Raw genomic sequence first — 72,089 nt, forward strand, 5'->3', positions numbered from 1 at the left:
TGCCTCACAACTATGCAGGAGAACTTCAGAAAAACTTAGAAATCATTTCCTTCACACAACCTACTCCAAAAAAGATCAACTCAAGAAGGAAATCAACACATGCTGCAACATCTTAAAAGAGATAAATCTGGATATCTTCCCAAACGTTATACAAAGCATATGAAGAGACTGCCAAAGATTTTTTACAACATCCTTCCAACATAAAAAGGAGAAATGGAACCAATTACCACAGGAACAACTTTCCCAGCCACAAAACGACCATCAGAGAAACAACACCAATACCTTAACAACATTCTAACCTCATACTCAATGAAACTAAAGGAACCAATCAACCCTCAAAAATTTTCAATCTCTCCATGCACACACACGTACCAAAACTGAAAAATCTGTTCTCTCTAAAGGACTTCATTTCTGTCCAGAAAAAATTACCCTAATAACATACTACAATGTGGAAAACTAGAAGAAACAAAAAAAACATCGGATTGGACATGTCACAGTGGACAACATTCAAACCTTGACCGCTATACTGACTACTTCAGGGAAAGACTAAACAATGAAATAATCAACGACAAATGACACCATAACAACCTCTCCCCCTCTCAGAGAGAAGGGCCATAGAATCTGTAAGACCCAAACATGAAATAGTAATAAAACCAGCAGATAAAGGAGGAGCTATAGTTATCCTTAACCATGAAGACTACATAAAAGAAGCCAACAGACAACTGTCTGACACCACCTACTATGAAAAAGTAGAGGAAGATCCAACTCCACTTCTCACCTTAAAACTCAAAACCACCATCAAATCTTTTCCATCTGAACTACAAAAAAACCCCTACAGAACTTGTTCCCCCTCCAATACCCAACCCAGAGACTTTTTACATGCTCCCTAAAATCCACAAGCAAGGGAACCCAGGCAGACCTATACTATCCAACCATGGAACCCTAACTGGGGAAATATCAGGTTTCATGAAATCCATCCTAAAACTTCTTGTCACCCAAAGAGTGAGTTTTGTCCAAGATACAAAAGACTTTCTATGAAAAATTAAAAACATAGACTACATTCCCAGATATACCCTCCTAGCCACCATGGGTGTTACCAGCTTATATACCAACATGCCACACCAGGATGGCATCCAAGCCTGCCTTACATATCTACAAGAGCAAGATTACAACTCAAAGTACAGACCTGAAGATATTACTGAACTTAAATACTTCATCCTCACATACAAAAGTTTCACTTTCAATAAATAAGACTTTCTCCAGATCATGGGCACAGCTATAGGCACCAAAATGGCCCCACAATATGCCAACTTTTTTATGGCCCACATGGAATAAGAATTCCGCAAGAATTGCACCATCAAACCCATGCTATACTTAAAATATATAGATGACATCTTCATCATTTACACCAAAAACCTGTAATCTCTGATTGATTTCCATCACAAATTCAATAATCATCACCCTTCTATCAGACTATCTCTTGAATAATCCAGCATCAACATTTCCTTTTTAGACACTATGATTACTATCCAGAATGGTAAAATACAGACCACCATATGCAAGAAATTCACAGACCAAAATACATATCTGCACAGGACCAGCAATCACCCTAAACACACCAAGAAAGCTGTAATCTATAGCCAAGACGTCTGATACTGCCGAGTTTGCACTGATCAGAACACCCAAAATTGTCAACTAACAAATCTCAAAAGGGCTTTCAGTCAACAAGAGGGACAGATTTCAAGTTTCTGCTTCCTCTTTGCAAAAATGAAGTTTATTTCCTACATATGGGGACTTTTTACCATCTTGAACTTTCTCTGAGCCTGCTTGTAGCCTCCCGTGTCTCTCCCCTGTGCGTCGTGTATGGGGGTTCCTCTTGAACCCCATCGTTGTTCTTAGGAATGAACAGTTTGGTTAGTGAGATGACTTTGGGTTAGTTCCCCAGGGGGCCTTGCCTGCCACGTCTTTGATGATTACTTTCAGATTGGGAGGATGCTGTTTGGTCCCGACTCCCCTTGGCACCTCCCCTTGGTCATTCCCTCTGTTCCTCCTTTGTGGGGCTCTGCCTCCCCTATACCCCACCTCCCCTGTACCCCACCTAACGCCAACCATGATGTCGTCACCTGGCATCAGGCCAGGTGACAAAATCCTCAGGCCCTCTCTGGCCCTGTGCTCTCATGGAGACCCCTTTCCTGGGTAACCACCAGGTCCCCTCACTGGGACTGCCTGTGGGCTCTGGCACCTTCGGGTTGGTTGGGGACTCCTCTTCTGGTCCCCCCCGCTTGTCTTCCACCAGGTCTTTTATCCTGGACCCGGGGTCCTGGCTGAACAATTGGTCCCGGCATGCTATTATAAAGCATGCCCACACCAATGAGGGAGCCAGTCCCAGCTCCTTTGGGCTCGGCCACCTTTTTTCCTTTTTGCTTTTACCTGCGGTGGCTCTGCCCACCTTGGTTTCACTTTCGCTGAGTTCATTTTCTGGTGTGGTGTCCCGCCGCCTCTGTTCCTTGTCCAGTAAGTCTTTTCCACACTGATGAAGGGCATGTGAGCTAAGGCTGTGCGAAGCTTCAGGTGGTGATTTGATATGGACGAGATTCGTGGCCCAATTCAGTGGCTGAGTCTCTGAATCTGAATCAAATCAGGGGACCAATTCAAAGCTCTCCAAATCTTCAGAAAAGATTCAGAGAGCTTTGATGATTTGGGCAGTCCCCAGTGGCTGCAGCAGGGAGCTGGTAAGTAGCTGGTAAGTAAGGGGCAAGGGAGGGGGGGCTGGGGAAGGGGACCATGGGAGGCTGAATCTCCAAATCAGATTCGGCCAAATTGAATTGGGACAGTGATTCAAATCACCGAATCAAATCACTGTCCCCTGAATCAGCTGAATCTGAATCTAAAGTGAATACTAGCTGCTTTGCACAGGCCTAATGTGAGCCCAAAAGCTTGCAGAAAAAGCGATTTTTTTTGCAATTTCTCAGTTGGTCTAATAAAAGGTATAATTTCTGAACCAAGAGTTCTAGATTTTTGCATTTTCTTCACTTAACAAGGCCACTCCTCCAGAGAGATAGATCACACTTTTGAAAGAGCCACCTGGATACCACATGAAGAATTGCTGCACTACAAAAGGAAAATCCCCATGAATTTCGCACCATTAGGTATAACATACCATCCCTTCCTGGAACCTATACAGAAAATCCTCAAACAATTGCAACCCATACTAGAAGAAAACCCAATTCTTAAAGAGATATTCCCAGAACCACCTATCCTGGCTTTTAAACAAGCACAGAGCCTTGCCAGTCTCATCAACAGAACCAAAACACACCAAATGGATCCAGAACATGCCAGGACAAGACCTGTAAAACCTGCCAAAGCATCTAAGTGACCCAACAGCCTAAGTCCCATTGATTTAAAAATGAAAGTTAGGTCCCAAGGTAACTTTTAAGAACAGGAGCTAGAACCACAGGATCAAAAAAAATAGGGTTGGAAGGGACCTCAGAAGGTCATCTAGTCCAACCCCCTGCTCAGAGTGGGGCCATCCCCAACTAGATCATTCCAGCCAAGGCTTTATCTAGCTGGGTCTTAAAAAACCCCCAAGGATGGAGATTTCACAATCTCTCTGGGTAACCTGTTCTAGTGTTTTTCATAGATTCATAGACATTAGGGCTGGAAGGTACCTTGTAAGATCATTGGGTCCAGCCCCCTGCCTGAAGTCAATTAGGGCAGGAAGTCAGTTAGAGTCAAAGGATCCCAGCAAGATAAGCATCAGAATGTTTCTTAAGTGTCCAGAGTAGGTGCTTGCACCACCTCTGGGGGGAGTCTATTCCAGGCCTTGGGGGCTTGGACAGTAAAGCAGTTTTTCCTTATGTCCAGTCTAATACAGTCTTGCAGGAGTTTGTGACCATTGGAATTTGTCATATCTTGGGGTGCTCTGGTGAACAGGCATCCCCCCAGATCCTGATGCACATCCCTTACATACTTATAGGCTGCCACCAAGTCACCCCTGAGCCTGCACTTCTCCAGGCTTAAGGGTCCAGGCTGAAGGCTTGCAGCCTCTCTTCATAAGGCCTGTTCTTTTGCCCTCTGATCATGCGCATGGCTCTCCTCTGGACTCTTTCAAGCTTCTTCACATCCTTCCTTTGTGAAGCGCAGAATTGGATGCAGTACTCCAGCTGCGGCCTCACCAAGGCCAAGTACAGCAGGAGGATGATATCCTGGGTCTCGCTCGAGATCTGTTGGTAGATGCAAGTCAGAGTTTTGTTCGCTTTTCTGGCTGCAGTATTGCATTGGTGGCTCATGTTCATCTTGTGGTCAATCATGACCCCCAAGTCTCTTTCAGTCATGGTGCTAGTGAGTGTAGCATTGCTGAGCCTATAAGTGTGATGTGGGGTTTTTTTTCCTTGAGGTGGAACACCTTGCATTTCTCCATATTGAATGCCATCAGGTTTTTATTCACCCACCTTGCAAACCTATTGAGGTTGGTCTGGATCACCAGCTTATCCTCAAGTGTGGATATTCTTCCCCAAAGTTTGGTATTGTCCATGAACTTGGCCAGTCTGCTTTTGACACCAGAGTCCAGATTGTTTATGAAGACATTAAAGAGTACAGGTCAAAGAACAGAGCCTTGAGGGACACCACTGGTCCCTGACTGCCATGTCGATTCAGTTCCATCAACTACCACTCTCTGGGTCTGACCTCGGAGACAGTTCCCCAGCCATTGGACTATAGTGTAGTCGAGGTTGCAGTTGCCCAATTTTTCCATGAGGACATTGTGGGACACCAGGTCAGAGGCTTTTTTAAAGTCCAAATATATGATATCAACCTCTTCCTTTTTGTCCAGGTGATATGTCACCTCATCATAGAAGGAAATGAAATAGGTCAGGCAAGACCTATCCACAACAAACCCATGCTGGCTAACCCTCAGAATGTTTCCTTCTGTTATGCTGTTATGCTGGTTTCTTTGATAATTTTTTCCAAGGTCTGTCCAGGGATTAAGGTCAAACTGATTGGCCTGTGGTTTCTCCATTCTTCTTTCTTCCTTTTCTTGAAGATAGGCACTATATTGGCCCTCTTCCACTCTTCAGGTACTTTGCCTGAGCACCACAAGTTCTCAAATATCCTTGCCAGTGGCCACACTATGATGTCTGCCAGTTCCTTTAGCACTCTTGGGTGCAATCTGTCCAGACCAGCTGGTTTGTGGGTATCCAGCCGCTCAAGGTGCTCTCTTACAAGTTCTATGCCAGTGGTGGGCATATATTCACTTAGTCATCCCACATCATGTTAGGAAGGGAGGTCCCTCTGGGCTGGTGAAAAACCAATGGAAAATAATCACTAAGCAGATTGGCTTTTTCCTGGGTGTCAGTTGTCAGCTGCCCCAATTGGTTTAGCAGGGGTCCAATGTTGTCCTTGTTTCTCTTCCATCTCCCCACATATTTAAATAAGGACTTTTTATTGTCCTTGATTCATGTAGCCAGTTTGAGTTCAGCTGCAGCCTTGGCTTTCCAAGTTCACCCCCTACAAGTGTGGACCAGTGCAGAATACTCCTCCTTAGTGGTGTTTCCTGTCTTCCATCCTTTATAAGCCTCTCTTTTAGATGTAGGAGGCCCATAAGTTCCCTGTTGAGCCAAGGGGGTCGCTGAGCCCTTTTACCACCTTTCCTACAGGTTGGGATGGACTTTCCTTGAGCTTCTAGGATCGCTTCCTTAAGGAGCAACCACTCATCATGAACTCCCCTCCCTGTCAAATCATGGCCTCTCAAGGCCTCAAGAACAAGCCTCCTGAGTTTATGAAAGTCGGCTTTCCTAAAGTTAAGGACTATTGCATTGCTGGCTGACTTGCCAGCTTTGCAATGGATAGTAAAAGTGATCAACTTGTGGTTGCTTCTCCCTTTGGTTCTTAGGTTGCTGATTAGATCATCCCCTTTGGCCAGTACCAGGTCCAGCAGTGCCTTATGTCTTGCTGGCCCATAAACTTCTTGAGACAGGTAGAGCTCATACACACATGTGAGGAATCGGACTGACTGGATTTGGCTGAGCACTCTTCCCAGAGAGAAGAGAGGTCCAGGTAGTTGAAGTCTCCCATGACAACCATGCATCGAGAGTGTGCAGCCTTGGGCAGTTCCCTGGTGAATTCATGGTTAAGCTCTTGTTCCTGATTTGGAGGTCTGTAGTAGACTCGTACCATTGTATCCCCTCCACCAAGTTCCCTTTGTATACTAACCCAGACGGTTTCCAGTTGACCTCCTTGGGTGTCAGTCTCAGCTTATAAGGATGTGTAGCTCTCCTTCACATAGAGAGCATTAGTGTACAGGCAAGTAAGTATGCCATTGGAGGCCCTAGGCTTTCTTGCATTTATGAACAAGCTCTGATCCTTGGCTGGGGTAGGAGAGGGTTCCCTTGAGCATCCTAACCTGCTGATTTTGTGGTTGATGCTTGGTGAACCTGCTCTGGTGGTTGCCTGCCCATTCCCTGGTGAGCTTAGTTTAAAGCCCAGTCGAGCAGGTCAGCCATTCTGGCTGAGAAGAGCTTCTTCCCCAGTGGAGTGAGGTGGAGGCCATCTCTTCCCAACAGACCACTACCTCTCTCTTCAAAGTCCAGATGGTGATCATAGAAGCCTAAGCTTTCATGATGGCACCAGCATCGCAGTCTTCTGTTCACTACCTCAATTCATCTCAATCTCTTCAGCTCATGACCCGTAACTGGAAGGATCGAGAAAAAAACCACCTGTGCCCACAACCCTCTGAGCCCCACTTCCAGAGCCCTGTAATCATTCATGACGTGGCTAGGATTGCTCTGAGCCATGTCATTTGTGCCCATATGAATAAGGAACATGGGGTAGTGGTCGGAGGGCCAGACAAGTTTTGAGATCCTGTCAGCCACATCCTGGATATGGGCTCCTGGGAGGCAGCAGACCTCATGGGCTAAGGGGTTGGGGTGGCAGATCGCTCCCTCTGTCCCCCTCAGGAGGGAGTCTGCATTTCTTCTTAGGGATGGTAGCTGGTCACGTTTCCTCCTCACTTGCAGGAGCTAGCAGCTCTGCAGTAGGCCTGTGAGAAGTGGCTAGTTTTTGCTTCAGATTCAGATTCGGATGATTCGGGGAACAGTGATTCGATTTGGTGATTCAAATTACTGTCCTGATTTGATTCAGCCGAATCTGATTTGGAGACTCAGTAGCAGCCCAATCTCTGAATCAGCCAGGCCAGGCCCACCCCCCACCCCTCTCCCAGCCTGGGAATGGCTGCCCTGCCCACCCCCGCTCCCGGCTCTTGTAAAAAAAAAAAAGCCCTGACTCAGCTGGTATTGCCAGGTGGGGGGAGCAATCCCTGCTGCCCCCCACTGCCCCATGCTGCAAGGGGGGCTCTGCACAACCTCCCTGACTCCCCCCTCGCTCCCCCAGCCCCACCACAGGTGCCCTGCATGGGCCAGATCTGGCCCTTTAAGAAAAAAACCCCCTGCAAAAACCCTGGGACTTACCACTCCTGCTGGCAGGTGGCGATCCCCACTGTTCCTTGCTGCCCCACACCATGTGGAGGGCTCTGCATGAGCCCCAAAAGCCCCAAGGCTGTACCAGAAGTGGTGAGTCCTGGGGTTTTTCTTGTTTGTTTGTTTTTCTTAAAGGGCCAGAGCTGGCCCAGGCAGGGCACCTGTGGGTAGGGCTAGGGGAGTGGGTGTGTCAGAGTGGGGCAGCAGGGGGTTGGAGGGGCTGGCAAGGATCCCCTCATGGTCCCCTCCCCCCTCCCCCAGCCCCTAGTACTTACCAGCTCAGAGTCAGTTGCAGCTCCCTGCTGCAGCCACCAGGGACTGCCCAAATCATCAAAGCTCTCTGAATTTTTTTCTGAAGATTCGGAGAGCTTTGAATTGATTTGGACCTTTAAATTGGTTCCCTGATTCAATTCTGATTCAGAGATTTGGCCACCAAATTGGGCTGAATCTCCTCTGAATTAAATTACCACCCGAAGTTTGGCACAGCCCTACTCTGCAGGCTGTACTGTTGCTGTGAGGGGTTCATACCTGTTTCAGAGATCCAGGGGGTGGTGACCCTGGTGCAGTGAGCCTTGGAGCCAGAGACAACCTTTGTTCAATTCCCTGGCTGGACAGTATGGGAGTGCCTCTTGGCCTCCCTTATCCTGGCAGGCTACTTAGCTCTTCCCTCGTCTTTCTTTGGGTGAAGGGCCTGCCAGTAGGAGTCAATCTCTTGTTCACCATCCCTGATGGCACACAGCCTCTGTACTGCAGTCTGAAGCTCCACTATCTCACCTTCCAGAGATTTCAATACAAAGCAAAGCTCACAAGGGGAGGGGGCAATGCTCCTGATCCCATGAGCCTGGAGTTGTGCCAGGCAGCCCCACAGCCAAGAGCCTGGGGCTCCATCTGAATGGAGGCCAGGACCATGGGTTCCATCTGAGTGGAGGTCTTAGAAGTACCAGAGGGGAGGGATCCTGCCACAGGGGGGAACTTCAGGGTGCAACGAGTCCCACCCACCATTGCAGAGGTAGTAGTCTGGGCTACTGCTGTGCTGACCATTCCCTTCAGGCTCACCGACTGGAGCCTTGTGCCCCTCCTGCTTGCCCTCCTGTGCAAACTCCCACACTAACTTGCACACTGGGCCTAGAGCACACTTGTTTGCGTGTTCTGTTCTTGAGGCTCTGGTTGCATGGTTCTCTGGGGGGGATGGGTGAAGTAGGACAGTATCTTAATCATTTTAATAAGCCTAACTAACTTGGTTCTATGCTTTTTACTCAGACTGAGTAATATTCACTAATGCAAGTAGTTCCATTGAGTGAACTGTGCATTAGTATTATATCAGATATTTCCACTTATCCCTGTGGCTCTGGCACAGGCTTCCTCATTAGATTACAATACAAGCTGTCATCACAGTGTGTTTTAAGGAGAAACCCATATATTTCCCACTGAAACAAAGGGAAAATCTCAGTAAATTTTATTGTAAAATTAGGGAAAAACCATACATTTTTCCAAAAGTTCCATAATTTTTACAAGCAAGCTTTAATCTCTCCCATCTTAAATAAAATCTCATCTGTGACCCCAATTGCTTTATAATAACATTGAAATGCCGCACTGGGTCAGACAACAGGTCAATTCCTCTCTGGAGCTCCTCTCCTCCTGTTCCATCTCCTGTTTGATCCTCTCCACTTTGGCTTCTATCCTATGCATTACCCAATTGAAACCATTCTCACTCAGGTTTCTAATTACCTCTTACCAAGTCAAAGCCAGAACCAAGACTCCATTCTCATCTTCCTGGACTTTTTAGCCATCCTAGACATAGTCAGTCATGCTCATCTTCTTGAAGTCAAGTCCTTCCTTGGCTTCAATAACTTTGTTTTCTTCTTCTCCTACCTCTCCTCTGCAAACATCCATCAAAGTATCCTCCTCAAATCCTCCACTTTTCTGGGGCAGGAGGTCTTTCTGTGCTTTGTCTCCTATACTTCTTTCCCAATGCCTTCGCTCCAGATAATTTATCTGCAAACAAATTCACCTGCCATCTCCACCCTACCTATCTGCTCCATACTTGCTTCCATATTTAGCTGTCCATATTTTGCCTATTCCTTCAACACCCCATTGTGGGCGACTAGCCAGTGGCTCAGGCTCAGACTGAACCTAAAAAAAGAGGTCTTAATTTAAAAACCCCTTGCTACCTTCTTCTTCTGTCACCTTGGACAATACACCACCCTGCCTATCATGGAAGTTCCAAAACTTGGCCTTGACAAAATGGAATCTCATATCCAGAATGCTGCTTCCAAGATTATTCTCTAACCTGTTGCTTTGCACATATCATCCCTTTTCAACTTGTCTTTGTTTTCAAGACCATTCCTGGTTTATTCTCAGCTGTCAAGCCATGGCCTAGAACACAGACAGCCCACTCATCCCAGCCTGCCACCTTTCCAGTGGACCAAGCAAGGGCCAACCAAGCAAGCCAACCAGAAATGAGTAGCCAGTCAGGGTCATTTGGTCCATCACTCCTTCCCATATAAACCTTTGACCTGGAAGAGGAAGTGTCTGGGAAGACCCAGTACCCAGACTGCTACGACTTTGACTTATGCCTCTATTGACTCTCTGACTGACCCCCTGGCTACTGACCCAGCTTGCCCTTGGACTCCATGTTGCTTGATCCTTTGGCTTCCTAACCCAACTCCTGGTTTGATCTCCTGGATAACCAACTGCCTGACCTTTTGACTCTACCCAACCCTCCAGCTTCTTGACTTGGCTTCCCAGACTGACCTCTGGCTTTATGACCAGGCCTGTGCCTAGATTCTGTTCATTCCTCCTTACCCATCTTAGCATGCTGTTCCCTTGGTGACCCCTGATCTAGCTACCTGTGACCCAGCATGACATCACCCTTCGTATCCTGTCATATTCAGTGCTGAGATGCTGATTTCTGCTTTTACTGAGCCCATGATGCCAGCCTCCATCACCTGCTTAATACATTTTGAAATGTTAGAGAATAGAAGTCATAGATTCATAGATTGTAAGGCCAGAAGGAAACTCGGAAGATCACCAGGTCCAGCTCCCTGCACCAAGCAGAGGAGAGTCCAGAGGACAGCCATGATAACTGGGGGTCAGGTTGTCCCAGCAAGGTGACTGTCTACTCTCCTCTTGAAGATTTCCAGGGTAGGTGATTGCAACACCTCTGGAGGGAGCTTATTCCATAGTCTGGACACCGTCACTGTGAAGAAGTTTTTCCTAATGTTGAGCCTGAATCAATCTTCCAGGAGTTTATGGCCATTATTCCTGGTTTTCCCCTTGGGTGCCCTGGTGAACAGTTGCTCACAGAGCCCTTGATGTAGCGGTAAGCTGCTACCAGGTTCCCTCTCAGCCTTCTTTTCCTCAGGCTGAAGAGTCCTTTCCTCTACGGCTTGCTTTTAAGACTCTGATCATATACGTGGCTCTTGTTTGGACTCTCTCAAGCTTGTCCACATCCTTGTTAAAGTGTGGTGCCCAGAACTGGATTCAGTACTCCAGCTAGAGTCTCACTAGTGCTGAGTAGAGCAAAAGAAACACCTCCTTTGCTTGGCTGGAGATGCATCGATTGATGCATGCCAGAGTATTATTTGCCCTACTGGCTACAGCATCGCACTGGTGGATCATATTCATACTGTGGTCTAATATTACCCCTAGGTTCCTTTCATTCATGGTGCTAGTCAGTTTGGTGGTGCCCAGCCTGAAGGTGTGTTAGGGGCTGCTTGTCCTGAGGTGGAGCACTTTACGTTTCTCGACATTGAACTTCATCAGATTCTGATCCACCCAACTTGTTAGGCTACAGTTACAGGCAGACCTAGACAGGTTATCTTCAAGCATGATCACACTTCCCCATAACTTGGTGTCATCAGTGAGCTTGGCCAGTGAGCTCTTCACCAACACATCCAAATCATTAATAAAGATGTGGAAAAGTACTGGACCAAGCACCGACCCCTGCAGGACTGCTGTCCACTTCTCGCCAGGATGACACAGATCCATTCACTGTGACAATTTTGGTTCTATCCTGCATCCAGTTTCTCACCCACCTGACTGTCTCGAAGTTAAGCCCACAATCCTCCAATTTTCTCATGAGGATATTGTGGGATACTAGATCAAAGGCTTTTTGGAAGTCACAGTATACAATGTCAACCTGCTCTCACATGTCCAGGTGGCGAGTTACCTGGTCATAGAAGGAGATGAGCTTGGTAAGGCAAGACCTGCCTGTGATGAAGCCATGCTGGCTGTCATTCAGCTCTTACCTTCTGCAAGCTTATCACAGATAGACTCCTTGATGAACTTTTCTAGGATTTTCCCTAGGATGGAAGTTAGGCTGACTGGCCTATAGTTACCCAGGTCCTTTCTCCTGCCCTTCTTGTGGATGGGCACAACACTGGCCCTCTTCCATCCCTCAGAGACTTCCCCAGAGTGCCACGAGTTGTGGAAGAGTTTCGCCAGGGGTTCCTCAATGACTTCAGCCAGCTCCCTCAGCACTATTGGACAAAGATCATCTGGTCCCACTGACTTGTATACGTCTAATTTTTTTAATTGGTCATACACCAATTCTATGGCAAAAGTAGGAAGGTGATTATTCCTACCGTGCTCATCCTCTACTCTACCTGACATAGTTTTCCCCTTGGCCCGGTGAAAGACGGAGGTGAAGTAGTCATTCAGGAGTTCAGCTTTCTCCTGGGTACCAGTAACCAGCTCTCCTGAGTTGCTGAGCAATGGCCACACACTCCCATTTATTTTCCTCCTGTTCCCTATGTACCTAAAGAAGGACTTCTTGTTATCCTTGATTCCCATTGCTAATCTAAGTTCAGTAACCACTTTAGCCTGTCTTATCTGTTCCCTGCAAATGTGGGCTGTTGTGGAATAGTCCTCCTTGGCACCTGCACTGAGCTTCCAATGTTTACAAGCCTTTTTCTTCTTTCTTAAGAGGACCATGATTTTCCTGTTTAGCAAAGAGAGGCTCCCAGTCTTTCTGTTACCTTTTCTCTGCATGGGAATGGACTTCCTTTGTGCCTCAAGGATCATGTCCTTAAGGAACAACCACTCTTTGTGCATATCTTTCACCCTCAGTCTCATAGCACTTCCCCTACTAGTGACCTAAGCTTGTTGAAATTTGCATTTTTGAAGTCCAAGACTTGAATCCTGCTATCCAATTTGTCTGCCTTACATTGGACAGTGAACATGATGGTTTCATGGTCACTGTTGCCCAGACTTCCCTCTATATTTAAGTTGATCACTAGGTCATCTCCTTTGGCCAGGACCAACTCTAGCAAGCCGTCACCTCTGGTTGGCCCAGGCACCTCCTGAGTCAGGAAGAGCTCCTCGACACTGGTCAGGAAGGATCACAACTGATCCAACTTGGCTCACTGTTCCTCCCAGGAGATGTCTGGATAATTAAAATCACCTATGATGGCCAGGTCACAGTTAATTCTTGGGTGAACTCCAGATCAAGTTCCTCCCCCTGGTTTGGTAGTCTGTAGTATACACCTACAGTTAGGTCTCTCTTGCCATTCCCCACCCCCCACCCCAACAACTTGACCCAGAGGGTTTCAAGCTGTCCATTTTTGGAGTTGATGTCAGCCTCCAAGGAGGTGTACTGCTCTTTCACATAGAGAGCAATGCCTCTACCTTTCTTCTCCACCCAGTCTCTTCTATGCAGGGTGTAGCCCTGTATAGCTATGCTCCAGTCATGTGAGGAATCCCACCAGGTCTCTGTAATCCCTACTAGATCACAATGCCCACTGAAGAGTAGGAGGGCTAGCTTCTCCTGCTTGTTCCCTATGCTCCTGATGTTAGTATATTGGCACGTGAGTCCTCCTACTGAGGTCCTCATCTTCCTTTCCTACTGGTGAAGAACTATTTCCTCAGCTCCCACAAAAGTAGCTCTCCCTGTGTTCCTATCTACAGGGCTTACTTGTATATTGATCCCTTGACATGTTTGAATTTGTGTAACTCTGTCCCCCAGGAATCTTAGTTTAAAGCCCTGTCCAGAAGATCAGCCATCCTGGCCATGAACAGGGACTTAGCTTTCCTCATGAGGTGGATGCCGTCCCTTTCCAGGAGTCCTCTCTCCCTGAAGTGTGCACTGTGGTCAAGAAATCTGAAGCCTTCTCAGTGGCACCAGTGTTAGAGTCGCTGGTTTACTTCTTCAATGCATCCTTCCCTTCTGGGACCATAGCCTGAAACAGGGAGCATAAAAGAAAAGATTACCTGGTCCCCCAACCCCTTGAGCCTAGCTCCCAAAGCCCTGTAATCACTCATGACCTGGTCTGGAGTACTCCTGGCCATGTCATTAGTTCCCACATAAATGAGAAGCATGGGGTAGTAGTCGGAGGGCCAGACAAGCCTGGGGATCCCCTCTGCTACATCTCAGATTCAAGCCCTTGGGAGGTGGAAGACCTCATGGGCTAGGTGCTTTAGATGGCAGATGGGCCCTCCACCCCCACAACCTTGCACCTCCTCTTGGGGGTGGCAGCAAGCTGCTTACCTTCCTCCTCTTCCTGTGTCATGCTTGGGGAGGGGAGTGTACCTGTTGATACTCACTACTGACACCTGTTGATGAACAAAGAGAAAAAAGCAGGCCAAAGTTGCCTAATCCCTTCAGTTAGACAGAAAATCCTTTGGAGTGAGAGTTCACTGTCAGTGTCAAGAGGTGAACAACTAGAAACAAGCCAAGTCTTGTTTATAATTCTGTTATGTGAATGTTTGAGGCCTAAGAATTCAAGAATTCAATTAAGTATTAAAGTGGGAATTAACAAAATGCTGATATGGTTTTTAGCTGGTGTCTAGAAAAACCTCACGGCAAAGCAACTGTTGATTCTGGCGGTGATAAGGAAGCTTTTCAGTGATAAAGAACTGATTTAAGAGCCTATGTGCCATAGTTCCTGTTTGAAGACTACAGGATGGTAGTGCAGAGACTACTTTTTCAAACAAGACTCATCTCAGAAGGTAAGGTTGAGGTTCTGAGACACAGAATTGTACTGAAATGGGTTTTGCTGAAGCATAACTGGTTAGTAGCATAGCTGAAGAACTTGGGCAATGGTTTCCCTTCCTACCAACTGATAAAACTATGTGTAATCACTACAGTTGGAATGGTGGGTTAGACCCCTGGAGTAGACACAGTAGAATTTTCCTTGAGGGCAAGAGATGAACCTACTCAAACTAAGGTCTTTGTAAACCGTAGACAATACTCAGTGAATGCTGGTCAGGGACTGGAGGACTATCTATTCTAGGACAATGATACCTCACCAGATTATTATACCAGCAAGTAGAGGCCTGTGTTTAAGAATACTGTCAGGAAACCACTGCAGCTGGGTGGGGAGTGCATGCAGTTGATCATTACTGAGCATATCTCCATGTTCATTAATGAACAGCAGTTACAGCATTTTAAGTTTAGTACTTGTATAATCAAGTACTGAATCAACGTGCAGGAACTGGTGTTACTGTGCAGTAGTGACGGTGCACATCTTCTTAGTGACACAACTGTGCAGTAGCCTAATAATACTGCACAGTAGCATACTAGTATTGTTTGTGCTGTGATGTGCTACTGTGCAGTATTATTAGGCTACTACGCAGTTAGCATTTTGCGTAGACACACCCACTGCTTCCCAAATTTACTCAGTGCCCTTTCCTACCCTCCTCCCAGTAATATTTTCTTTGCTTGTATAATGGACTAAATGATTGCGTGGGGGAAGCGTTGATGGTCAATGGTAATCCAACAAACTTATTTCATTATCTGCCTTTCAAACTTACCTGAAAACTCCACTTTTCTGTGTCCTCTATGTAAAAAGCTTAACAGTTAGGTTGCTACAACTGCCCATAATGCTGACCATGATTGCTTCTCTGCACCCTTATACTCTTCTGTCTTTCAGTGTTGTATCATCTATTATTGTTTCTTTTTCTCTTAGGCTGTATGCTCTTGGTGACTAGGACTATTCTTTCTTTCTGAGTTTATAAAGTACCTAGCATGACCCAAACACTATAATGATATGAATCAAAATTTTATGCAGACTGTCATTATTTAGATATTTACATGTTTAACAGTTTGTTTTGGGGCATGTTGCTAAGGCAGCTTGCTGATTTACAGTAAAAGTCTTCTACATATCAGGGTTGCATATATAGCTTCCTTTTGTAGCTACTGACAGTGCTGTGCATTTCAAGTCAGCAAGAGTGGATGGAACATACATCGCATGCTACCTTTGGGGCAGGCAATCTCCTTGTCAGTCCTGTTACAACTCTATCACCTCAGAAAGTGGAGGTGACAGAGCTAACAAATATACTCATTCCTCCCTGCAGGGCCAAAAAGAAAGGCCTTGTGACCTCGGTTGGCATAGCCCTCTCAAAAAAAATACAATCAGTTTGCCCAAGGTGCTGCATTTCAGCTGTCTCCCTAATTACACCATCCCTGGGACTTACCGTAAAGAGCTTATAAAGCTAAAGCAGTTTGCTTTTTACCTGTCTCTGGATCATACTCTCAGGTTCCTATTACAATGGTCTCAGGAACTGAAATGTCCTGACTTCAAATTCTGAGGGAAATGAAAAGTGACTACACCTGGTTCTGACTCAATATATTGTTCCGATTGCCTGAAACTCTTCACACACCATACTCTGTGTACTTTCAGAGACAGTTCTGTATATTTCCAAATGCTTGGTTTCAATGTGCTTTTTCAGGATAGCACAAGATATGTAGATATAGGATTCCCTTGATTCCCTTGAAAAATTCCCATTTGAACTTAGAGTTAACAGTCACAGGATGGCTCACTCACCAAAATAAATCCAATGTCTATATTGATTGAGTCCATGAGTTTTTGTATTGAGGAGGTTGATGAAGTGAAGCTCATAGGCTTGTCTGTGAAAAGTTTTTTGTAAATTCAAACAAGCACCGAACCTCGCTAACCTCATCACCAGAAGCAAACTTCCTATAGCCTAAAACACACTGAATGGATCCAGACCATGCCATGACAAGAATGCAAAACCTGCCAACATATCTCCAGTACCCCCACAATTACTACATCCCACAACAGAACCATCACCAATACGGGATCTTACAAGGGCACCTCCAGAAACGTTATATAGCTCATGCAGTGAACCAAAATGCCCTGATGGAAAATGCATAGGAGAGACCAAACAACAACTGTGCACCAGAATGAATGCACACCAGACATCTTTTGAAGACAAGAACACCGAATTACCAGTGAGGACACATTTTTCACAAGAAAACCATTCTCTTTCCAATTTCTCAGTTCTGATCCTCAAAGGGAATTTACAAAACACTTTTCACAGATGAGCCTATGAACTTCACTTCACCAACCTCCTTGATACAAAAACTCATGGACTTAATATAAACATTGGATTTATGACACTGTAACCTGCTTGACATCTGACTCCCCAGGTACCTCTCCACTTTTACCCGCTACACCCCTCTTCCCCCTCCCTCCCAGCCTGTCTCTCACCCCCTGTTGCCTCAGTTTACATTTTCACTGACTGGCTTTCTTTCCTGTATATCAGCCTCTGGCTTCTTTAATATTCATTACATCCAGGAAGAGCGCACACAACAACTGCAGATACTGCCTCAGCCTGATGAAGGGTTTTTAAACCCAAAAGCTTGCCAAGCTATATTTCTCCAACTATTCAATTGGTCTAATAAATTATATCAGATTGACTGAACTTTGTCTGCCTTGTGTGTGTTAAGGCAGAGTGGGATGAATGCAGGAGGGATGGTAGCCTGTAACAAGGGGCCTTCCCAGTGCTGGTTAGATCTCAGCCCTCCCACCTGCTTCTGGGCCAACCGCCCACTCCTCTTTCTTCTGCCACGCCTTGATGGAAACTGATTCAGATGTTACCCAGGCAGGAGGCTGCCCATTTAGGCCCCTGATGTCTAGGTATGACATCTATTCCACAGCTCTGTACCTTTCCTACACTGTGGCCTATGCCTCGCAGATTGCATCTTTCACCCCCTCCAGCTGTGGTCCCCTCTCTGGAACCTTTGGCTCCCCATTAGGCCCTGTCCCCACCTTCAGGCCAGTCAGAATCCTGAAGCTCTTCCTCTGGGCATTCCTCGTAGTGGGCCCCTGGCCCTTTGACCCCACTTTGCGTCCTGGACCCAGCAAAGACCAGTACCTCAGTTCAGATCTGAGCTGCCTGCCTGTTCTCACCCTCACAACTCCACTGCAACCAGTAAACCTCAGGCCTTTCAAAGATCTTACAGGTCTGGGCTTTCCCCAGCCAGCACTGTATGTGTGTGTGTGTGTGTGTGTGTGTGTGTGTGGTGGTGGGAGGTTATCAGGTACCTCCTACTCACCTTTCAGCAGGGAGGTTCATGGTCCTGGCATTTCCTGGGGCTGCTGCACCACTGGCAGTCCCACCAGGCTTCCCTACCTTGGAAGGGTGAAGTTTTAGGTCATGCCCAGAACCAGGGGTCTCCTCCTTCCCCGTAGCCCCAGCCCAAACCTCCAAGCTTGTCCTGGCATGGGAGCTCAGTAGGAAGATGTTCTTCCCCTGCTGTCTGGTGAAAAACTAAACTGCCACCTCCAGCTCTGAGAGCGGGGCATTAAATGGTTGTGAAAGCAACTAAAGAAAGGAAATAGGTAAGGAGTGAGGAGGATGGCACTCTATCTGCATGTGGAGCTTAAGAAACCCAAGCAGTGGTAGGTTCACCTTGAGGAACACCAGCTACTCCACCAAACCAGGATCCAAGGAGGTGCAGTGGGGTGTCACAACATGATCCTTCGGGCACAGAGGGAGATGATCCCGATGCGAGGAAAAAGAGGGAAAGGGGCCAGAAAGCTTCCCTGGCTGACCAGAGAAATCCAGAGCAGCCTACGGGCTAAAAGGGGAGCATATAAAAAGTGTAAACAGGGAGAGCTTACCAAAGAGGAGTATACCTCCTCTGCTTGCGCTTGTAGGGAGGCAGTTAGACGGGCCAAAGCTACCATGGAGCTGAGGATGGCAACCCAAGTTAAGGATAACAAGAAATTGTTTTTTAGATATATAGGGAGTAAAAGGAAGGCCCAGGGTGGAATAGGACCCCTACTAAATGGTCAGAAGCAATTGGTGACAGACAGGGGGGACAAGGCTGAACTCCTCAATGAGTTCTTTGCCTCAGTGTTTCTAAGTGAGGGGCAGGACAAGGCTCTCACTGGGATTGTAGAGAGGCAGCAGCAGGATGCCAGACTACCAAGCATAGACCCTGAGATGGTGCAGAGTCACTTGGAGGAACTGGATGCATTTAAGTCGGCAGGCCCAGATGAGCTCCATCCGAGGGTACTGAAGGCACTGGCTGATGTCATTGCACAGCCACTGGCGGGAATATTTGAACACTCATGGCACACGGGCCAGGTCCCAGAGGACTGGAAAAGGGCCAATGTGGTCCCCATTTTCAAGACGGGGAGGAAGGAGGACCCGGGCAACTATAGGCCAGTCAGTCTCACCTCCATCCTTGGCAAAGTCTTTGAAAAAATTATCAAGGCTCACATTTGCGAGAGCCTGGCAGGACAAATTATGCTGAGGGGAAACCAGCACGGGTTCATAGCAGATAGATCATGCCTGACTAATCTAGTCTCTTTTTATGACTAGGTTACAAAACGCCTGGATGCAGGAGTAGGGGTTGACATCATATACTTAGACTTCAGGAAGGCCTTGGATACAGTATCCCACACCATACTGGTAAACAAGTTAAGAGGCTGTGACTTGGATGACTACACAGTCCAGTGGGTGGCGAATTGGCTAGAGGGTCGCACCCAGAGAGTCGTAGTGGATGGGTCGGTATCAACCTGGAAGGGTGTTGGCAGTGGAGTCCCTCAGGCCTTGGTCCTAGGACCGATACTCTTCAATGTCTTCATCAGTGACTTGGACAAGGGAGTGAAATGTACTCTGTCCAAGTTTGCAGATGACACAAAAATGTGGGGAGAAGTAGACATGCCGGAAGGCAGGGAACAACTACAAGCAGACCTGGACAGGTTGGACAAATGGGCAGAAAACAACAGAATGCAGTTCAACAAGGAGAAATGCAAAGTGCTGCACCTCGGGAGGAAAAATGTCCAGCACACCTATTGCCTACAAAATGACCTGCTTGGTGGCACGGAAGCGGAAAGGGATCTTGGAGTCCTAGTGGACTCCAAGATGAACATGAGTCGTTAGTGTGACGAAGCCATCAGAAAAGCCAATGGCACTTTATCGTGCATCAGCAGATGCATGACGAACAGATCCAAGGAGGTGATACTTCCCCTCTATCGGGCGCTGGTCAGACCGCAGTTGGAATACTGCGTTCAATTTTGGGTGCCGCACTTCAAGAGAGATGTGGATAACCTGGAGAGGGTCCAGAGAAGGGCCACTCGTATGGTTAAGGGCTTGGAGGCCAAGCCCTATGAGGAGAGACTGGGGCACCTGGACCTCTTCAGCCTCCGCAAGAGAAGGTTGAGAGGCGACCTTGTGGCTGCCTATAAGTTCATCATGGGGGCACAGAAGGGAATTGGTGAGGTTTTATTCACCAAGGCGCCCCCAGGGGTTACAAGAAATAATGGCCACAAGCTAGCAGAGAGCAGATTTAGACTAGACATTAGGAAGAACTTCACAGTTAGAGTGGCCAAGGTCTGGAACGGGCTCCCGAGGGAGGTGGTGCTCTCCCCTACCCTGGGGGTCTTCAAAAGGAGGTTAGATAAGCATCTAGCTGGGCTCATCTAGACCCAGCACTCTTTCCTGCCTATGCAGGGGGTTGGACTCGATGATCTATTGAGGTCCCTTCCGACCCTAGCATCTATGAATCTATGAACATCCCCAGCAATGCTGAACACCCCCTTGCTTGGAACACTGATCAGTGGACAGGACAAATATTCCCCGACAGCTGTGACCAGGTCCTGCCACATCTGGCTGTGGATTGCCAAATAGGCAAAGGGGTTGCATTGCAGTGGCCCCACATCCATGGCGAGATATGTAACCAGCAAGGCCTCTGCACTACCTACTGGATTGTGGGGTCTGGTGCCTCTGGACCCCAACATTGAAGCCATGCCCTTGCCCCACATTAGCAGTGGCTGGGGTGGAGGAAATTGACTGGTGCATGGAGGGCTGGCATGGGACAGCGGATCCACCTCTTCCATGTCCCCCTGCCTTTGCCCTTCTCCCTCCTTGATTCTGTTCACTAGCACTTCTGTCCAGTGATCAAGGGTTTTGCTGCTGCAGATGCTCCCCTTCACCCTCGGGTTGCACATGTCTGCCAGGATGGACTGTACTGGACTGCAGTGGATTCAGCCATTTTTGATGCCCTCCTTCAGCCACTTCACCAATGCCTGCACCTCTGGTGAAAGCGGCTTGCCCCAGCTAGGAACACTGATCCCCTGGAACTTCTCCATTTCATTCTCAAGCTCCCTCGCTATGGGGATAACCTGGCTAGGGCGGGCATCACCAGTGCTGAGGCTCTTGGTGGCCTCGAGGAATGGCTTGAGGACCACCAAGATCTGAGAGATGGTATCCCACTCAGTTTTGTTGAGGGGGCCACTAATCCCACTCTCCACCACCTCCACTTCAAGGAGAGCCCACCAATACCCTCAATGATCACACCAGTGCCCTGTGAGGGAGAGGTAGGCATGATCTCCACCCCGGCTGCTCCAGATGTCTGAGGTGACATGTAAAGCTACCTGTAGCCCTGCCTTCTGCAGCTCCTCCCTCAAGTACTCCCTGCATGCTTCATACAGGGAGGACACCACCATCCTGCTAATGGTGGTGCATGCAGGCACTTGGTGGAATAGGGCCACGAGCAACATTAGCAGCCTGAACCCTGGCCGTTCAACTAAGGAGAAGGGTTGGCCATCCAGAGCAAGCATCTCCCCAATGGTCTGAGTGACCTTGATCGCATTGGGAACACGTCCCCCTTTTTCCCTGCCTTTTCCCCAGTGGTCCAGGGTGGCTTGCTTCTGCTTCTTGGGGACAGGGGCTTTGGAGCAAGATGGTGACTTCTTTTTGAGTGCACTGCCTCTAGTGCCAGGATGAGGAGGAAAAAGGGCAAGGGGGTGCTGCCTCCTGAGATATCGCAGCATCACTGTGGTGGTAAAATGTTTCTCAACCTTGCCCTGGCTGATCTGCTTTCAGCAGTGCTGGCAGGTAGCATACCTGGTATCATCTGCCATCTCAAAATGATCCCACACTACACTACCCACCCACTTCTGGGTTGCAGGTGGCAATCATGCCTTATCCCCTCCTCAGCAGGCAGAGGCACAGCAACAGGAGGAGCTGAGCCACCTGCCCCCACAACCTCCTTTGCAGTGCCTTCTGGAGAAGGAGACCTGACTCTAGGGGAACTGTAAAGGGTGTGGAGCACAAACTCAGATTTCCCCCTACTTTACCAGAATTTCCTTAGCTATGGCACTCAACCCCCCTGCTTCTAGATCCAACTCCTCCTCTGGCACTGGAAGGCTCATGGTGGCAACTGAAATTGGAGTGGAGAATGTCATGCTGCTGCTGGTTGTGGTTACTGGTGTTGCTGCAGGTGCAGACCTGCTCCCACCTCCTTGCTCCCACTAGCAGCAGAAGACTCCTCACTGCCAGGAAAGAGGTTGCATCTATGTTTTGCTGGGCAGGCGCAGGAACTTGAAGCTCTCCCTCTGTCCCCTCTCCCTCTCCTGCCAGAAGACCTGGCACCTGCCTTTCCAGCATGCTTCATGATATTTGGTGTGCTGCAAAATGTGTGTGTGTCTGTGTGTAATATATGTAATATATGTTGTGTTTTCCTACACGGTGATGACACACTGTCAAGGAAAACACAGATTTCTTTTTGGGAGGTGGGGGGTGGCGGTGGAAAGACAGGCTAACAAGAACAAATAAGAGGATTTTTGGGGAAGAATAAGCTGAAATGAATGGATAACAATAGGGATTGTAGGCAAGAGTAAATAGGAAAGGATTAGATGGAACTTGGTGGCAAGAGACTAACTACTACCAAGCCAGAGCCCTTCAGAAGCTGTTGCTGCAACAGAGAGACAGATTGACAGCTCACCAAAGGCACACAAATGAGTTCACACATAGCCTTATATGTTGTTTCTATGTCCCTCCCCCAGAGCACTGTGATTGGAAGGGAACTCAGAGAAAGATCAGTCACTGGCTAGCTACAGATGTCAATATCAGAGCAGTCTTTTCACCCCCTCCTCCCCCTCCCTCTTCTCAGTTTCTGTTTCCTGCATGTCTGCCTCCCAAATCTCCAAATCTTTTCTGAATCTTTTCCAAATCGATTCGTAGGCTTCAACTTAACTCAATTTGGAGCTTTTAATGGATCTTTTGATTGAATTTGGATTCAGAGATTTACCTGCTGAATCAGGCCAAATCTCCTCCGAAGCGAATACTGAAGCTTCACACAGTCTGACCAAAAAAGCCCCAAAGTTTTTCTGTCTTCTTGCCTCAGACTTCCAATGGAATTCTCACCACCAAATTGGCCAGCGAGCTTGAAAGGGGATGGGTCCAAGCCTGAATGCAAACACACAGATTTTTAAGCCATTTAGGATCTGTATCAAATATAGAATCATAGAAAATTAGGTTTGGAAGGGACTTCAGGAGGTCATCTAGTCCAACCTCCTGCTCAAACCAGGACCACCCACAACTACATTATTCCACCTAGAGTTTTGTTGAGCTGGGCCTTAAAAACCTCCAAGGATGGAGATACCATCACCTCTCTAGGAAACCTGTTTCATTGTTTCACCACTCCCCTAGTGAGAAAGTTTTTCCTAATATCTAACCTAAACTTTCCTTGTTGTAACTTGAGACCATTGGTCTTTGTTTTGTCATCTGCCACCACTGAGAACAGTCTAGCTCCCTTCTCTTTGCAACCACCCTTCAGGTATTTAAAGACTGCTATCAAATATCCTCTTAGTCTTCTCTTCTGCAGACTAAATAAGCCCAGTTCCCTCAGACTCTCCTCAGAAGTCATGTGTTTCAGTTCCCTGAACTATTTTCATTGCTCTCCGCTGGACTCTCTCCAACTTATCCACATCCTTTCTCTAGTGGGGGGCCCAACACTGGACACAGTGCTCCAGATGTGGCCTCACCAGTGCAGAATAGAAGGGAATAATTACTTCCCTGGATCTGTTCGCAACTCTCCTACTAGTGCAGCACAGAATGCTATTAGCTTTCTTGGCAACAAGTACATACTGGTGCCTCATATCTACCTTATTGTCCACTGTAACCCCCCAGGTCCTTTTCTGCAGAACTGCTGCTTAACCATTTGGTCCCAGGCCTGTAGCAGTGTATGGGATTGTTCTGACCTAAGTGCAAGACTTTGCACTTGTCTTTGAACCTCATATGATTTCTTTTGACCCAACCCTCCAGTTTGCCTATGTCACTTTGAATCCCATCTCTACCCTCCAGCATATCTACTACTCCCCCCAGCTTGGTGTCATCCACAAACCAGCTTAGGGTGTAATCCATCCCACCTTTCAGGTCATTGGTGAAGATATTAACCAAAACCAGCCCCAGGACCAACCCCTGGGACACTCCACTTGATACCTGCTGCCAATTTACTCAAGCTATTGATCACTACCCATTTAGCCCAAATGATTCAGCCAGCTTTCTATCCACCTTGCAGTCCAGTCATCCAACCCATACTTCCTTAGCTTGCTTGCAAGTATGCTGTGAGGGACCAGCTCCAGCTCCAGCCAATTTTTACTTTAAATGTTAACTGACCAATCATACCATTCAATTAATAGGACAAATCTGTTTGCCCGGAAATAGGTGTCAGACGGTTGACTATCTTGAATCTGCACATTTTCATGATCCTGCACAAACCTAATAATCCCCTAAAGGGGCTGATAACACTTACAGATTGAATCTGGTTTAGCATTTGTCATCAAACATGTACTTTAAATGTATGCAGGAACCTTCAAATGCAAACACCTTGGAGGCAATACATGGCACTGTGTGATAGTTTCTTTCTCAATGAAGGACTGGTGTGCTAACTTGCACATCAAAATGCCTGTTTTATATGTGCAGCTGTAAATTGATTGCATAAGATACACATGATGGCTATGGATTTCAGAGGTGCTCAAGGGAATTAATCACCCAACTTTTATTGACATCCTATGTCACTGAGTGCCTAACATCTCCAATCCCTTTGAAAATTCCACCTGAATTATCAAAAAAATTTAGTTTGAGAGGAATTGTATTGTTCTGACTTTTCAAAACATTGCAAGCAAAGCATTAACATCGATGAACAAACAGAAGTCAGTTTCTGGTTTTGAATGAAGCAAGCGTTTAAGTCTTTGATTACATTGGCACTTGTTCAGGGAGAAAAACAGACTACTCCCACTATTCACAGAGAAACAACTCCAAAGAGCAAGAGCATCCAGCAAACCACAGCCTGATAAGCTCTGCTACTTTCACTTACAAGAATAAGATAGATCGTTACAACATCCTGAAGCAGGTAAGGAAAGGAAGATGGTTTGTTAAAAGAGAAGAAACCTGACCTTCTAAATTATACCTAAAGGAAATGAAATCATCATTCACTCCTGATTCCAGCCACAAATGACCAAGTAATCTCGAGTCATTAATACTCAAGCATTTTTATGATTCATGTTTACTTTAAAATCAGCTACTTTGGAAATTCCTGACCGCTACAGGTGAGCTGTAGTTTTAGAGTAAGAATTTAAGAAGGCAATGTGTTTGTTTAGGTGATAAAGATAAGTTAATGTTTCAAACTTTTTAACCTATTTGTCTTTCTTTAAGAACCAGAGGTAATCTGATTTGAAAAGTAAACTTTCTTGATTAAAAAAGTGAGAAAACAAAACAGTCCCTCAAAACAATGCCCAAGTTGGTGAACACTGAAGTAGATAATTCTAAAAGTGTTCATAATAGTGAAATAATTCTTTTAATATTATAAATGGTATAAGACTACAATTGACTACCTTGAAAACCATTCTGCTGTGTTCTTCTGGAGAAAGTAACGGTGAAAACAGGATTGCACCACTCAAGAAATCTGTTCTCATGTAGTCAGAGCTACTTAGTTCACTAACAAAATACAAGTTATTGTCTTTTAAATCCCTTACTACTACAGGGACAACTGTTTAGGGGAGAAGCACTGACTTGACACCCTCAACTGTTAGCTAAATTCCAGTTTCCAGGCTTAACTCTTCTCTGAGTTACATCTGTATCAGTCTGTAGAGGATAAGGGAGGTTACAGATGCAACTGATGGTAGGCACATTTAAACCAACAAAAATTTGCATTATGCCTGATGGGCCATGAGTGATGAAGAAGCCAGTTCCACTTTCCTATTTCAGGGTGATTAAGCACTTAGTAGATCTAATTCTGATCTAAATTGTATGTCTTGTAAATCAGAAGGCACTCCAGTAAATTTCTCTTACAGTATAAAGCCCAAGTTTGAGAAATCAGAACCATGCCCTAAGTGAACACATCTGAGCTGTAATCCCAGAACTTCACCCACATGAAGGGACTGCTGCATCTGTGCAGATACACACTAGCTTCATTGGAATTTTCCAAAACGATCTGCCACTGTAGTTATATGGGCTAGGTAGGGCAAAGAACTGAAGCCTCTTTAAACACATGGTGGGCTCCATTACTTCACAAATGTCTCAAGCTTTCTTGCTGAACCAGTCTGATTCCAGACAAGGAATATTAAGATTGTATTCATAAGAGGCATTATTTAGGGTAAAACTGTATGTCCAAGGAAACCTGTGGAGGGACTTGTAGTTGTGTTTAAATCATTAATTAAACTATCTGAGAAATCTTTTTGGTGTCAACTAGAGGTCATAAGAAAATGTATAGTGGACACATTTTATTTCTTCCTGAACAAATCACAAATATCAGAATGAAAATCAACTGTGATCGTTACAATTTCTCTAAATCCCACAATCCTAAATAACTGAGCCTGTGCTTCTTTAAAAAGGTCAGTGTTCTCACCCGGCTGGAATGTTCTGTCTTCTAAGTTTGCTTAGGTTGACAGACTAGTCAAATATACTCAAGATCAGTGGCGATGCATAGGGGGTGCACGGGGGTGCATGTGCACCCCCCGAGAACGTCAGTGCACCCCCTGACAGGCTGTGCTTACTTGCTGCTTAGGCAATGGGCAGGGGGGCAGACGGGAATGCTGGTGTCCCCCAGCAAGTGCCGGCCAGAGAGTGGAAGTGCTGCGGTGAGATTGGCCGTGGGGGGGACGCCCTGCCCTCAGTTGCTGACTTGTCACTGTGCCCCCCCCCCCCCCGACTAAGGTATCACCAGTCGCCCATGTTCAAGGTACTTGAACTACAAAATGTGGCTGATTCTTTTAACAGTGGCTGAAAGCTAAGTGATGCTGTGGCTCAGATCCTGAAAGCGTTAGAGGGTTGGATCTCCCATTGATGTCCACAAGAATTGTTCAAGGATGCAAAAGTAATGCAAGGGATCTGCAGGGTCAGGCCACATGGAGCAACACTACAAAAACGCATTTACATTTTTTCTCTTCCCTGGACCAGCCTGCTGTGTTTGAGATCAGAGTATCTGCTCAAACAGCAGACACTGCATCTTAATTTAGGAACTTGCATTATATAAACCAGGACCCTAGAATCCTACTATGGGGGTAACATGCCATCTATGGAATCACCAGTGACAGTTTCAGTAACACCTATGCTTTCTTCAGATGTCCCTTACCCTCCTCTCTGTACACACTTTTGCCAAACTTTGATCAAAAAGCCTACAATGAAACTGTAGCCACGTTGGACAGATGATAAAGAAGTGTCGTTCTTTATGTAAGGAAGAATGCAGCATGCAGGAAGCAAAAGGTCAAAGAGTAAGACTTGATCACAAGTCACCAATACCAATCATACAGTTTTGGAACATAGTTCAACTTCAGCTTCTTTCTTCAAGCTTGAGTCAAAGTTCATTTTTAGTTAAAGTTCAGTGTTGAGTTAGCAGTTCCATAGTGTCTTTGACAAGCCTTTCATTAACTCACTATTAATTCTAAGTCATTCAGATTCTGGGTTATGAAAGCCTCATTTCTATTTCCTGTTACAGTCTTTATATAATAGCATGCAGTAAGATTTCTACCACGTGAAAAATCAGCCATGATGGGATATAATAGGTGCCAAGGGTTATTTCAGCTAGAGCTTTAACATAATCTACAGTGCAGACTGTAATGTATTGTAGGGATGCCCAAGTTAATTATAAACCAGTTAGCTCAAACAGAAGCAGTCTAGTCATGGCAGCACAAAGTTAATTTATACTGCTCAGAAGCCTCTCAGGAAGCAGGCAAGTAGAGTGCTTCTAGTCTCTGAGCTAGCTTGGGCAGTTTTTCACCATGCTGTGGTTTGCAGTAGACATACACCCATTCTCAATATTCCGACAAAAAAATTGGCCCAAAGAAATCAAGTGGGACTGTGGTTGGACAGCAACCCTGGCAGAATGTCATGGCAGTTGAATGTTACCCATCTTAGAAAGAAGATAAAGAGGGGCAGGCCTTTCCACCATGTGGCCTCTATGCTTGCATAAGAAGTGCAGACCATACTGTTTGGTGGGAGAGATGACTAGGGGAGATGTGAAATCTCTGCATAGCTTCCATAGGGATCTGGGGAGAGAATCACTAACCTGACCATCTCATGAGATAATAAGGAAGAAAGATTTTGTGTAGGGAGGCTTGTTCCCTACCTAAGCCTGTTCTGCCCCCCAGAGAGGTGCTCTCTATTGTTGTTCCTCAGGCAGATGTAAGAATCAGAGAGGAAACCTAGCTGCCAGAAGCTGACCCTTGTTTTCCCATAAAGATGGTCTGGGAAGCAGGTGGAGTCTGGTACATTCTTTCATAGGGCTGAAGGAGAAGAAAGTGGAGCTGTCTGGCTTGGGTAGGGCCCACCAGTTCAGGGTCTGCTCACTTCCCTTCTCCACTCCCCCCTGTGAATCACATAGTGACCTAGCCTGCTCCCTCCTCACCCCAAAAAAGCCAGTCACTCCCATGCATCCTGCCTCCATCCCTTTGAATCCTCTTTTGGCTCTTTCGATTATTCTGACTTTGGGATCTAGGGGGCAACGGCAACCTTGGTCCTATCTTAATGTCTGTGAACATATCAAAAAAGTGAGCAAGACTAAGCACAATATCCTCTGGCCAGATGTAATCTGGATTCCTGTTAACTCATGGGACTGTTGCCATCCACCTAGTCTCAAGCTTGAGTCTTAGTACTGCTCCAAGTTGACTTCACCAATCCTGTTGCCTTCCTTCCCCTCCTTTCAACTGAAAAAAGAACATTTTGAAGACATTTTCGGCAGAATTCAGGCCTCTTCTTTGAACAAGTTTGAATTCAAAGGCTGGAGTGGGAACAGATATTCACATAGTGCTACAAAATACATTCCTCTCCTATCTCTAGAAACAGAGCTGGAGCTCCATCTGTCTGTTGCACAACTATCAGGCCCATTAAATCACATTGATAGTGACTTCCCTAAGACTATATTTGTAACTAGGGATGAACCAACACTATATCAATGAGAATATCGGAATTCATTCTAAGGTAGATGAGGTAGGATAGACAAGTAAATTTAGGATAAAATATTTTTAAGAACACCCTATAGTAAATTAAGCCCATTTCTGAAGTAATTCTAACTACATTTAATTTTCATCTTCTAATGTTACAGTAGCATTGAGCTTTTATCAGACAAGGAAGATGTATGGGATTAGATCCCTAAGTCTTCTCTTTACCCACAACAGCATGTGTTTTAAGGTTATGTAGTTTAAATGTAATTCTATGGTTATTAGTAGTTCAAAACATGTAGGTGTGTGCTGTTAAGGAGGAATCAATTTTTATCACTTCACTGGCCAGAGGGCTTTTACATGAGGGAAACATTTAGCTCAAGGACTGCTAAAACATCTTAAAACAAGGCATTTTAAGTTCTACAAGGAATGGAAGAGAAGGAATTTCTACTTTATCTTCCTTTCCCCAACTGTTCTAAATGTAATATGAAAAATATGCAAGTGAATCAGTATTCTTAATTTTCTCTAAAATTTAGAGTAAATGTTTCCATAATTTATACAACAGATAATTCAACTGAAGCCAACAGGCTGCATAACTATTATATCTTAGTAGAGTTTGGCCCATTTTCTACTTTTGATAACAGCTCTGCATTTTCAAGATGGACTAGGTATTCTCCTTTACATTGGTATATTTGATCACCATGACAAGAGATAGAAGTGGTTTTACTGAAATTTATAAAGTACTGGTTGGTTTTCTATTTTTGAGACTCCAAATTAATCTATTTTCTTCAATTCATTTCTTTCTATTCAGTAACCATAAACTCTACTTGCTTGCAAAATCAAAGCAACTGTCCCAATACTAGCTTCCAGAGCTGGATAAAGAACTGAGAGTATGTTTGACCACTACATGAGCCTCTAACAAGGCAAGCATTTGTTACAGAAGCCAAAGCAGATAGAGTTTGTTTGAACTCTATCTTGCTCTCTGTCATTACTTCTTCACACAGATGCTGCCATTCATTATCCCACAAAAGAGATGCTAATGAAGAGGTTTTGGGATCTCTAATCACAACAATTAACCCAACAGTTACTGGACTCCAAACCCAATCCTTTAAGGGACATTTCATCACCTATTCTTGCACTCCTGTGTCAGTGACACCTCCAAACCATTTTCAAGGACGGATCTTCACATGACAAAAGGATCAGAGGATCTTCACATCAAAAAGGAACTCTTTGTATGCTGGTAGGCTACCTATCATATCCACAGAACTCTTTGGTTCATATATAGATCTACCCCTCAGGACATCCCCATGTTTTCACCTGTTAAAGAGGTAGTTAGCTGTGTTAGTCTGAAATCAGGCAGAAGGTAGAGTACACTTTATAGACTAACAGAATCAGCGGTGCATAAGAGGCTATGCAATATTTCTCTGGACAAGGTATTACTCTATAGGAAATGGCAAATAGCTTTGGATAGGATAAACATTTATTTCCATTCTCTGAATTCTATGATCTAACCATTTCAACTCAAGTAATGCATTCTGTTAACCCAAGTTTTACCTTCTTGAGTTTCAGTTAGAGATGGTACTCTTCATCTACGTTCTAAAAACTTGTTCAGTGCTGCTGGCACATAAAACATGCCTGATATCCCTTAACAATGCCAGTATTTCACCAGAAGAAATGATTTTCCTTAATATATGGGGTTAAATTTTGCTCTGGTCCACAAGAGGGCACCCACAGATGGTAAAGAACTTTAGTTTCCTGTACTATGGAAGGGTTTATAGAAACGTGCAATTGCTTGATTAGTGCTGTTACATGCTGTTTCAACTCCTCCATGTTCTTCTCCACTCCAGTAAGATTTTATTGGCTGTCACCGGACACACAAAGATAAGGAACTCATGAAGACCAACTTATGAATATGGTTAATTTTATCTGTTAGATTATGAATTATTTGCTTCTCCCCACACCACTGAAACTATAGCAAGTAGCATTTAGAATTCCCCTCCTGAGTCATTCAGACATTTTTGTTTGCAAAGACCTAAACATGCACTTTTCTTAATTCTCCTAGTGGTGAAAAGATTAAGGCAATATAAACCTACACTGCTGTGGTCATCAAAAAGGAATGCTTGACTGACAAGAGCCAACCAATCACAGTTCAGGCTAAGGGTTTAAATAGTGATGTGCTTCCTCTGCAGAACAGTGGGAACCTCTGGTGAGCTTGGATTGCTAAAGAGTCTCCAGCTCTGAGGCTGCTGCTGTAACAGCACAGAGCACTGCAAGCCTTTGGCACTGTCAGCTCAGAACACGGCAAGCCTGCAGCATTGTTAGTGAACTGGTAAGTACCATACCTGTAAAATCCAGTTGTATTTTACAGGCACACTGTCCTTGTGGCATTGTAAAATTGATGCCTTTTTCAAAAGCCTATAGGAAAAGCTGCATTTTTGTAAAGCTGATTTTGATTGCTAGGTTTACATTCCAAACATTGTATAATGCAACCTTCCATAGCCTATAACGTTGTGTTATTAGTGGTGTTGAAGAACTGGATTTCCTAAATTCTGTTTGCAAATAAACAACCAATTGTTTTAATGTGTTAAAAACTGCAGACTACAAATCCAGATTGAAAATGGGTTAACAGAGCAATAAATCTGCAATCTAAATGAATTTGAGAAATGCATATATCTATATATCTGAGACACAGGTTATTTTCTTGCACTGTTTAACCAGCACTGCTTATAGTTTAGGTTCTTTCAGCATTTAGACATTCCTTTTGGACATTTATCCCTTGGTTTTGTCACTCCAGGAATACAATTTTTGTTGCAGGAAAAAATTACATTCCACTTAATTGAACTGACTTGCTTTAGAAACATGAAAACCAGTTACTTCTTCTTTGTCTTTGAAAAACAATTCAAAATTGGCTTGGAAAAGCAGTCTATTATGGGCAGATTGCCATTGACATCAGGCAAGCTGGCCTTTGCTATATGCAGACAGTCCTTCTGGCTGACAGAGGCAATTGCATTTGCAAAACCAAGAGAGAATACATCCAAAGTCTTTTTACTTACTAGCTTTCAAAACTCCAAATAAATGGAGAAAAAGCAAACACCAGATTTAGATGGTACCTTAATGAAGTGGTAATTTTTTTCCCTGTGCTCAGCATCCACAGTTCATATCCAGGGCAATGTAGGTACTTAAATAAGACATGAGCTCTTATGAAACTCTACCGTGCTCCCATGGTTGCTGGGCACTTTTGAAAAGTCTTATCATGAAATACTACCATCCCTTCAAAACAGATAACAAACCAGAACTGCAACCAAGTAACCTTGTCATCATATTCCTTACAACTCTACATTTGGGTGATAGTAGAATAACAAGGGAGCTCTCCATTCTACCTTCTGCTTCGACTTCTTAAATTGAAGTTACAAAAATCAGTAATATTGTTTTGCACCAATGCTTGAAAAGAGGCTGCAAAATAATATTAATTTTGATACCTGAATTGACCAAAGCAAGATATTTCAAGGTACATTTTGCAAAGAAATTCTTTATTCCCCCTTTCTAGTTTTTTTGCAAGTCTGTGGAAAGTGAAATCAGAATTTGTCCTTTTTTTGGAGTCACCTGTCTATTGTACTGCCTGTACAAGTTTTTTTTTTTCAACAAGAGTTGCTCACTGTGGACCTGCTCAGCTTCCATATCCATATCCAACTGTAAAATGGAGAAACTTTCCAGCTTCAGGAAAGGGGCTAGGCAAAAATTCAAATTGACATGGTAGCTATTTTTTTTAAGTAAAAAAACAATAAGCACTCTTTTGGCCTGTAAAAATGAAGGGCAAATAGTCATACAAAGTCAGTGCCTTTACTTCTTCTTCTAATTAATAGTACCATGATTTGTGATGAAGTCAAGCACCTGAATAAAGACAAAATAAAGAGAGTAACCTGGCACTCCAAACCACAACACACTTCTAAGCTCCTTTTTTTTATTTTCAGAAACAAACTCCCCACCAAAAACCGCAGATAAGAGAAGAGGAACTAAACCAGACCTTACCCAAAACCATGAAGTCACTTGTCATCATCTCAGTAATGCTGGGCATGCTCGTCACAGGACTAGACTCTGTAAGTTTTGAAATAAGCAGGGGCACCCACTTATAGCCTCTATTTATTGACCATGACCAATAACTTCTCCTTTCATCTCTAAACTTGGCCTATTATTAGAATTCTACTTTCTAATGCTTATAAACAACTGGCTTTATCTGATGGCATGACTGTATTTTGAACTTGTTTGTTATTTTCATCCACATTTCTTCTAATTATGGTGAAAAGGAAACACTGAAGTGGTCTTCTAGAGAGACCTTAAATAGTTATTAGAAAGGTGCAGAGAGGATTTTTTCCTCTTACTTTTTCTTAATACTAATCCAGTTGCAGAACCTCAGTTTCTAGGAAGTCACTAAGATTTGTCAGAAGGTAGTAATATAGTCTCCCCTCGAATGCCCTAGTTTAGGGGTAGGCAAACCCCAGCATGGGTGCCAGAGTGTGGTACCACACAAAGACATTTTACTTGGCACACATTCTTCGGCACAGATGGCAGGGAAGGGGCCAGAGCTGAACTGCAGCAACGAAGATTGGGCCCCTCCTGGCTCCCCTGCCACGTGACATCTTACAAGTCAAGGCTGTGTGTGTTTTTTGGCACTCTGCCCAAAAACACTGCCGACCCCTGCCTTAGGTAGCTATTTGGGCTTGGTTTGTGGGACTGCTTAAGCCTACCAAGAAGAACTGCAATTATAATATTAAGTCAATGCATTTAAATTTTTCGGTATTTTAATTCTACTTTATTACAAATAGACTTCCTCTAAATTCTTGCTTATCAATCAGCTGCATGCGTGCTGCTCAAGACTGCAGGTGTACATTCAGGAATAGGTCTACATGCATATGCTTCAGAGACACAGACATAAATAATGCAACAGTTTAAAAGAAAATATTCCATAACCAAAAAAAAACTTCTATTTTTTTTTTCTCCCTTTAGGTTTGGAATAGACAGAAATTGTACAACTCACCCAGCAAACACAAATTGGGACACAAAGGTAAATACTTGCCACTTCTACTTTTATAGCCTAAAACTAGTTGTTGCACAGTAAGTACACATAGCACGAGATGGAACACATTACTTTTGGATATTTATATACTAAATGTGCAGCCTTCAACTACACATTATGGAACTATTGACAAATTGTAACCTTGCTTATTGATGTCTTCTGTTAACAGATTGTAATTGTCTGAATGGAGGAACTTGCATTTCCTATCTACTCTTTTCCGGGATTAGCCGTTGCTCATGTCCAAATAGATATAGTGGGAATCACTGTGAAATAGGTAAGGTGGAATAGTTCCTATCCCAATCTAGATTCCTCCTCCTTCCTAACACCCATTTTCTGAATTTACAATTTATTACCTCCTTTTTTTGTGTACCAATAAAGAAGGCCTCTAGATTGGTATCTATTACTAATACACAGGAGAAAGAAGCAATGCCAAAATATTAGAACACTGACTCTCAACCATCGAGTACATTGGGGGATGCCTCAAGTCCAAAAAGGCTGAGAATCACTGTATTAGAATAGAGGTAGTCAGCACTTCTGGTTCTATTATCTACTTCTTGAAGGTCATGACCTCTCCAATTCAGTTTCCCACTTTATAAGATACACTCTGTAACTAGGGACAGAAACTACACATAAATCAATACAAGTGATCTGAAACGGGTTCAAATCTGTAGCACAACAAGTTCAGTGCATATAAACCACTTTCAAAATGGCTGAAACTGGTTTAAGATAAACCCGGGCATATGTAGTATCAGACTTAACTGATTTAGGTTAAATTGGTTTATTGAACTTCTGTCCCAGATCCACTCTATATTCAAGTTAACTCACAGTCCCCCAGCATCCCAGAATACTTTGTACCTCCCCCCTGCCGACAAGGTAGGCGGCTAACCTTGGCCAAAGCTGTCTGCACCAGCTGAGCAGGGAGGCGTGCTTTAGTGTCTCCCTTCCCCCCTCCCCCCTCCCCGGCCTCTGGCCTGGGCCACTGCAGGCATGTGGCTGCATTTCCAGAATCAAAAGTGAATGTCTGTTCACTTCTTTATCAGTCCAATCTACATAGCTTAGATTAACCTGCGAAGACTGAATTGATTCAGCCTCAGGCTTTTTGACTGTCTTTACTTAGACTGTTTGTTTGGAATGTTTCTCCAGAAGTTTTGGGAGACTCTGTTAGCTTGGTGAAGCAGGCTGAGATTCTTAAATAAAAGGTAATATAAGCCTGAAAATAAAGAATATATGGTAGATATTTGATACCAAAACCCCAAGACCTTAGTGAAAAATTGTAATGAATGCACACACATGAACGCACACGCAAAATTCTGCATATGCAGAATGTTGCAACTATCTGACATTTTAGACCAGTCAATCTTTTTCTTATTGGAAGGGCTACATGGCTTATTTCCATCTCAGCTTACTGTTAACAATCCCAAACAGGCTGCCAACTTTATATTCATATTTCAGACTCTGAAACACGATGTTTTAATGAAAATGGTCAAGACTATAGAGGAACGGTGTCTGAGTATGGGGACAACGAAGAATGTTTGTCATGGGACTCTCCCTCATTACAAAGGAGACCCTACAATGCAAACATGAGGGACGCTCTGCAGCTTGGACTGGGCAAACACAACTACTGCAGGTACAATAATGAAGCAGTTACTAAGTGCTATCACACACACTCTTCAGCCCCAAAGTCCCTATAATAATGGTGTATATATTCAGTGAAATGCCAGGAGCTTCAAAGAGCTACTTGCTAAAATTTGATTTCAAATATTTGGGTAAATTGTGCAAACTGCCTAGTCTCCTGATCTTCCACTGAAATTAATGGTATTTGGGGACTCCTGGCATTTTGCAGAAGTGGACCTTTAAAGAGAAGAACCAATGCAACTATTACAGAGAAGGTGAAGATGGACTTTTCTCCATGACTATAAGGGACAAGAGTAGAAGCAATGGCCTCAAGCTTTAGCAGGGGAAATTTAGATTGGCAATTAGGAGAGATTTTCTGGCTATAAGGGACTTAAGCATTGGAACAGGCTACATAGAAAAATTGGAATCTCCATTGTTGGAAGTTTTCAAGAGCAGGTTAGGCAGACACTTGGCTGGGAGGTTTGTCGTCAGGGATGATCCTGCCTTGAGTAGGAGGCTGGATTAGTTGACATTGTGAAGTCCTTCCAGCCTTACTATCCTATGATCCTATGAATTAATAAAACTAATGAGCTATTAGTTTTTGTTATCAGAAATTTACTATTGTCCTTCTGTGAAGTAACTCCTTTAATATATTTTTCAATAGAAGAGCTCTGATCATTCTTGTTGATGGATGTTAGCCTTTTATTGAGTCATTAGCACTTAGCAGTAATAGTGAACAAATGATTTTCTTTCTCATTCTCCAGAAATCCAGATGGAAGGTCTAAACCCTGGTGTTATGTTAAGAAAGGGTTCCTGATTATGCCACGCTTTTGTAATATACAAATGTGTCACAGTGACACAGGTAAGCTAGGACTTACTTTAACTGTACTCTGGTTACTTTATACATGTACTTTTGACAGGAAGTGGGGAACTTCAAACTGGAGATTTTTAGCACTTGTGGGAACCGAATACTGTTGTTATACTCTTAGGGGATTTATACATGAGCACCCCGGAGGGTGGGGAGAAGGAAGGGGACTTTAAAGCACCTGGAACATCACATGTATCAGCATCCCCGCACTGAAAAATGGCAGCGGGGACGCTTTATCTAAAGCTTGTTGAACGAGGTTTAGTTAAAGTACCTCTGCTGCCATTTTTAAGTGTAGGATGCTGATACATGTGATGCTGGAGTCTGCTGGAGCACGGTAATTACCATACTCTAGCAGACTCAATTAATCCAGTCCGTTCTGAAGCACTGTAATTACTGTGTGTCAGAGCAGCCATGCTGCACGTGCATAAGTGCCCTCTATGCTCAAATAGCTTCCATTGATAAACTAAAGGCAGAAGTACCATATAACATGTGCCACTTAAAATTAACATCTTCAAAAGGGCTGGATGGTATAAGTGTGAACACCATCTTGACATTTTCATGACTTGCTATTTTCTGTTTCAGCACATGGACAGGCGATTGGCTGCCATACTATAAATGCATTTGAAAAAAGGTTTTCCTTTATTTTACAGGGCCTACATGTGGCCAAAGGAGACAGACCAAGTACTACAAAATTGTTAGCGGGTCACCTGCAAAGATAGAGTCTCAGCCTTGGATAGGTACCATCTATCATTATTCAAAGAGAGCAGCTGAGGATCAGTTTGTGTGTGGTGGCAGTCTCATCCACCCTTGCTGGTTGCTTACTGCAGCACACTGCTTCCCAAAAGAGTAAGTGTCAGTATTAATGCTCCTTTTCCTATTTCCAGTTTTCTTAGCTTGACCTCTTAGGGCAATGGCCATTTATTTAAACACAACACAGCAGTTACTCTGTCAACAAATTTGCTCTTTTTAGCAATGCCAAGAGTACATATATTAAGATTAAGCCACAGAAAGCCTAAATCTTCCATTTCATAATAAAATAGGAATGTTGTGACAGAGTGGAGCTACCAGGTTATAATTTAAAAAAAACAAATTCAGGTGGAAATTTAGGATAACTTTAAGCCAGGATTTTTTTGTGGCTCATCTCTTCTCAAAACTTGTTTTCAACTTGCCTTTCAACTACCATCTTCACAGAATACTTCATGGGAAGCTGGCTGATAACATAGTGTCAGTTCCCCTGGGATTTAAGGTGCTTCAAGAGGGCTCATTACCAAGAAGAGGCTAAAGATTTTAAAAAAAAAACAAGAGAGCTAGTTAGAAATAGATTGAGGCTGGAGTTTTATCAAAGTATGTGTGGGGATCTGAAAACTCATTCTTTTCAAATGGAGAATCAGGAATCTCCACTCCTTAGAACGGGGGGGGGGGGGGGGGGGGGGGGGGGGGGGCAACTTTTTTTGCAGGTGTGCCATAAATTAACCACACACCTTTCCTTAGTGCCACTCTGATCCTCTTCCCCTTCCTAATCTGCTGCTCTGCTTTCTGCTTCCTGCCCTGTACTCCTTGCCCAATGTGCTCCTGTGCCATCTGTTTCTTGCCCTACCTGCTGCTGAGATTTTTTTTTTTTTTTTTTTTGCTCAGGCCCCTAGCCTTGTGACAAGTGAGCCACAGCTTGGACACCTCCACCGTAGGAAATACTTAGGCTCAGACTTTCACAGTGACCTAATTTGCTATACCATATAAGCAATTAGAGAAGTAACCATATGCCTGTTATGAAACAGGAATAGGAAGACAAATGTTCACATAACTAAGGCTTGACCCACATTATAAATAAAATTTAACATGAGCAAGGTTTGTTTTCAGAAGCCCAATATCTTTATGTCTTCTTTATCTTCCATCCAGGATACACCCATCAGAATATACAGTTATTCTTGGAAAATCCCAGCTGAATTCCACTGATAAAAAAGAACAGAAATTTTGGGTGGAAAAAATAATCACTCATCCGAGATTTTCAGATGAGTCAGGTGGTTATGAGAATGATATTGGTAAGTGCCATCTAAAACATGTCTCTCAAATCTGGAGTCTAATGTATTACTGTCACATAAGGAGAAAGAAGCTGTTTAAGTTAGAGTAAGGAGAGAGAGACTTAGGTCTCTATCAGGCAAGAAATCCCTCTTGTACCAGCCAGTTGTCTTTGTAATGTTCTTGGAAGAACAAACTACAGGATTTTTGCATGTTATCAGAACAGATTTACTTGTTTTGCACTTGCTACCCAGTTCCACATACCCTGTCCCCCTTCAGGAAAAAAAACAAAGGCACATTTTGTTTTTCACTGATCCAGGCTTAAAGTTGAAGTTTTAATAACAGGTGCTTAAGTCAGGGTGCGACTCAATTGCTGTGTGTGGTGCAATGTCTTACACACACGTTGCTAACCCCAGTATCCTGTCAAAGAACTACTGATAAAAGATTCACCTGGCTAATAGGATCTCATTTCCATCAATGAGAAATCTATTTCTCAGAGTTTTGTCATTCATTATCATGCAGGTAATTGAAAGTGAAGGCTGGAAAGCTTACCAGTTTGAACTTGGCAAAGATGGATTTGGGACCAAAAAATATCCCAGCTATGAATCAGACCCTATGATTGGATGATAGAATTTGTGTATAAGTACAGCATTTATTATGAACATTTCCTATACAACATTAAGTGCACTCTCTGATTTTGTTTGTTTGTTCAGCTTTGATGAAAATACAGTCAGCATCTGGGCAATGTGCAGTTGAATCCGAATATGTCAAAATTGTCTGTTTGCCACCTGAAAACCTGGAACTGAGGGACAACACCCAGTGTGAAGTTTCTGGCTATGGGAAACAAGATAACTGTAAGTAAATTTCTCCTCTTCTCAAGCTTGTATTCATGGAATGAGGGGATGTGAGACTAATCAGACTTGGGAATCTGTTTTACCTCTTACTTTAGGTTTGGTGCATAAAGGACCAACTATTACTCTGTGCCTACATAAAAGGCCAGGTGTCTCTGTCACTTTTTTTCTTTTTAAATACAAATAAAAAAACCTTGGTTAGGGGATTTTTTTTAATCACTTGAGAAAAGAGCAGGGCAAGCTGGCACACAATTTGAGCATGGTATAGTGGAAACACAGTCTCTTAATATTGTTAATATAGATAGAACTATAGATTACATAGAGAAAATATATCTTCAGCCCAAAATTCAGAAGTAACAGTGTTCCTTACACTCTGCTACTGCAGTAACCCATACACTGTGTGGTATTACTCCCTACTGCCATATACCAAGATAAATTTCCATCCCTCCCATCATGATGTTGATGTTGGGCACTTCATACTTGGAAGAATGCTGAAATAGAATTCTTAACAAAAATAAAGAGCATCATAAAATCTAAACATGGAAACTGAAGGAGATTGTATAAAGAGCCATGGCTGGCATTTTTAAAGGGCTTACTTCAGCTGGAGCCTATTGCCATGAGCTACTTTGAAAATCCTAGGCTATGAACAACTGCAGTTCATGTACAGAAAAATAGAATAGGAATATGTCTGGTGTAGTACATCTGCACAAAAAACAGCATTAGAATTTTTGGAAAAGGCCTGTCTGAACTAGTTCCTGTTGTTTGCAGTTGACTATTTCTACTCTCAAATATTGAAGTCAGCCAATGTGAACTTAATATCACAATCTCTGTGCCGGGATGAATACTACAAAGACTACAAAATTACCAGAAACATGGTCTGTGCTGGGGATATTAACTGGAAAGTTGATGCCTGCAAGGTAAGAGTGGTTATATATTTTTTTTCAAACTACTTCTGAGAGAGTCCTTGCAGAATGCACTACTAAAACCCTAAGTCATGCGTTTTTAGAGTCAAGAAATTCTGGTGTTCCTTCATATAAACAAGGTATCTCTGTAATTAAGTATGCCCTGCACTAGCCAGACATGGCTCAAAAAAGATTTTGAATGGAGCAGGGAAAGCAAAACTTTCCCCTATACCTCTGTCCAGTATGTGGAGGAAAGGAGCAGCTGCACTTTTTAATGGCTACGATTGCAGCCTCAAGCCTACGACAGCTTCAGCTACTACTGCATTCCTACTTCTGTTGAAACAGTGTTTGGTAGATCCCTCTGCCTCCCTCAAACTCAGCTCTGCAGAGATGTGATAGGAGATGGGTTCACAGAGGTGCACTGCCTTTGCACAGGCACCTCACACAAAGTGGATGGGCCTTCCCTGACCTTAAATGAGGGAACAGAACCAGCTTTTAGCTGCAAATCTCCTGTAGGTAGAATTAATTGCACATTATATTTGATGAGCAAAATACTTCATTGTAAAGGAACCTTGTAATTTTAATCCTGATTCAAATGTTCCATTATTTTAGAAAGTAGAGGAAACTTACCTGTAAGAGACAGATGCTATAATGAAAGCTTTACGCTCTGAAAACAGACCATGATCAGTTGTATTTGCATTTTCAGGGAGATTCCGGTGGCCCTCTTGTCTGCGAACACAATGACAGCATGACTCTGTATGGGATTGTCAGCTGGGGAATTGGCTGTGCTCAGAAAAACAGTCCTGGAGTCTACACCAGAGTCACTAAATACCTTCCTTGGATTGAGTCTGAGATGAATGGAATCCATTTCAAAAGCCATTTCCTCTCCACATAAGTGACCTTTTCTTGAGGCCTGGATCCAAAGCAGGAAGTCTGAGCACTTCTGTCACACGAATGGGACTGAGCCATGTATGGATGCAGTACATTGAAACCCTGAGTGTTTAGTTTGGAGACTACTTGTGTGGGTTCCTCTCAAGTTTGCTTTAAAAATGCTTCATGTCAGCATATCTGAAGCAGATAGACTACTGCTATGTCCACTGCTGTGGATTACCTGGAAATCATTCCATAGGAAACTAACATTTAAATAATAAGCATTTCCAAGCATGGTACTGTAAATTATCTCCCTACTTTATATAAGAACCAGTATTAGTCTTTTGCAAGTATCTGTAAAGTTTTATCAATCATTAACTTATTCATTTTATTTCAACTTTTTGAAAAAGTGTTTATTTTGTATGTGCCTTTGTTCTAAAACAACTATTGTTTTAGTTTAACCTACTGAAGAACATCAGGAGCATTAGCAGCCTAATACAGTTGAACCCGTATGCAAACAGTGAACTGGGTCTCATGTATCAGAACAGAGTTGTGTCACTGTACTGTCATGTATTGTCTGCCATTCTGGTCAGAAAAAAACAAATCTCTACTTAGAATGAAGTGATATTTGGTATGTGGGCGCAATCTTGTAAACTTTATACATTCTGAATGCTCAGTAACATTACTGGTGGTCATGTCTTGTTAAGATAACTTTAAGGGCATTCCAGTTAACTGAGCACATTACAGGAAAACTAAATTGTTATAGAAAACCCTAGGTGGCTTTCAGACCCAATCCCACAAATGTTTTGTCTTGACCCTTCCAATATCAACATACGTCCATATGTGCACTGATTATAGGTTTAGATATTGGCAGGTGTTTGGGGTGAGGGGCAAGTTATTTTATTTTCCTTTAATTTCTGGCCAAGTTCTGCCCTCAAGTGCCTGTCCACTGTATGTATGCTACAGGTGTGTAGGATGCCAGAACTTAGCCCCATTCATTTAGATAAGGTTGTTTGGGAGCTACCTCTTTTCCAAAGATTTATTATATGCCTGTTAATTTTATTTTTAACTGTTTTTTAATTATTTGTAATATTTGTGTGGAGGCTGGAACCTCAACTGTTATTTAATTTTTTTTTATCTTATGGGGTTTTTTAACTTATTGTTCAGGGGGGTAAAAACTCTTAATAAAAATGGCTAATCTTATGTGGATGTTTCAATCTCTTTTTTTTTTTCTCTGCAAAAGGCATGGCTTGAATGGAGGAACAGGAACTAAGAACTCCCAAAATCTTAGTCTTCCTGTTCAAGTAATTTCTACCAAATAATACTGAGGAGGGATGATTTCAGTCCTGCCCAGACAGGCTATTTAATGATTATGACCTCTAGTATGATCTTCCTTCAGTTAAACAAAACCAGTGTTCTTCTGCAGCATGCAAAGGAAGTGTTAATGCAGCAATTGTACAATAAGTCAAAAGGAAATAAGTTCCTTCCTTCCTGAATCTGCAGTATAAAACTGCTGTAGCTATAAGATGGGGGAGGGTAGACACAAAATTTAGTCCAAGGAAAAAAAAAGTTTTTCTACTAAGAAAATGTATAATGTAACCCTAAAGCCTACTAGAATTTCTCTTTTCTTTCAAGCTTATATTAGCTGACATTTGCATATACTGCTGCCTTCTAGAGCTGTAGTTCTTAATATTTTTAGATTCAAGATCCCCCTTGTTGGACTCAAGTCACCCCTGTTTAGACTCAAGGCACACCTCAAAAATGGAGTTTTAGCTTTCACTCATTTTTTGACTATGGAAAAATGATAGAGCAATTCTTCTGTTGTAAAGAACTCAAAAAACCCCACAAAACCAAACCCCCACCCCCTCAAAAAACAACCCCCCCCCCCAAACAAAAAACAAAACCAAAAAAGTCCCATGACAACTCTGAATATTTTTTCACATTGGAATCTCTGGATTTATTTTGTGAATCATGTGTAGGTGTTGGCACACTTAACAGTGCAAATATTGAGCAGCAACCCACAGCACCCTTAAAAGCATTTTACAGCACCATGGTTGAGAATCACTGCTCTAGAATGACTAAAGATAATCAAAGCTCAAGACACCAGGAGGTTTTTCTACCCACAAGGCATCTTCTGCTAAGTCTGATAGAAAAATAAGGTGCTCTTGGCACCTATTTCCCAAAGCTCATTTTGTGATTTTTCTCTCCACGTGGCTCCCCCTCACCTTTTTTTCAAATAAATTCAACCACCATGATTGGTCCATATGAAAAACTTTCAGGGATGATACTCCTAAATCTTCAGTTCTGGCATGGAGTGTTAAAAATGTGCAAGCTGCAACATTTCAGGCATATGGGACATTGGGAGATCACTTACCATTTTACTCCCAGAAAACAAGATGCAGTAAGTATTTCACCATCTCTTGACCTTACAGACAGTGGTTTTAGAAGAAGCCTGTATTAAAAAATGACCCAACAGGAATTTTGGAGAGAGTGCCGAGTGATAAAACTTGGCACCTCAGTAAATGAGCTTATGAAAACCTGAATACAAAGGAGTCTAGCTTATACATTACCTCAGCCTGCCCCCTAGTCCTTAAAACTGCAGGGGGAGCATGTACAACAACAGGCACAGGAGAGCTGCCATGATAAGCCCTTGAAAATGACAGCTGGCCCCATGATCTGCCCAGGAAAACAGCTGGCTGCCACTTTGAATTGGGTAGACCCTTATCTATTCAGGATGTAGGGGGCAATGTGAATACTGCCTGTAAGATACAATGTATTTGTCTGCTGCCCTAACTCAGTTGTTTTCAACTTTTTTCATATGTGGGCCCCTCTGGAAATTTCAAATAGAGGTATGCACCCCTTTGAATTATAGGTATGGGTATTCACATACTCTTGAGTGATCATAGCTGTCTTTCACAGACCCCTTAGACATAGTCTGTGGGCCCCCAGAGGTCTGTGAACTACAGGTTGAAAACCACTGCTCTAACTAGAAAAGCTAATAATCCCAAGTATCACTACAGCATCCTTCTAAAATAGTCAGGAAGGCCAGGAAGATTTGGTACCTTATCTGCTAAAACAATGCAGCTTATTTGTATGGACAGCCTTTAAAATACTGGTACACAAATGGAAACATATTTAAGGATCTACTTCCATAAAACCAGGATCTGAAGAGTGTTAGGGTTAGTATGATAGTGGGATAGTAGTATGATAGTAAAAAACATACACCATAATTAATTGATAGCAATACAACTGCAAATAAAAAGGAAGAAGGCCCCATATGTAACACTTGCATGATGGTCTTGTGCATCCTAAGGTTCAGGGATTTCAGATAAAAGGTGAATAGAGACAAGGGCTAGAGATCTGGCAAAATTCAGGTTCAGTTTTGTATTATGTCCTCCTCCCTCACTGCTTCCCTCTCCCCCACCCCCAAAAGCTCAAAGATATTCACAACCCGGACATTTTTGGATCCTTCACAAACAAGTTGCATAACCTGCAGCAACCTCCTGGTGAACAAGAGACAGCGTGTGCTATATTTCCCTGTACCACAACAAAAGGAAGAGCCACAAGCAGAACTCATGATTGCACACACACGTGGCAACTGTCTCCTCTCAAGTTAAAATATTTTATTTTAGATAAAAACAAAACAGCTGACAAAATTGAAATCTTCACATGTGAACACCGTATGAGAGCCACCTCTGCAAACTAAGCCCAGCCATGAAGGAGATTGGAGGGACACATGCTCCCCCACAGTGTTCCTCCATGTAACTTCCCCTGCACCAACTGATTCAGTTTCTCTGATCCACACCATCTGGGTCTGCTAGCTATAGCCAGCACCTTAAGGGAGAGGTGGGAGTTGGAAGTACAACATCCAATGCTTCCCAATCTGTCCTACAACAGACTGTCCTTTCCCACATAAAGCATGCAGGGAAATGCACAGGGATGCTGAGGGAACAGTCAAAATAATGAAGAGAACTGTGTGTAGAGCAAGGTAAAGAGCTCCGTAGGCAGAAACAAAAATGGATGCAGACTATGGAAAAGACATATCATCCCTCAAAAATGACTAGGGGCCTAGGAGGCAAGACTTATGAGGAAAGGCTAAAAGCACTAGGGCTAGTCAGTCTGGAGAAGAGAAGACTGAGGTGGGATTTGATAAGAGTTTTCACATACCTGAAGGACACCTACAGAGGCTAGGTACAGAGATTCAAAACACCTGAGGTAGAATCGATTTAAGTTACACAGTTTACTCTAAGCACCCTAGGTTAGACAGGGAGCAAACAGAGCACACGTCTGCCCTTTGGTGGGGAGGGGGAGGTGCTCCTGCACACCTGCCAGGATTTCCTTGGGCTGCCAGACACTGCTGAGCACAGCCGAGTGGCCTGTCACACCTGACCACCTACTGGTCATGGGCGACCATGGCTCCCCTCGCTGCCACATCATCTGTCAGGCATTCTACAGCTGCAGGCAGTCAGCAAAGGGACGCATGCTCGCCTTGCAGCCCAGTCAGGCTCCAGCTCTGTGGGGCTGCTCCCACTCATGGAGGCGTGGGGGTTCCTGTGTTTTGTCTGGGGTGGGGGCACAGAGGTTCTGCCCTAAGCAGGACAGAGGCAGGGGGCAGAGTGGGACTCATGAGCTGCCAAGGGGAATGGGGGGTAGTGCCAGCAGCACACTCCACATTTCTGGCCTGGGTTGGCAAGGTACAGAGTGCACAAACTGTGGAAACTCCATCCTTGGAAGTTTTCAAGGACAGGTTAGACAGACAATTACCTGGGATGGTTTAAAACAGGGGTGGCCAACCTTTTTGAATGTGTGGCCAGATCATGAACTTTTTATCACCCAGTGGGCCAGCAGAAGTGGGCACTCGCATGACCTGTCCAGTCCGACCACAGCCTGGCGGGGGCAGGGGTCAAGGGGAGCCACCTGGCCCTGCCATGTCCTCCCTGCCACCTGGACGGCCTTGAGGATGCTTCCACACCTGCGCGCCTGGGGTCAGCAGCCAGAGGGACATGCGGGGACCCTACAGGGGGGTGCAGGATGTGCAGGGAAACCCCCCTGTTCCCTCTCCCCCGGGGCAGCCCGAGCCCAACCAGCAGGGCTCCCTCCCTCCCCAGGGCCCGTGACTCACCACCCCCAGTGCAATGTCTGTGGGTGTGGGGGGATGCGGGGAGGCAGGAGTGGTGCCAGCTTCCTGCCCCAACAGCCACAGCCACAGTAGCAGCGGCAGCAGCATCTCCTGTGGGCTCAGCCGCAGCATCCCTCCGCACTGGCATCTGCACCCCCCGCACCCGCCCGCCCGCCTGCTGCACCGCGACCTGCGGGACTGGAACAGGGCAGGGCCAGCATGCAAATGGGGGAGGGAGGGGCGGGGCTAGGACAGGACACAGTGAAATGACAGGGGAGGGGAGGAGCTACACTGTGTCAGCAACATCAAGCTGACACGGTGCATGTAGGAACCTTGTCCCTTCCCCAGCCCTTCTGCAGCCATTAGGAAGCTGCTGAGGGGCTGGGGGAGGGACAAGGGGTGGGAACAAAAGTAAACAGCATTTACTTTTGCTTCCCATCACAGCACCACGGGCCACAGAAAATGGCTTGGCGGGCCATATGTTGGACAAGCCTGGTTTAAAAAGTCATGCTCCCACCTTGAGCTGGAACAGATCTTGTGAGGTCCCTTCCAGACCTTACTATAATCGAGGTCCCAGTTCTACATAATCCTTGCACAGACATGCAGATACACACAGATAAATACTTAGATTTAAGTACAGAGCATGGTACTACAGGGCACTTTTTGGAAAAGAGGAAATGAGCTTATCAGAAGAATTTTTTCTTTCTTCTTTCTCCAAATTTAAGTAAAATGGTGATTACTCCATCAGTGCTCTTTGCTCTCCCACCAGTAAAGTTTTCTCCTGAAAATGAACATGCAAAATGCTGCAATTCTACAGAACCCCGCATCTTCAAACCACTGGGAATGTAACACACAGCACACAGAAATTAAAGGCTTTCAGCTACATAGAACCAAACAGAACAATCCATCCTAGCTGAGTTTTACATTCTTTCCTCTTCTCTTTACCACTTCAAGTCTTTACATGATTCTGATTCATCAAAAATAAAATGTTTGCAGTAGTCATACGAGTGCACCCTGACTTCTGAATGTATAGATTTTTCCAAATGAAGCCTGAGTAATACCAATATCTTCTGTTGTCATTACTGTATGTTCACAATATCTTAGTTCTGTAGACTAAGAATGTGAAGTAAAGAAAAAGTAAAGCAACATCCCAGGAGTAAAGCAAACTACACTGACAAAAAGACAGTTTTAACAATTGATCTTCAGGAGAATGATGCTGTTTACGTCACATCCCAACCAGACCTCACCTCCACATGGGGCTTTCAGAGACATGAGCATACAAGGAATTGCATTCTCTTCCTTTTGCACAACCCTTCCGCTGGAGTATGTTGCTTTTAGTCTTCATCATGTGAGAAACTTGCAATCTTTTAATCTACATGTTGCTGTCCAGGGCCACATCCACACGAGCGTGGATGTTTATTTCCCTGGGGACATTGAATAGTGTGCGGGCCGGGAATGATCCGAGGCCCTTTTTTTGCGCTGCGGGCTGTGGCCAGCAGCCCGGACACTCCGGGTCGGGAAAGGCAGGCGGCACGCTAGAATTAGGCATGGACGCTTAATGGTTGTTTAAGATTGTATACTCACACCGAAGATGGTCGCGGTGTAGGCTGGAACGTTTCCAGGAATACTTTGCTTAAATCCTAGTTTAAGGACTTGGAAAGAACTCTGATTCACTCACACGAAGTTTTCGAGGCTCCGTGGAACTTTGCACACAGGGAAGGGTACGTCGAGGGATTGTTCGGCGACGGGTAGAAGAATCAATAGGTGATCAGTCTATCGATCAGCTTAGCTGCAAGTCAAATCTCCTTAGAGGCACTTTGCAGCGTGCTCAAAGTTCTCCGACTTGGGCGGAAACCACTCAAGCCTCTTATACGGCTAGCAAGCCAATCGCTAGCCGCCACGTAGGAATAATTTAGAACTGACCAATAGCGGGGTACAAATTTAAATACAAATGGCAGGAACTCCTTGCAACGTGCATTTCTGTGCTGCAACGAAGAAATGCACCCTGCAAAGAAAGCTACAAACGGCGGGAAAATAATTCAGCAGTGCCGAAGCACACACACAAAAAAAAATCACACCCTTGGGTTGTGACAAATAGGAGGCTCATGACATGGCCCAGTAAATGTTGAAAACATTTCAGATATGGGCATAGAATTTGATCTCTCCTGTTGCCCTGAGAAAACTGGGAAAATGACTAATTAGTTCTGAAGCGTCTTTACTTGTCTGTTATACTTCCACAGTGTTAAGAAACACAGAAAAAAGATGATCTAGCATTTCAAGAAAATAGGAAGCTGATTGAACCTATGCAAATTTAAGAGGAAATGATACATACTGTCTTTTACTTAGATTACTTTGCCTTATATAGTTGGAGTATGTGACTGAAGGTGGGAGTGAAGTGACTCAAAGCACTCACAAAGAAATTGAATTTAAAATAAACTAGTGACACACGCCCTGGGAATAGTCACCTGTATATTGTGCATGCTATATCATTTATTTCTATTGTCCAAGTCCTTCCACACAAAATCCCACATCACTGAACTGTGGACTAGTAAAGGGTTCATGTCTAAGAGCAATGTCATGCTGGACCAGAGCACTTATTGGGGTGTGAAGGACTGAGCCATCTGCACCTACCCACCTTAGAACTTAAAGTTTGAATTATTTCTAACCTGGACCAGATTCAAACAAGTAAATGACAATTCAGACAAGGTATGTTCATTAACAAATGCACAGGTCCAAATTCTGTCCTGACATATATCCCTTGAAAATTCATTGCAGCCATTACAATTGCACAAGTTACCAAGCTGTGTATAATTTGGCGCAAACAAATTAAATCCTTATGACAAGCCGAAACATACATAGAGATGTATAGAAACATTTTAAAGTAAAAATGTAGGAAAATTCATAGATCAAGGAAAATTTGTCTCTTCTCACCAATAGTGATGTAAGACACTAATCGCCCAGATTCAGAGGAATGAATAATAATACTTCACACTACCAAAGAAGTTTAAACACTGACTGTAGTATTAAGCAACCTTCCATTTTTCTTTTAAAAGGGGTAATTTAGACAAATTTCATCCTTGATTTTAACCCGTGAACAGCTTTAGAAAGACCTCTTAATGAAAGATTTGGAACTATAAAAAAAAGGGAGAAGCAAAGTGCTGTTAGGACCCACAGCACACACTATTCCAGATGGAGTGGGAATCTAATTGCTTCCATATTCCATCAGTCAGGGCTCAAAACTGTTTGAATTGGCACTGAATGATAATGATGAACATAAGGAACACCCCCTATGGACAACTGGGGATTACTCCAGCAAATCACTTCAGAGGTAAAACAACAAAACCAAACCAAACCAAACCACAAACTATACGTGCATATAATACAATGATTAGAGCAGGGGTAGGCAACAGTTTTTAGCCAGAGTGCAGAAAACCCCCACAGTGCCTACCTTGGAAGGTGCTGGAGTGGCGGCATGCCAGAAAAACAAAACGAGGGCAGGGGGTACGTCAGGATGCCCTGCTTGTGCCCCTTACCCCCCACCCAAAGCCCCTGCCCCACAACCCTGCTCATGCTTCTTGCCCTCCACCCAAAGCCCTGTCCCCTCAGCCCAGGCTCTGTGGCTATCAGCTGCTACACAGAACCCCGGCCAGCTGCAGCTGGGAGGCCATAAACAGCTGCTGCCTCCCTGCCCCTGGCCCTAGCTGCCTCCCAGCCTCAGACGCAGCCCTGGGCTCTGGAAAGGCAGCAGATACTGGTGTTGCTCCTCGCTGTGATGCCCTTGCTGTTGCTTCTGCAAAGCAGTGTGTGGGACCCAAGATGGCAGGGCACAGTGGGGGGTGCAGAGAGCTGCCTGCCGCCCTGAGCTCCCCACTGCCCTGCCACACTTCCCTTGCAGGCAGGGGCAGCAAGGGGCACAACCCTGCGTGCTGCCCACACTGCTCCTGTGCACAAGGGGGAAGTGTGACCTGGCAGCACGGACCTTGCAGCAGCAGGCAACTTCTCTGTGCAGGCCCTCTCTGAGCTGCTTCTCTGGGTCGCACACGCTGTGCTCCCGGCCCTGCTGCCCTCCCTTGGGCCCTCCAGAGCACAGTGTGTGTGACCCGGGAAGCTGCCTGCTGCTGTAAGCTCCGTGCTGCCCAGGTCACACTTCCCCTGCGTGCATGAGACCAGCGTGGGCAGCACGCAGGGTTGTGCCCTTCACTGCTGCCCCCGCCTGCAGGGGAGGTGTGGCCAGGGCAGTGGGGAGCTCGGAGTGGCAGGCAGCTTTCTGCAACTCCACTGTGACCTGCCACGCTGGGTCCCACACGCTACTTTGCAGAAGCCACGGTGAGGGCAGCACAGTGGGGAGAATCACTGGTATCTGCTGCCTCCCTGGAGCCCAGAGTCAGGGCTGGGGCTGGGGCTGGGGCTGGGGAGGCAGCAGCTGTTTATAGCCTCCTGGCTGCAGCCGGCCTAGGTTCTGGGTAGCTGCTGATAGCCATGGAGCCCAGGCTGCTTGCAGCAGGACTTCCATCCTCCCAGCCGCCTGCTGGGAGCAGCCTGGGCTCTGTGGCTATCAGCAGCTACCCAGAGCTGGGGCCAGCTACAGCTGGGAGGCTGCAAACAGCTGCTGCCTCCCTGCCCCGGCCCCAACGTGTGCCAAGGAAAATGGCCTTGCATGCCATGCTCGGCACACGTGCTGGGGGTTGCCAACCCCTGGATTAGAGTAAACAAGACTGTCCTCAGGAGGTTTCAAAATATAAATCTATGTATATGATCTGGGTCTTGCACAGCAGACCATTTCCACAAAGCAGTCAGCTGGGGAAGACCTTAAAACGAATGAGCATCCAGAAGCCCCCATCAGTCATGGACTTATGGACTTTCAAATTGGATGTCTTGTGGTGGCATAACACAAATTTCAGCAAGACAAATGGAAACATTACCAATTAAATATACCCATGAGATAATTTCCTCATTTATTGGCAAGGAAGTGAGGCATCCATCCTAAACAGATCTCAAGGGAAAGAGAAAAGTTCCTCATTTTTATTTTCTAATTCCTATTTGTAGTTTGACAGGAACACAGCCTGATAACCAAAAACCAGTTTTCTAGTGCGCAGCACACTTCATTCAGAGGTGGGAACTGCTGCTGGCTACATTCCCACGTTATATAATTTCCTGCCATGTTATATAATTTCCACAGACTTCCAAGCACAAGACCTGGCCTGACCTGCTGGTGCCCCAGAAAGCTGAACATCAAGTCTCTCCTTCATCTCCGGTCTGTCCATGAGGAGGTCCTGAGGATATCTTAATTTAACCGTAAAAAACAAAAGGAACAATAAATTAACCTGATAAATAGCAATCGCTTCTAGCTCTGGAAGGCCCTAGTGCATCATTTTACAATTGCAACTCTGTATAGAAAGAAAGTACATTCAGATAGTCCTAAATGATTTATTTTTGGCCTTGAAATCTTTCTAGTTATTGATACCCACTACATCACATGTGGAGAGATACAAAAATAAACAATAAATAATGTAATAATAATGATACAATAAAAAGCAATTGCATAAGTTTTTTTAATAAAAGGATAGTATAAACTAGATACAGTTGTGTGATGGAGTAAAAACAGTCATATGCCTTCATTTGGAAAGATTTGCTCACCACTGATAACTTTACAACTCAATGTAACATCTTAAAAATGTTAAAAGTGGATACCTATATATACTCTTTTGTATATATTATCCCATTAAGTACTCTGTTTTTACCAAATGATTCCACAGTTTTGCAACTAAAAAATATAAAGAAATGTATTTTCTGGGTAACTTAGTAATATACGGGACAATTTTTATTTTATTAGGTAGACAGACATACAGTTACTGAATTTACTCAAATCCAACATGAGGTACTTTTCCTTTTTTAACATGGGGGAAAAAAGCCCCTCATCTTGAATTCATGTTTGAGGCAGAGGGGGATAGGCAGCTGCTGCCTGCCCTTCTTTTGCCTCTGCCCCCCTGCCTGCCCCTGTCCCTGCCACTTACCCTTCCTCTAGGATATGGAGCACTGTTCCAGCCCAGCCCAGTATCTCCAGTGGCAGTGGCAGCTCTAGATGCATCCCAGATGTCAGGGGAGAGGGAAGAGGCTGCATGGGGAGAGGAGGGGAGGGTAAGAAGGGCAGAGGGCCAGAGGCTGCAGGGGAGGGGGGCAGTCATTGGGGGACAAGGGCAGGAGTCAAGTTGTTTGACTATCCCTACCATCTGCCCCACTTGCCACCTACCTCTCACCATCTGCCACCCACTGCTTGCCTACCTCCTGCCCCAATACTGCCTCCCCCACCGCCTTTTCCTTGCCACTGCTTTCCCTGCTGCAGCAGTAAGGGGTAGAAATGTAAGATGACCCTTCAATAATTAGATTCTTCACATGAAATATTATAACAAATTTATAAATTTTTCACATACAGCATCTAATTATTTTCATGTACAGCATCTAATTATTGGGGAGTCATCCTAAGTTCAGGGTTGCCTTGTATTTGGGTAAATAATGTATATATATTTATTTATATATGTTTACTTATATTCTTATTTCTGGTGTAGCCCTTCAACAAAACAAAAAGTATTAGAACACCAACAGTAATGGGTAAACCTATAAAACCCTGGAGGTTGAAGTCCAATAGGAAGGAAAAAGCTCAGATGATTGTCCAAAACCTTTGACACCCAACACAATAGGTTCAGGCAGTGTTCGTTGGAAAAAAAACCCTGCACTCTTTTCTTTTTTGTTGGCCCTTCTTCCTCTTCATAAAGGCTCCAAGAAGACTCAGTGCCTCTTTTCAGTGACAAATACTCACTAGGGGCATGTTCAGACCTACATGGACGTTTGATTCCCTGGGGACAAGTAGTGGTGCCACAGCTTCTTGTCTCTGGGGAATGCCTGTGCCATGCATGCTTTGGCACGTGGCAAGTTGCCCCAGGTGGTGTGGGGGGAGCCTGGGGCCAGCACTGTGCTGGCCCCAGCAGCCTTGCCTGGGGTCCTGGGGGCCTCCTGGAGCTGTAACCATGGTAATCCTACCAGGTGAAGCCTGGCTGGCAGCCACAGCACAGCGCCGAGCACCCTGGCTCCACTTTTTAGCAGCGCATGCTACCCAAGTGTGTACTGCTTCGGGAGGATTTTCCGCAGTTTTTTTTTTTTTACCCTTGGATATCCAGGGGTCAAAAAAAGCTGCGGGGAAAAAAACAGAGCAGCACACACTTGGGCAGCATGTGCTTGCAGCACAGAGAACTCTGGACAGCGCAGTATGTGGCACTGGAAATGTGTTTGCAGTGCCACATACCGCACGACTGCGCTCGTCTGGACATGCCCTCGGTGTCTGCCAAAAGGCCCATTCTCATCACAACCCCCACCTTCAATACTTAGCAGCTATTAATAGTGCTTGGTAATTGAGTAAGCTGAATAGTACTGAGTAGCTGAAAGGAAATATGAAAGGATTTAGTTATATACTATACAGTTGTGAGGGAAGATCTTCAGAAACCACAAATAGCAATAAGATACACAGTTCTCACTGATTTTCAGTGGAAGCTGGGGTGCCCTCACTCCTACCACTGTCTCCGATTGTCCCCTCTCCTGACTACTACAATACACAGGCCTTACAGTGAGGCAAAAGGTCAATGTTTTCCAAGTCAAAGGCTAAGGAAATATTCATTTAAAAAAGATGAAGTTCAGCTGCTGTTTGCTGTGAGGCAAGAGACAGGGAGTAAAACCCTGAGGAAACCCAAGTATCAAGGGTACACACAGAGGAAGACTTCACATCTCCCTGTTCATCAAGGACTTAGGACGTGTGATCATATTGGCTGCAGCCCTGGTGGAGGGGTGCTTGAGGCCTCCTATGTATGTATGTGACTGCATACAAATTCAAAGAAAATAAAAACAAACCAGAGGCAATTGAGTCTTGTGCTTTTGAGTTTGGGTACCATGCTTGCAACTGAGTTTGGGTACTTTGCTTTTACATTCAGAATACCTGTGAAGGCATTTACAGTCAACAGTATTAAAAAGCAAGACACGTGTATACCTTTTCTTCTGAAGAGCTCATGGATGTTCTCTGTTTTCCATGAATAAATAGAAAGAAAGGCCTGTAGAAGAAGAAAGAAAGAAGTACTGGAGGTACTGGTTGTACTCTTGAGCGGGGAAAAACCTACCAAGGTTCCCATATGCTGCCCTGCCGTTCTCTCACAGACCCTGTGAACAAAAACCTCTACACTTGAGTTTTACTCAGGGTCCCAAATATCATGGAGTTATCTGTAAAAACAGTGGGTGTATTTATAATTGTAGCTGACTCAAAACAATTCTAACTTTCCAAAGTGCATGGACAATTGTAGCAAACTTGCTGCATCCCTGCAATCCAAGAGCAGTCCTAGCACTGCAATTCATGCAGGTTTATGCTTGCTCCTACATAGAACTCCACTGACTTGAGGCACCTGGTCTTATGCAGCCAGTCACTTCCAGGATTAGCAGCCACATTTCTGGGCCTTTATTGTAAATGCCAGCTCAACCTGCTATTATAAAATTAATATCCTTCAGAATCCATTTCCTTCTGGAAATGTTAACATGGACACCTTCCAAGTAATCAGCATCCACCACAGCTTTTGCCCTGAGAAAATGTTTCACGCTACAAAATAAATAATAGCTGTTTATAATTCCAAAAGCAACTTTAATTAAATTAACTCATACACAAAGCACAGGGCTATGGAACACGTGACCCAACAAGAAACCCAATGTAACACAATAAAGAGAAGAAGTACATGTGCAGTATGTTCAGAACCAGTGCAGGGTATGCAGCAGATTTGTGGTTCAGACATAGGATGGAATTAGGACTCCTATGTATTATATCCAGCTTAGCTGCAGGCCAAGGCATAGTCAGATCAAGTAAACTAGGTCAACATTTCCCTCGTTATTGAAAGACTGAGATTTAATTCATTTACGTCTGTAATGACTTACAAGTATGAGAGCCTCAACACTTGACAATCAAAGATAGAAAGTGCTGCTAGAACCAAGTCCTGCAAAGAAAGACCTGCTCCAGTACATCCATGTCAGACAACAGAGCTAAAGGTGTCCTAGAAGAACGCTTAATTCTGAATGTCCTAAGTGTGCAGTTAGACTCTCAACTTTAAAGCTTAATTAAATGGACATTTTAAAACCTGAACCTATTTCATTCAGGAAAAGAAAATTAACACTAGTTTCCAGGAACCTGGCTTTTGCAGTCTGTGTTTTAAAAGAACAGAGATAGAACCATACAAGCAAAATAAACTGACGGAAATACACAGGCAAAGCTACAAAACTGATTATACGCCAACTACTGACAAATGCACACAAATGAACCTTAAAAAGACAGGGAAGTCATTAGCTTTTAGCTATAACAATTTTGGCAGAAAGCACTTTATTAATGTTATGAGTAATAGGGGTTAAGACGAAGTTTGCAAACAGAAGTATGATTTAGGTTGATGTCCTTTTAATACTGTTTTCCCAGCACTGGTAACCTTAGAAAGCAGCAATATTTGCAACCACATGCAAGCAATTGAAGTCATCATCTGAGCCTGACATTCCCAAAAATATACTGATATAATTAAAGTGGTAGTTCTTCAGTTTATGCTGGTATAAGCATACTTATACTGGTACATTAACCAGAATGAGCTATACTATGTTAGGAGCTACATTATTATATTATTTTAAAAATCATGCCCTTAAAGGGTAGCTATACAATTCAACAATGGAGTGCAGACCAAGACTGAGTACAAGACACAAGCTCTCACCCAACTGCCATTTAGTTTTTCCCATGGACTGTTCAAGAAAGAGATTTATTTATTAAAATCAAAATAGTAGACTATCATAGTTTGCTAGTAGCTGTGCATTCAACTAATTTTAGCATTTGGGATACTGGTAAGTACTGGGTAAAAGAGTAGATACCACCTTATGGGATGGTAATTGTCCTAAACCAGTTTTGAATGTGGTAACTAAGGCAATATGCTGATAAACTCCTTTGCTGCTTTTATTTAATTGAATATTCATTATTTTCCACAATCTACTACCCCAACATCATTGCATGAGTTAATAAAATGGTACTGATCCAATAATTTTTTAAATAAATGAACATAATTAAAATGGTACCAGTATTCAAACCTGCTTGTTTTAAATAGCACATCTATTGCTATTTTTTATTTATAAAGAGTAGCAAGAAGAATATTACTCTAAGCAATCCATGATTCTGGCACTCTTGGCTAGCTGCTAATTGACCACTTTCATAGCCTAGAAAAATCCTTGCCAAACAGAGATCCTAATCTTGCAGTTTTAGCTGTAGAATCCTGCAATGAAGATGAAACAGTATCCAAAGATCCCTATACATATGCAAACAGGAGAAATTAAATGGACTCAACAAGATATCAATACAAATGTACATGCCAGTTCTTTTCCTGTTACATTAGAATCTCTTCGACCTTGATGGATATGGCTCTGAAACTAGATTTGATATCAGCTTCATTGGACAGGCTGATAGAGTACAAGATTCACTTTTTTTCTTGTTTAATAGTCTTTTGTTACATGATTAATAAATTAGTATCTCTGTTACAAGCCCATACTTTAATTGAAGGTAATATCTCCCTTGGGAATAAGATCAAAGATCTTGGGCGTTATATCAGTGAAGTAGGCAGGAAGGGATCTCACAAAGTCATCAGTCCAGACCCCTGCTCAAGGCAGGATCAGCCCTAACTAAATAAGTCTCAGACAAGCATCAGTTCAACCTGCTCTTGACAATTTCCAGGGGTGGAGATTCTACCGCTTCTCTAGGGAGCCTTTTCCAATGCTTGACCACCCTCATGGTCAGAAAGTTCCTCCTTATCTCCAGTGTAAATGTCCCCTGCTGAAACTTGAAGCTATTACTCCTAATCCTGTCCCCTACAGCCACAGAGAAACGCCCTGCAATCCAAGAGCAGTCCTAGCTCTCCATCCTCTCTGTAATCACTCTTCAAGGTATTTGAAGACTTCTAGCAACTCCCCTCTCAGTCTTCTCTTCTCCAGACTAAATAACCCTAGTTCTTTCAGCCCTTCCTCATAAATGTTGCTTCCCAGGCCTCTAATAATTTTGTTGCCCTCTGATGGACTATTTCCAATCTGTCTCCAGCTTTTTTGATGTGTGGGGCCCAAAAGTTGATACACTACTTCTGCTCAGGCCTCACCAGTACTGAATAGAGTGGTTTAGTGATATTAGTTTGGTGATTTGTAAACTGTAGGGAGGGTTTGGGGGGTGGGGGGGTTGGAGGGGGGAGAGAGGTTTAAAGAAAAATGTAAAGCTAACATTTGGGAAAACTTTCCTAACCCCAGTGACAAAGATAGCTAAACTACAAAATCATCTTCCAATAGGAGTATTCTCCTTTGTGGATTTTTTTCCTCTTCGGGAAGGTCATTCAATGCTGTCTTTCCCGTAGAGAACAATCCTACATATGTAGGGGTCTACCTAACTTGCAGGGGGACTTACCAATTTTCGTGGGTTGATCATGGAATAAAGTTCTAATTCCACAGTCATTTTGTGGCAGCCCTGACCCTCAATGCTGACTGGTGGAGAGGTGGGGAGGGTCAAGGAGGCAGCTGCCATCTTGTCCGCTGTCTTTCGTGCCTCCCCAACAGCTGGCACCTTCCCCTCCTGACAGCAAGGACTGCTAGCTCCCACTGGGGAGCCAGCATTTTATTTTTATTAAGATGTTTTTGGTTGTTGATTTGGCAGATTTTATGGACAATCTTGGATTTTGCAATTTCCACAAAAATCCACAAAACTGAATTAAGTAGGTCCCTGCACACAGGTACAAGGTCCTGGCAGAGAGGACCATTTATTCTCTAAGCAATCTTATCCTTTACTGATACTTTTATTGACGAGAAAGTATCTATTTAGCGTAATGCACAAAGCACAGACTGGCTCAAACCAAAGCCTTGGATCCAGAACCTTGAGAGATCCCAGTTTTCTTTTTTCATCCAAACTACAGGCAGGTTTAAGTAGCTGTAATAAACTGGAATACAGGCCTTGGGAACTGTTTTTTTTTCCCCTGTTGTTTCAAGAAATTGACACTAGGTGGAGCAACTGCCTCATAAAACGGCATGTTTTTCTTGCAGTGAATTTACTGATCCTATGAATGTAAATCATATCCAAATATGTACATCTGTCCTGTACTCTTCTTTCTTTCATTTGAATTTTTATCGCATGGTAAGAGGCACCACGTACTCACTCTTCAGTTAGAAGGTATAGCACTCCTGAAAACAACTTCTGACAAAGTTGTTCTGAATACAACATACCAAAAACTAGAACTCTTGGTTCCAAAATGATAACTTTTATTAGACCAACTTGGAAATCACAAGAAAAATGTCTGCCAGCTTTCAGGATCAGAGTTTTGGGATCAAAATACCCAATTACCTGTAGGGCACATTTCTCACAAGAAAACCACTCTCTCTCCAATCTTGTAGTTCTAATCCTCAAACGGAACTTACAAAACACTTCTCAGAGACAAACCTATGAACTTCACTTCATCAACCTCCTGGATACAAAAAATCATGGACTAAATATAGACATTGGATTTATGGCACATTATAACCTGCCTGTCATCTGACTCTCCAGGTACCTCTCTACTGTTCAACTTCTACATTCATCCCCCTTTTCTCCCCCACCTCCCTGCCTGTCTCTCGCTCACTGACTCCTCAATTTACATCTTCACTGACTACCTGTCTTGCATGCACACCAGTGCAGCCTCTGGCTTCTTCACTATTCATTCCATCCAGGAAGAGCACACACCAACTGCAGAGGCTACTTCAACCTGAGGAAGGGTTTTTAAACCCAAAACATTGCTAAAAAATTTTCCCAACTATTTAAGTTGGTTTAATAAAAGATATCAGATTCACCCAAAGAAACTTGTCTACTTACAACTGTCACACTATTAACTAGTGTTCGAACTCTTCTACTTGTATTCTGAAGCTTCTTGCAGTGGAGACAGACTATAAGTCTCCCTGAAACAGCAAAAACCTTTTTGTTCTGTGTACACTGTGGTTTTCCGGCTTCCTCAAGTAACAGAACCCTTTCACATCACCTCTTCTGGTGTGGAACCCTACCCCTATCCTGAAGATGGATGCAGAGCCAGACAACTCAGCCCGGCAATGGTGATGTACTGCCTCCTGGCCTACTCTGCCATTACCCTGTATCACTTTGCAGAACCCCAGGGAAGACGCATTTTGAAAAACACTGTGTGTACATAATACCTTGGATACTAGGACCCTGATCTATGACTAAGGCCTCTAGGTCTTACTGTAGTATATATCTTATAGTTCACAACCATAGTATCTATGGTTATGAAAGCACTCACCAAAATTACTGTTATTTCACAGTATGTCACCTTGACTATATCATACAGGTCTTGGAGATAGCACTAAGCTCAACGCATACCAAATGTACTGTTTGTCATAATTTGGAAGAGCTGGATCATAACCTGCAGCCAGGAAAATTATGGCAAAAGTGTCAGGCAGCATAACTCAGAGGAAGTAATGCAAAAGGATGATCCTAGGAGGCAAGGAGTTCCCTACCTCATGGATGATGTGTTAAACTCTGTAATTTCTAACCAGAATAAAGTATAGTATAACCAGCTCATTAATCTACTGGACCCTGGCTCTGGTGCTGTCACAATTTGCATTAAAGGTTTCAGAACAGGAAAATACAAGGTGCATGGGCAGATTGTGTCGTCTACCCATGACACAATCTACGATCTTAACTGTAATGATATATATAATTAAAGCAGTACAATGTCCACAGTGTGGATGCAGTTATTCCAGTATCTCTATGCTTTTACTAGTGCAGAAATAAATTATACTAGTATAAAGCGTCGTTACCCTACAATAAGTATATTCATGCTGTCAGGAGCATAGGTAGTTGGGGCTTAGTCCTAAGGAGACACGAGCCTGGAACTCAAAACAAGGCAAGGTCAGGAAGCAAGGGATCACAAACCCAGAATCAGGGTCATAGCCTAGAACTAGAGTTAGGAACCAGGCATGGAACTAGGAAGAAGGAAACTAGGAGCCAGCAACCAGGGGCTAGGAACTTGAAACCAGGAGCTAGGAACTTGGAATTGGCAGCCTCCAAGCAACAAGCCTAGACTAGGAACAGCAACAAGGAAATAAGATACAGAACTAGGAGCAATGGAACAAGGATCCAGCAGCCAGGGACAGGGTATTGGAAGCCCAGAGACCACGGACTCGGAGCCAGCAGAACAGGGTCCAGGCACTAGAAGCTTGGCACAGAACTAGAAAAACAGGAGACTCTCAGTTCAATTCCTCAGCATTAGCACCAGTATTGTTCTAAAGTGCAACTACACTACTGCTAGGATAGGGGAGAGGGGAATGTATTAGAAAGATAGCACGTCCTAGTTCACAGCTCCCCGAAAGAGCTGGGGAAAAACTAGTTTCTTGAGACGTATACAACCTAGGGAACAGAACTCAGTCTAGCTGAAAGAAGTTAAAGCTGATTGTTCAGGTTGAAATTCCATATTTTTCCATCTCTTTTTGGATATATCAAATAAAATACAATGCTTCCAGAAATCAAGATTTCGATGTTTTGAATTTTTTCCCAACAGACTGTTCTCATTAGAAGTGGCAGCTCTTTGTATTTTTGGCAGATTATACCACAGGGCCCATTAGACTAGCACAGAAGCATAATACATAAACATTACCCAGCAACGGCTCACTTCATAGCAGATTAATAACACTTTAAAATAATGGCCCAATTATTAGTTCCTTTGATATTCAGTTCTGTCATGTGCACACTAAATACTACATAATGAAAACTGAGAATATATTGCATAAAACATCTGAACTGTTGTTGCAAAGCAGGGTGAACAAGGTATTTTTAAAATTCTTACTGGAACTATTTGTGCAGAAACATGGTATTTTAGCTGCACAATATAGGCAAGTGAAATTCTGTATAATTGTGTTTTAGAGAGGGTTGGATCTATACAGGTAAGATCCATTTTATTCTTGAATAAAGTTTTTCTAAAGGGTTCAACTGCAGACTAAGTGAAGGGTGAAATATCGAGTACACAATAAACCTGATTCAACTAGACATTAACATACGCCACTTAAGTGCAGGATGACGTGACACTTATCCTTCATGTGAAAGCCTTCTCTATCTTAGCCTACGCTACAGATTTTGCTTACATAGTTATGCTCCAGAGCGTGGCAAAAAAAAAATCACACCTTCAACTGACATAGCTATGCCAGAACAGTTAGGTGCACAACAGACATGCTTCTTCTGTTGGCATATCCTGCACCTCCACAAGGGGGCTCTGTTGACAGAATAATAGCAGCACAAGCTCTAGTGTTTATTGACAGAAGATTGTAGTAACTTCTCCATACTAAAGCAGCTCTCTTCAGGTGATGGTTCAGCTACATCAGTGTAGTTTTATGGAGAAAATTCCACCATTACTGCCCATATTATAGTCTCTGGGGGCATCTGCATGAGTCGCTTATTGTGGAGTTGCCTAATTAGCTCTGCAGTAAAGCATCTCCATCTACATGTGAGGAGCTATTAGGCTGGTGTAAACTAATTAACTCCACTATAGGTTAGTACTGCCAAACACGGTGCATCTACGTGAGACATTTGCTGTGGAGCTGACTAATCAGCTCTGCAGTAAAACATCACTGTCTATACATACAGTGCTATTAGGATGGAGTAAGTTAATTGACTGCACCATAGGATAGCAGTGCCAGATACATGTACTATCCTAACGTGGAGTTATTTACTCCGCCACAACACACATGTAGACACTGACAGGACTGGCTGGGGCACAAAGGTGCTTCAGTGCAGGGGCTGTCTGCTGGCTCGAGTCTGCTTCGCATTTTAATTAGAATGCTCTAGCATTGTCACAGCTTCATGTGTATAAGCCCCAGCACATTTAAAAATGTCCACTGGGAATGAGCTTTAGTTAAAGCATCCCATGGCCATTTTTAAATGCAAGAAAGCATATACATTTGACACCTAATCATTTTAATTAGAGCTGTTCCTAACCACTTAAATTAAAATGCCCACCCCCAAGCACATGTTTAAGGTACCCATAAACCATACTATCCAAAGGCCTATTCAAATACCCTGCTACATTGATCAGATTGCTTGTGGTAAAGCCCAGGTGTGGACTGCACTCTGGTTGGAGTTATTAAGTGTGGGAAATCCATCCGGCTCTTGCATCTCACATGATCCTGGGAACAGCAGGGCAGACCCTACGAGGAGAGGCTACAGGACCTTAACCTGTTCAGCCTTCTCAAGAGAAGGCTGAGGGGGGACTTGGTGGCTGTCTATAAACTTACTAGGGGGGACCAGCGGGGATTGGGAGAGACCTTGTTCCCCCGAGCACCTCCCAGAGTAACAAGGAATAACGGCCATAAATTGTTAGAAAGTAGGTTTAGACTAGACTGAGGGGGGACTTGGTGGCTGTCTATAAACTTACTAGGGGGGACCAGCGGGGATTGGGAGAGACCTTGTTCCCCCGAGCACCTCCCAGAGTAACAAGGAATAACGGCCATAAATTGTTAGAGAGTAGGTTTAGACTAGACATCAGAAGGCACTACTTCACTGTCAGGGCAGCTAGGATCTGGAACCAACTTCCAAGGGAAGTGGTGCTGGCTCCTACCTTAGGGGTCTTTAAGAGGAGGCTTGACATTTACCTAGCTGGGGTCATTTGAGCCCAGTTTTCTCTCCTGCCCAGGGCAGGGTATCGGACCAGAAGATCTACAAGGTCCCTTCTGACCCTACATCTGTAAATCTATGAATCTGCAAGAATGAATATTAATATATTTCATAGATGTTAGGGCTGGAAGGGACCTCAAAGATCAAGTCCAGCCCCCTGCCCCAGGGGCAGGATGTCAGCTGGGGCCAAAGGATCCCAGCAAGATAAGCATCTAAGCATTTCTTGAATGAGTCCAGAGTAGGTGCCTGCACCACTTCTGGAAGGAGTCTATTCCAGGTCTTGGGGGCTCGGACAGTAAAGAATTTTTTTCTTATGTCCAACCTAAAACAGTCTTGGAGGAGTTTATGACCGTTGGTCCTTGTTTTAACTTGGGGTGCTCTGACGAACAGACATTCTCCCAGGTCCTGATGTACACCCCTTATGTACTTATAAGCAGCCACCAGGTCCCCCCTGAACCTGCGCTTTTCCAGGCTGAAGAGTCCTATGGTTCTCATCTCTCTTCATAAGGCCTATTCTCTTGCTCTCTGATCATGTGTGTGGCTCTCCACTGGACTCTCTCAAGCTTCTCAACATCCTTCTTGAATTGTGGAGCCCCGAACTGGATGCATTACTCCAGCTGCAGCCTCACCAAGGCTGAGTACAGTGGGAGGATGACAAAATGGTGTCCAATATGTATGTGTTGAAGAGAAGGTGAAGTTCCTCAAGTCATGAAGGATGCAAGCATAGTAACTCTGTACAAAATAAAAGGTGATATGAGTGACTACAATAGCTATCATGGTATTTTCTTACTTTTCATCATTGGGAAACTGTTCACCAAAGTAGATTCATAGACTGTAAGGCTGGAAGGGACCTCAGAAGATCAATGGGTCCAGCCCCTGCAACAAGCAGGAAAGACAACTGGGGTCAGGTGACCCCAGGAAGGTGACCGTCCAGCCTCCTCTTGAAGATGTCCAGGGTAGGTGATTGTACCACCTCTGGAGTGAGCTTATTCCACAATCTGGACACCTAGTTGTGAAGTAGTTTTTCCCAATGTTGAGCCTGAAATGGTCTTCCAGGAGTTAGTGACCATTACTCCCAGTTTTCTCCAAGGATGCCCTGGTGAACAGTTGTTCATTGAGCCCTTGATGTACACCTCTGATGTAGTGGTAAGCTGCTACCAGGTCCCCTCTCAGCTTCCTCTTTTTCAGGCTAAAGAATCCCAGATCCCTCAGCCTTTCCTTGTATGGCTTGCCACACAAGTCTCTAATCATATGGGTGGCCCTTCTCTGGACTCTCTCAAGCGTTACCACATCCTTGTTAAAGTGTGGCACCCAGAACTGGACGCATCCTGCTAAGACCACAGACCCCTTGCAGTAAGAGTCTACCCCAGGGGCAGGCAATTATTTAGGGCAGAGGGCCACTTACTGAGTTTTGGCAAGCTGTCAAGGGCCACATGGGTAGCCCTGCCCTTTGACAGGTGCCCCACCCCCTGGTCACCAGCTTTGGAATGGAAGTCCCACCCCCTAACTCCTGACCTTTGCCATGAGAAATCCCTCCCCTTGCCCCCAGAAATACTCCTTTCAGCAAGGGATTTTGCCATCTTGGAACCAGAAAAATACCAAATGATATTTTAAAAAGCAAATATCTACAGCATTCATGAATTCGATTTGAAAAAATATTTTTGCCCAGGTTTACATGTTTGTGTAGTGTACATAGAGGTGGGGGGTTGTGGGTGTGTGGGGTGAGGGAGCATGTGGGGTGTGTGTGGATATGTGGCGTGTGGGTGGGTATGGGGTTTGTGGGGGGATGTGTATGGCAGGAGGATGGCTGGGGCGTGTGAGGGGGTGTAGGTGTGGAGGTCTGCATGTATGGCAGTGCAAGTTGGGGTATGGGAGCATGTGTATGGTGAGATGTGCATGTGGAACTCACCCTACAAACACATGCACACACTCTGCCCCTGCCTGCACACACATACACACACTGGTCCTGCTTGCGCACACAGTCTACCCCTGCCTGCACATGCACACACACACACACACACACACACACACACACACACTTTGCCCCTGCCTACACACATACACACTGCCCCTGCCTACAAACACGCACACACACACACTGCCCCTGCCTGCACATACACTACCCCTGCCTGTCCACACACACACACACACACACACACACACACACACACTGCCCCTCCCTGTGCACATGCACACCTCCCTGTACTGGTGGGGCCCCATGCTCCCTGGTCTGGCCAGGCAGCCAGGAGCCATATGGTGCTGGAGAAGGGAGGGGGGGGAGAAAGCAGAGAAATGGCTGGGGGTGGGGTGGAGTTGGCCTCCTGCCTTGTGCTGCCAGCTCCCCCTTGGTCTAACTGCCCCTGACTCCTGTTGTCTTTGACAGGCAGCCAGGAGCAGATAAATATTTTCTAAATTTTTAGGGGACCTGCAAGCCACATAAAATGGCCTGGCAGGCTGGATCCAGCCTGTGGGCTGTATTTCCCACCCCTGGTCTACCCTGATTCTCAACGTGGTTTCAGATACGGTAGATCCATGGTAGATGTGATATTTTCCTTGAGATAACTAAAAGAAAAGTGCCATGAACAAAGGAAATCTTTGTACATAGCATTTGTGGATATCACCAAAGCTTTTGATCTTGTCAGTGGAGATGGTTTGTGCTAAATCCTGAAGATGATTGGCTGCCCTCCTAAGGTCCTGAGCATCAAGTCCTTCCATGTCAGTATGCATGGAACAGTGAAGTTTGATGGGTCAAGAATTTGGAAGAATTTGAAATCAAGAGTGGTATCAAACAGGGCTGTATCCTAGCCCTCAGGCTTTTGGAGATTTTATTTGTTATCCTGTTCAAATATGCATTCAGTCGCTCTTCAGAATGATTATACCTTCGAACAAGATCCAGTAGGAAACTCATTAACCTTGCTTGTCTCAAAATGAAAACGAAAACCCAAGAAGTTCTTGTCCATGAAATGCTCTTTGCCAACAATGCAGCAACTATTAGTCATTCAGAAGCAGGACTGCGGTGTCTCATAGATTGCTTTTCTCATGTTTGTGATGATTTCGGTCTGACCATTAGCATAAACGTCAACCATGAGCTGTGCATCTATTGTCAATGCTGGGAATCAATCACTTCAGACTATTGCAAATGGAAAGCTGCCATGGAGCAAGGTGTGGCAGGAACAGGGTCCCAGCCCATGCCACAGTCCTGCAGAAACAGCCTTGTGGGAGCGGGAACTCACCTGGCTGGGTCTGGACATGCGGCACAGCCCTGGCATTTAGGGGAACACATCTGCAGGCAATTTTGGGAGTGCAGGAACCTTCACTCCAGAGAACTGGCCTGACTGGCTCATGGGAGGCAGTGGGCTGTTTAAAGGGAGAAGGCCAAGGAAAGTGTGGCATTTGGCATTCCCAGATGAAAGACACTGGAGCCTGCAGAAGGGGAGACCCCAGAAAAGAAACACTTCCCTGGATGCTGGATCCTTGGGAGCTGTGGGGAACAGGACAAAGCTGAGTGAGGACCCCCCCCTGAGAGATAAATAAACCAGGATGGGGGAAGTGATGTGGAGGGTCGTCCCCACAGAAACCAAAACCGGGATCTTGGGGAAAGAAAACCCCATGAGCCAAGACCAGCATAAACCAGCTGAATGAAGGGAGATAAGGAAAGAGGAAGAAAGCAAGCCAACTACAGGAAAGAGAGAGAAGCAAGGGGGAAGCTGAAACCGCTGACCTAAGTGGAAGAGTTAACTTGCATTGCTAGCAAGAGGAACTGAGCAGAAGCACGGAGGCTAGGGTAGCGCATACACGGCAGAGAGGAGAAGGATTCCGAGGGACTTACTGATGAACATAAGTCTCTAAAATAAGAACCAGGTTGAGAGCCATGGCCGAGAGGGGTTTTTTCATGGGTTTAATTCTGTCCTATGGGAGACGAATCCTAAGAGGGGAACACAGAAAAGGAGAAAAATACTTCCCTGGAGATTTGAGTTATCGTTAAGAAATAGAACAGATTCCCAAACAGGGAACAATTGGGAAAGCTGGGGGGTCAAAGGATGACAACCTGCATGGGAATATCTCCAAAGAACCTTGGGGGAATAATGCATGTATGATTTGAAGAATGTATCCCTAGAGTGAGTTAATAGATGAAGAGATAGAACCAACTGCTGGGAGCAGAAGACAGAGAGAGAAAGACCCAGACAAGCTCAACCCAACACCCATGGAACACAGTAACTATCCTCCAAAAGGAAATGGGCAGGGCAAAGGGGAGGTTGGAGCCCTGCTGAAGATCCATGAAGAGACCAGACAGACCACCAAGCCAGAATATCCATCCTCCTGAACATATTTACCATCAAGGCATGGCAGGAAAGCGTGGGGATGTATACCATGTGGTCCCACTAACTTTACGTGGCTTTGAAGCAAGAGACTCACTCACTCACACAAGACCTACATCACTTTGAGATGGAGAGGATCAAAGGTGAGGCATCGAAAACAACCAAGACAAGATGGTATTCGGCATGCCAGCAACAGCTCAACTGAGTCTGTATGTGCAACATGCTGGAGGGTCTGCTTGTTGCACATCGGACTCCTCAGCCACTCAAGAAGCCATGGTGGTAGCCAGCAACCCACCAAAGGTGCAGTCTCCATGGTCTCTTGAGACTGAAGGCTGCCAATGATGAACCTGCTAAAATATAGAAGGCAACCCTATTGTGCTGGCACACCCCTAGTGTTTACCTACCAACCCACAACAGAACAGATGGGAAGAATCATCAAACAATTACAGCTTATACACTACAAAGATTAGATCTTGAAATAAATATTCCCATCCCCTCTATACCTGTCTTTCAAACAACCCTCTAACCTTGCCCAATGCATCACCAGAAGCAAATTCTCCAGTTCTCAACAGACATCAGGTGGGACACACCTTTACCTGAGCAAGAAATGCTTAACGAGTCAACGGTGATGGCCACCGCGTACAAAACCTCCCTGCGCCACTGTGAAGCCATGCCTGAGCTGTGCGGCCAGGCACAGGGCGGCAGCAGCAGTGTGGTGGTGGCCAGGTGGCATGCACCCATCCCCATCACCATGCCGCGCCACACGGCGGCCATGGCCACCACCATAGTGCTGCTGCCACCCTTTGGCCGGCCACACAGCTCTGGGCACAGCTCCATGGTGGCGCAGGGAGGTTTTGTATGCAGTGGCTGTCACTGCTGGCACGGCCCCACAGGTAAACAGCAGCAGCCGCCATAACAGTGACAGAAACCCCTAAATTGAAATGGTGGGTTTCAGTTCCAAACCCACCATTTCAATTTAGGGGGCAAAGAATGCAACCCTAAGGACTAAACCCACCTCACATGTACAAGCTCCCACTGTGCTGGTTTTTATTCCTTAGACCTCCTCAGACCTGAAGAAGAATGTCTTGCAATCAAAAGCTTGTCTGACTACCTCAAATATGCAGTTGGTCCAAGAAACTATATTACCCAAAGAAATCCTTGCCTCATAATTTGAGCTAATGAATTCCATTCCTCGAGCTAGGCATATTAAAAATAGGCATAGCAATGATCAATTTTCCCATGACTAAGTCCCCTTATGAATCTGGGCCAAGCATCTTAAAAGTTCTAGTGTCAGATCCTCTGCTTCATTTTGTGAACAAGTTAGTCCTAGACAGACTTATACCACACTGCAGAGCTAACCACACGATCTGCGCGGCAGAAGCAAATGGAATTCGGAATGAAGCCAGAAACAGAAGTTGAGAACCTGAGTGTTTATCTATGAGACAAAAATATTCCAATGACACTGGGTCAAATAACATATCTGGTTTAAGTATTCACTTCAGCAGAAATGCTTTTTTCAAACATTTTCTACCCAACTTTAGAGTATATGGGTCAATTATGGTAGGATCATAGGACATTGGGAAGTTATGGATTCTCCAGGAGTACTGCTCCTGTATGATTTAGCAAGCACCAGTGTCAAGGCACTAATCTTTGCAGTTAGCCAGTTTTGAGATCAACCAATTCCAAGGAAACCATGATAGGTGAATTCTGCAAAAGAAATTTTTGAGTCCTGGTCCCTTAGGTAAATTGCTCCTTCAACTTCCCCAACCAAGTAAGAGCTGGAAAGAAGATTCTCAAATGCCTCCAGTGCTTTTGTTAGCTGCGGTCCACCTGGAAGGCTAGTTTGAGTGCATCAGTATACTGTTGTATTTTATCTACACATCGCAAGAGATTAAGAGGTTAAGAGGTTGAAGAAATAAGGGCAGTCCATCACTCAGAAAGTAGTCTGAAAAGGGCAATGACTAAAGGCATTTGTACATGACACAAGATTTCCTGTTTACATTATCGCAACTGCATGAGCAGGATTTCCTGCCACTTTAAAAGTCTTTTTGACACATTAAACTAAAGCTGGTAGGACATAGTTTAGTTTGTGTCGCCACTGCTTGCATTGTTGTATCTATGGATTCATAGTACGTAAAAACCCAGTGACTCAAAGACTTCTAGTTACTTTCGTTTGCCACCAGATGGCACTGCCCTATTTCTGTAGTGCAGGCCTTTTGCCAGTAGATGCCGCCATTATTTGCTGGGGGGAGGGCGGGGGCGGCATTCTGGTTCCTGCCTGTCCTTCCCTCCCTCCCCCTGCTCCAACAGCCGACTGCAGGCAGCCAGGGTGCGATGCAGGGGACATCTCTAGTCGCTACCCTAGCACAGAATACTGGATACAGACAGACAGACAGACAGACAGACAGAAAGAAAGAAAGAAAGAAAGAAAGAAAGACTTTGACTTTTAAGAGACCTTTATTCCCGGGAGGGTGATAACTCGGAGCCAGTAAAGAGCATGTACAGGTACGCCCGAATCTCTGGGCTTCATGGACAAGGCCTGGGCTCATGGCCTGCAAGGCCTGCCCGTACACTCTAGACAAAAAAAGCCAACACAACGAACATTAGGACTATTTACAGTATTTACAGTTCTGCCAGCGGGGACACCCATGGAGGCCTCCGGGGTCGACCCGCATGAACAAAAGTCCAAGGCCTCGGCCCTCTTGACGCGTCTCTGCGGCTTGAGCAGCCGGTGGCATCACAGTACGAGGATCAGGCGTCCCGCCTCGACTCGGCACAGCGCCCCCTCGAGGGCCCAGTGCTCCTCAAAGGCAGGCACCGTCCGCCAGAGGACAGCGTGCTCAAACTCGAGTGAGAGGCGGGCCCGCACCAGCAGGCAGAAGAGCTGCAGGGCGTCGACCATCCCGGTGCCGGTGAGCCGGTTTCGCCGGCTCTTCAGGGTGGCCATCTTGGCCTGGCCCAGCAGGAAGTTGGCCAGGCTGACCGTGGTCCGCTTGACCACCCGGTACGGAAAGGAGTGGACGTAGGTGTCCTCGGAGAAGTCTCGGCCCAGAACCCAAAGCAGTGCGCCCAGGGCAGCAAAGAGAGGCTGCAGCCGGGGGCAGTCGAGGAACGCGTGGAAAATGTCCTCGTCCAGAACCCCCGGGCAGAAGGGGCAGGCCACCAAGGCCGCTGGGTCCAGGTGACCCACAAAGGTGCCGGTGGCCAGGATGCCGTGCACGAGTCGCCACTGCAGGTCGCCGGTCTTCTTGGCGATGGGCACCTTATACAGCGTGCGCCATGCCGGGGTCCCGGGCCGCACCAGGCGCCGCTGCCACGCGGTGTCAGGGCGGCCGGCGAGCACCTGGGCGTGCCGGGTGCGCACCACCCACATGTAGAGGCCCTTGCTAGGCAGGGTGCCAAAAGGGCAGCCCGTATTGCTGCTGGGGGGCACCGGGAGCCTGAGCAGTGTGTTGGGCCTCTCGGCCAGCTCGCTGGGTACCGCTGGGATGATGGGTAGTGGTGGGAAGGCGTCTTCTGCGGCATCCATGGCAGGGAGGGGCCGGTGAGTCTGGAGATGGACTTCCACGGCGGTCGCTGCCTCCGTCGGGAGGGCGGCCCTAACGGCCTGCAGAAGCTGCCCCGTGGTGCGGACGGAGCGCATCGCCAGCCGGGCAGCCAGGGCTTCGGGTGACAGCCAGTCCGACCAAGCAGGGTCCAGGAGGTGCTCCAGGCGGGTGGAGTGCGCCTCGACGAGAGCTGCCACGAGGCTGGCGGAGGCCAGGCTCAGCACGACACGGTGCAGGGCCGGGTTGTGGACCAGGGGCTCTCGAAGGAGTTGCGGGAACCGCAGGTGCCTGGCCTGGGGACAGAGATGGAAGGCTGCCCGCCAGGCCCGCACCATGCTGCGTTAGAACGGGGTAAGGACTGCCCCGTTCAGGAAGGTGAGGTCCAGTTGAAACAGCTCCCGGTCAAAGCTGAGGCCCCCCACTCGCCACAGGAATCGGCACGCCAGCTGTCGCCATGGGAGGTGGCCTTTGGTGTACAGGAGCCGCTGGAGGGCCTGCAGCCGATAGGCGGCCACCCTGCTGGCCAGATCGACCAGGCCCTGGCCCCCCTCGCTGGTGGGCAGGTAGAGGGCAGCTCGTGGGAGCCAGTGGCGTCCGTCCCACAGGAAATCTACCAGGAGCCGCTGCAGTCTCTCCAGTAGCTCCGGCAGAGGGTCCAGCACCGTGCAGCGGTGCCACAGGGTCGCCGCCGCCAGGTTATTGATGATGAGGACGTGCCCCCGGTAGGAAAGGCTGGGCAGGCTCCAGCGCCACCGCTGCAGGCGGGCCTCCACTCCCTCCTCGAGGCCGTCCAAGTTGCGCGCCACGAAGGTCATCAGCCCCAGGAACACGCCCAAGACCTTGAGGCCCTCGCGGCGCCAGGCCAGGCCCCCCGGCAAGTCCGGGGGAGGCGTGCCAGTCCATGCGCCAAGCAACAGTGTCACTCTTGCCCCAGTTGATGCGGGCGGAGGAGGCGCGCTCGTAGGCCCGCTGGCAATCTGCCAGAGCCCGCACGTCTTCCTGGGTGTCGAGGAAGATGGTGACGTTGTCCGCATAGGCCGACAGCTGGAGACGAGGGCCAGCGGACGGGCCCATGGCCGATGGCAGGGCCACCCCACTAAGGCGGCGGCGCAGCGCGTGTAACAGCGGCTTGATGGCCAGGGCGTAGAGCATGCCTGACAGCGGACAGCCCTGGCGAATGCCCCTGCACGCGGGGAACGGAGCGCAAAGCACCCCGTTCACCTTGAGCAGGCTGGAAATGTCTCGGTACAAGACCCGGAGGGCCCTGGTGAAGAGGGGCCCAAAGTCAAAGGCC

At 45.1% G+C, this 72,089-nt stretch overlaps 1 protein-coding gene across 1 annotated transcript; it reads left to right on the forward strand.

Annotated features, from left to right (window-relative positions):
* The first annotated feature begins 31,089 nt into the window (after positions 1-31,089).
* PLAU (plasminogen activator, urokinase) lies at positions 31,090-42,289 on the forward strand. Its single transcript, XM_019497228.2, has 11 exons — positions 31,090-31,220; positions 32,863-32,988; positions 33,896-33,953; positions 34,135-34,239; positions 35,418-35,592; positions 36,344-36,441; positions 37,098-37,293; positions 38,344-38,486; positions 39,177-39,317; positions 40,083-40,231; positions 40,923-42,289. The coding sequence occupies exons 2-11, from the start codon at positions 32,929-32,931 to the stop codon at positions 41,109-41,111; spliced, it is 1,314 nt and encodes a 437-aa protein (XP_019352773.1). The 5' UTR covers positions 31,090-31,220; positions 32,863-32,928; the 3' UTR covers positions 41,112-42,289.
* The last annotated feature ends 29,800 nt before the right edge of the window (positions 42,290-72,089 follow it).

Source organism: Alligator mississippiensis, chromosome 6 (genome assembly GCF_030867095.1).
Source record: "Alligator mississippiensis isolate rAllMis1 chromosome 6, rAllMis1, whole genome shotgun sequence".
Lineage (NCBI taxonomy): Eukaryota > Metazoa > Chordata > Crocodylia > Alligatoridae > Alligator > Alligator mississippiensis.

Bases quoted from the DNA above. Each gene is read 5' to 3' on its own strand.
- PLAU (XM_019497228.2), top strand. From the start codon at position 32,929: ATGAAGTCACTTGTCATCATCTCAGTAATGCTGGGCATGCTCGTCACA. The intron at 38,487-39,176 runs GTAAGTGCCATC...TTGTTTGTTCAG, and splicing joins TGGTTATGAGAATGATATTG to CTTTGATGAAAATACAGTCA. The intron at 40,232-40,922 runs GTAAGAGTGGTT...TTGCATTTTCAG, and splicing joins GGAAAGTTGATGCCTGCAAG to GGAGATTCCGGTGGCCCTCT.